This window comes from Cyrtonyx montezumae, unplaced genomic scaffold (assembly GCF_038088225.1).
Source record: "Cyrtonyx montezumae isolate F1298 unplaced genomic scaffold, pur_monq_1.0 scaffold_3, whole genome shotgun sequence".
NCBI classification, from domain to species: domain Eukaryota; kingdom Metazoa; phylum Chordata; class Aves; order Galliformes; family Odontophoridae; genus Cyrtonyx; species Cyrtonyx montezumae.
This window is the reverse complement of record NW_027072034.1, coordinates 150,758,433-150,830,521: the sequence shown is the minus strand read 5'-3', so window position 1 is coordinate 150,830,521 and position 72,089 is coordinate 150,758,433. Positions and strand designations below refer to the sequence as shown.

The following is a 72,089-nucleotide window of genomic DNA, read 5'->3' as shown; positions in this document are numbered from 1 at the left end:
CCTCCTCCCCTCCCCCCAGCATAAGCAGATGTAAATCTGAGTTTAAAGAAACAAGAGATCAGCTGTGCAAAGAGATGTTAACTTTAAAAGCTGTTTTATGTTTCTTATTGTTCATTGCCAGGCATGGCAAATATTTGTCTTGAGTATTTACTTTTACTTGGTTAAAGTAGAGAGCCAGATCCAACAACATACCCTACCTGCTTTACACCACCCCCAAGATGAAAAGCAGCCACAAACTCTGCTGAAATAAAAAACTTGTTCTGAAAAAAATGCTTACTCTGTATCAGCAGAATGATGTAAATCAGCAAGAACATACCAGTCTGCAAAGCCATAAAAATCTGTCTCTGCTAATAATGGCCAGTTGCTTTCCTCAAAATGTTAAGCTTTAAATGGGAAATGTGTCTTTTGGCTAATGACGAAATTTCCATTTTCCATATAACACTGAGGTATGTCTTTAAGATTGCATAGTTTAGTAGTTGTTCATGCTTTCCAAAGGTCACATATTGCATTTCCCAATCTGTTATGATTGAGCTTAAACACTTTGGGAATCAGTCCTGGAATGGTTCTGTCTGTTCACTGTCTCTCTACTTCCTGAAGCAGATCAAATCCCAAGGAGAATTTAAGTCCCTGACCACATACATGAATGTTCAAAAATGACTTCTGTGCTGATTTCCAAAAGCATTGGTAGGTACAAGAGCTGCCTACTGCCTTCCTTCACTGCTGGGAAATTAAGATGAAAAGTTCTCAAAATTGTGATTTAACATACTCAGCTTTAAAAATGCAACACCTCATGGAGTTAGGTTGCAATGAATGGAATTTTGAGGTTGTTTATCTGAAATAAAAGATACAGATATAAGTCATCCTAAAGGTGGAGTCACACAGATACGGGAAACTTCAGGTTTTGGCTTTTTGCTCTGTAGATGAGCTGTATTCAATCGAATTTTTGTATTTATAGTAGGACAGCTGAAGTCTTTCATATCCAAACATATTATTTTTGTCTGTGGATGTTGGATTCATTCTGAATTGTAGATCCACATGCCACCTACATGGGCAGTATAGGATACGTTGAAACCGTGATTTTAACAGCTGGTGATGTATTGCCCTCATGACTGTCTTCACTCTTCAGATTCCTACTCGTAGAAAGGTAATAACTTCAATAATGTCTTTTAATGAAGTATTTCAGATATACAGATGCATTCTATAACAAAAGACTTATATTTATTTATAAAGAATTTAAGGATGCCACACCTATAAATCTTGATTACATACTTCCACTACGGTAGAACACTTCATGAAAGTGTTAAAAAGCGGAATGTAAACGTATGGATGAATATTCTTAATGCAATGAGGACGATTCTTCCACTTATCACCTCCTCTTAAATGTATGTATTGTCAAACTACTTGAACACCACTTTTCAGACAGTAAGTACATATATACATATATATATATATATATATATATGTATATAAAGTTGAAAAAGTAAAGAAAAAACACGTGATTCTTAAGCACTGAAATTTAATCTCTTCTTTTAGGAGTCAGTGTGCAACCATGAATGCATTTAAAATGATCTAACCAAGGAAGTGGAAAAAGAAAAGCAATTGAAATTTGGAATATAGGTTAGAATTGAAAATCCTTCTCCCAGTATGAAAATGCCATTGGCTGCTGATGTAACCTCTTTAATAGTCCCCAAGTTAGAATTCCACTTCAGACCACTATCAGTTGAATCAAGACACTTCAAAACATAAATTCTCCATTGCTAAAACCATTATGTTTTTCTAGATAGATAGATACTGTGCTTAGGATCCTGAACAACTGCCACACTTCCTTTATCAGGAAAATAGTGGGGGGGTTTTTTGTGCTCTCTCTCTCTGCTATTCCTACACAGCAAATAAGAATTCCAAAAGCCCAAACCAATCACAAACGTGCATAACTTACATTATCATTAAACCTCATTAAATCAGCTGGAGAAATGAATGGAATAAGGATGTACAAAACCACCAATTTATTAGCTGTACTGGCATAAGGAACATGATGTTGAATGCATGTGTTTTATCACTTGCTTTATCACTTCAGGAAAAAAAGTGTATGGATATATATGCTTTTTTTCCAAGATAACAGCAGTTGCCTGAAGAGAAAACCCAAACAACCTTGCCTTCCCAACTGCTCAGCCTGACAGCTAACTGAGGTCACCTCATTCAAGAATAGGACTGTGAAGCAAGAAAATGACTACTTTTATTCTCAGGACCTTACCCATGGTTCGGAAAGGTGACATCATTTAGCAACTAAAACTGAAGTGCTTTCCTGTTACATAGCACGCTTCCCTTAGAGATGCATTTTTACAGTCCATGTTCACAGCCTTGCAGGAAGAGGTTGCTTATTTTTAGCAATATCCTTGAATTTTTTTACCAGTGAATAGATCTATAAGAAAACAGTACAGTTGCTAAATTTCATTGATCCAACTATTAAGTTTTTGGGTTTTTGTTTTTTTTTTTTTTTTTGCAACTGAAGAACAAAGTAGACTAAAATGATGGGTTTATGTAATGCAATCTAGCACCAAAGGCTTGAAAGAGAAATATAATCACATCATGGGTTTTTTTAATTACAATTTTATTTTTAAAAGTAATGTACGCAGTGTCTATTCTGCTGCATTACCTGCCATAACATTCCTGACAGGCTTTTTTTAACCCTAGTCAATTCCAAACCAATATTTCTTGAATCAAGACAATGGCAGAAGTTGCAGATTCTCATGTTTGCAGCTATTTGGCATCCTACAGTACTATAATCTACATCTCCATGGTATCTTCCCTTGGATTTGGGAAACTCTAAGTCTTCTATATTCTGTAGTTATGAGGGCTCAAACAATTCAACCCCTTATGGTAGAGCAAAATACAGAAACTAAGACCTACCACATAGCTTGCTTTGATTGCACTTGCTTGGGGCAGGAGGAAATACCAACACAGACTTAGACCACTCCCGGATGCACAGAACAGAACAGCCTTCCTCAGCTGCTTCTTATATTAAAGATGTGCTCAGGGTGTTCTGTTTTTCTCTAATGGATATAAAAAGCAATTCAGCCTAGAATGGATCTGGCAATTTCAGTTTCAGCTACAATGTGTTCTTACTGTTAGTTTTATGAGTCCTTGAAAAGAGGTTCAGTATTATTCAACAGGATTGTTGGCAGATTGTATTGTAAGCAACTGTGAGTACGTAACATTTACTGTCTTACCTCTGGACTGAAGGAGCACATAAAAGTTGAAGACAAGTTAGTTCTAAGAAGTTTATCTGAAGTCAGCTTTTTTTGTGGCAGAGAAAATATGGAAAAAAAAAAAGATCAATATAAGGTTCAGGTAAACTTGTTTTATAAATGGTCATAAACATACATTTTCCCCCCAGAAAGTTATATATCTATTTTCCAAATTAGTTCAAACCCATCTCTTTGGAAGACTTGGGTTTTTCTATTCTATGCCTTTATAAAGAGAGGTTAGGCTCAGCAGCATTCCACACCATAGAGATAGTTCAGCACTAAATATGTTGTCTATGTTACATGTCAAAGAACCAGACCTTAGAAACTACTGAGAAATACCAGCACAGTTTTGGGGCATGGCTGAAATATCATCTCATATTCACTTGTTCTACCACAGAGTTTGCACACAACTTGAAATAAGAAATTATTATAATGAATTAAGATATATGAGGAAATGGTTATTGAGAGTTTCTGCTGAAGCCAGTTTCAGTCTCCATTTTCAGCAGCAGAGTAATAACCTATTTAAAACATAATAATGTGATTTCCAAGAGTAGAAAGGAACTTCCAGACTTTCTTCTAGAAAATATCCTAGATACAAGACATTAAATTGCAGTACTGCAGGATGAAACATGATGAATGCTTGTTTTTTCTAAAGAGGAATCACATTCTTCTCAAGGCTAAGCTAATCCCTCAAGCTTATCAACTATAGGAAAATTTTGTCTGAGTGGTAAATTGTGATGTCACTGAAACGTGCTGGCAACTCTCTCAGCTGTGATCCTTCCTGTGGAATGACTTCTTACATATTGTGAGGAACCGTGGCAGTGGATTTTACTCACGTATTGTCTCTACAAAATGCTATTCCAAATTGTTCACCTCAAATGATTATCTATGGAAACAAAGCCAAGAGGATTTTATACTCTTGGTTAGAGCGAGTAAGATGTCTAGGAAATGAGGTAACCCTAATTCAGGGTGAGTTTGCCTGCTTTAAGCTACATTTGAAAGACTGTAATACTAACACTCCAATACCATCATTTCTCTAAATACTCTCATACAATCAGTGCTGCATGGTTTCATACTTCGTACTGCACTGCCTAGGGGTGCCACCATTAAACCATGAGCAAAGCCAAGAGGTACCTTTCTCCATCAGCAGGGCATCTGTGACTGAGAACTGCATTTTTGAAAGTGCCAGAACTGTAAACACATGATACAGATGATAGTTGAACACGAAATGCTTAAAAACACAACCTAGCAAGTGCACAAAAGCACACGTCAAAACCTTCTTTGATCAGACACGCAGCAAGGAGCTCAAGAGTTGCAGAGCCAGCCAGAGGCTGCTTGTATGCCCATGTGATCGTCATGTTGAGACTGTTATGGAAGGGAGACGTACTAGAAAGGATTATATATTGCTTTTAAAGGGTTTATTCTTTATCTTTTCTTGTTGCACAGAACTGACAGTCTTCTTCCATCTGCTTCCCCTCCAGAACATTAAAAATAGCACTCACAACAGAGACGTTACAAGTCTTATTTTTCAGCTACGACAAATCCCATAGCCACTGGCATCCCCAGCTGCTTCCTCTTCCCCAAGATCTACTCACTGCCTTTCCTGTTAACTTACCTCTGCTAACAAAAAATAATAATAAAAAACACTAAATCTAATGCATTACTTGGCAAGTACATTTATTGTGGCAGTACATAAATAACTACAGGGGAAAAAATAAGCAAGTGGAAAACATACACTGGCTCAGTTTCATTAATCTACTCAGCTTTGACCAAAATCTGTTTCATGAGCTAATAGCCCAACATGAGAGATTTCAGACAGCCTGTACTTAAAAATAATCTGAAAAAGCCCCACACCCTCAAGTGGAGTCCCAAAACAGAAAAACAAAACATGAAATGACATTTCTAAACTCTGGAGGAAACACTTAATCATTGGGGTCCAAAATAACCACTGTATCACCAAGACTGTTAAGTACCTGTGATTTTTTTCTTCCTGATATACTGAACATGTTTGTAGTGGCACAGAAGACAGCAATAAATAATAAGAAAACACAAATCAAGGAACAAACAAATCTGTAAATGTGACCAATGAAAAGCTTAGATCTAGAATATGGCCAGGAGAACATATCAGTGGAAGGAAGGATATTTGCAGCATTTTTCATCTAACACAGATCCTGTCTCTAGAAGAGAGGCAGAGTTACGGTAGAACACTTTGTAATAGAGACAGCATGATTTTTTTTTGTCAAAGCATTACAGAATACCACGGCCATAAAACTACCTGCTCTATGAGCTGAAAAACTTCCAGTATAAGAAAAATCAGATTTAAAAGACTAACAGATAGAGGAAGGTGAAGGATGGCAGATGGTTAGCTTCTCACCGCTTCTGTCACCTCCCTCTTTCAAAGAATTCAGCACAGAGGGGCAGAATGCTGCACCACTGCAGGCCTACTTAGGAGTAAAGAGCAAGGCTGATATAATGGCTAACTGTGTACCTTATTTAGGCATAATGAATTGGGAGAAACACCAAGTTGTTCTGTTTAAAGCACAGAAGCCTGCACAGATTATTGACTACAGTATTTTACCTCCAGAAAACAGATTTTTCTTAAGAAAAATCGGCACCAGAAATCCAGCGTATTCCTCCTGGGCCAATGCCCAGCTAAGAATATGACAGTGCCATGGGGAGCTCTGAGAGTTAAAGGCAAAAAGAGGCCTGACTTCTAGGAAGCCCCTTCTGAACTCAGTATTAAAAACTCATGGCTCTGGAACTGAATCCCAGCACAAAAGGTTGTCAGTCAGGCGAATTAAAGTGTTAATGGGGACCTCTAATTAAAATCAGATCAGGCAAGAGACTTGTGGGAAAGCAGTACAGCATTCCTGCAGAAATGCACAGTTCTGCTGAGTAAAATCTCACTGTCCTGTTTCATTGGTGGTCTTTCCTCCGTATTAATGAATTGTTCTGGAATGAATGCTGTATTCTGATTTTCATCTCTCTCTTGTCACACAGCACGGAGTTTTTTGTCTTTCAATCTGCATTATTTAAAAAAAAAAGCATATAAAAATTGCTCAGAAACCTACAGTCCATTCTAGCAATATTTAGACTTTTAGAATGGAAAATTTTGAAGCTTGTTGAGATGACTCTAAGTGGTAATTTTTGGTAGCACTCATTCTGTATTCTTCTCCCATTCATTCCACACAAAAAAAAAAAAAAAAAGAAAGAAAAAAGCAGCTTTCCACATTTAAATTCTTTTCACATATAAATAGCTTCGCAATTTGAGATACACAAGGACAATTGGAAACTGATGCAGGAAAGAATTGCAAGAACTGTTCAAGGACTAAAAACATACACTGTAAAGAAAGTCTCATATGCTGAATCCATGCAGCTCAACAAAGAAACAGCTAAAGGACAAGCTCCCTCAGCAAGTAAGCTCTGTATGTAACTTTCCTGTTTGCTGGTAGTTTCAAAAATAGTTTTTAAGTTCAAATTGAATTGTATGTTCTAGATTGCTGTAAATAAGATGACATCTGGAAAACAAAACATCTCAAAGGATGACTTTGTTACCATTTAAAGGTGAAGAGAGAGGGCATAGCTGTGAACTTATGCAACATAATACAGCTGGCTAGGAGGCTTGATCAGGACCAGGCAAGTAAGTTCAGTATCAGCTTTGATTCAGAGCTCAGATTTAAGCAAATGTTTTACTCAGATCTTCTATGGAGGTTGCTTCACTTTGAACAAAAATTTGTTGCAAAAAAAGGAATGATTGGGATTAGTAACTAACACACGCAGATTCTAATCCTTATGGAAATGAGAAATTATTTTACTTTATAACGAACGTAACAAGAAAAAGTGGAGGTCAGTATTTCATAGTATTTACTGGCCCAGTCAGTAGGATGTGTCTCTGATTCAAATGCACTTCAGAAATCAGACTACGTAAACCTCAGTATCCCAGCTGCCAGCTGAACAGCCACGCAGCTGGAGTACAGGAAGCACAGCTGGATGAGTGCCATCACCTCCTCACTTCTGAGTAGAGTGCAATGAGAAGTGCTACACATCCAGCACAGATCCACTTCAGAAATTAGTTTCTGAAATGCAGGCATAACGTGATCACGTGTAATGGGAAGCATGCAAACTTTTGTAACCTAACCTACATCACCTAAATTTTGTAAACTGTTTGCTTAGTGATCATGTCTTCCTTAGCTATTACAAGCTTCACTGTTTCAAATACAATGAAGCACCCAGCATTTGTTAAAGGCGAAGAGCACCCATTACCAAACAGCAGCAGACAGGTGACCACAGATTCCAAGGAAGGGCCATAAAGTTCCACAAGAACTGTAAGTCCACAGAAGACAAATTCTTCACTCCACCACCATTACAGCCCATGGGAGCACTGTATTTCAGCCTTCCCAGGAAGGCTCACACTGAGCTCTCTGAGTGCTCCATTAACCTTCCTTTCAGACATACTGGTGGAAAGAATGAAGTGAAATGCGGTATCTTTCCGTTATCGCCGCTCTTTAAATACCAAAATGTTACACAACTCATTTAACAGCCTTCGGATTTATCATTTAGATCATCTTTGTAATTCCACACCACTAAAAACTCTGGTTGTGAAAAAAAACTTGTTTAAGACTAGTGCACTGCACTCTGCAGTTACATTAACAATTTATCCTTTCTGGGATGGCTTTTAGCTAGAGGAAAACAGATCTCCAAGGGCTAAGAATCTAGATAGTACATAATGCTTTGAGATACAGTGTATAAAACACCAACTTTTTCCTGTTGCTACCACTTCTTGTAAAATTGTATTACGCCTGAAAAGCATTCAAACACATGGACAACAATCAGAAGAGCAGCTCCCCCTGCAATCTCCATTCACTTATGTGAGGAGCATCCCCTCTCCCCCTGCAGCAGAATAAAGGTGCCTCTTATGCACCATGCATATTGCTTTTTGCTGAGTTGCTCTTTAATCCTGACTGTGCAGTTCTGGCAAGCTGGAAAGAAGCCCTAAACAAGTAACAGTGCCAGCAGTGACACATCCCTCAGATGAAGCAGGCAGCTCAAAACTTTCCAGGCTCAAAAATACCCTGAACATTAGACTGCAATGTAGAAAGGGGCATTTCCTCGGTATTTATGTTTCCTTGGCTTTAAAGCACACGCCTCTGATAACCTCATCTGGGAAACAGGTACATGGCTGAGGAATGTAGAGTTGCTCAGCTTATCTCCTCACACTCAGAGCTGCACTCAACAAAAACAGATGCAACTTTGTCACATCACTCTCCCAAAGCTGCCTCCTTCAAATACTGGATACAGCTGTTAAGTTCATCACACACAGAGTACTTTCCTTAAAGCTCTCCCAGAACCTCAGTCTCCTATGCCTCAATGGCTACAAAAATCTCAACCCATCTTTTAGTGAATGATACAGTTTAGGATTTTCCTCCATTCTTTAAGTCAGAAAGCCAAAGCCTTACACAGAGCCTTCTCACCGAGAACTACGATATAAGTAGAAAAGGCAAACTAAAGACATTAAAGCCAAAGCAACACAATTTGGCTTGGAAAGATACTTGTTGAATCTAAAAGCCACAACTTTAGAATTCAACCAAACACACTCACATTTCCATGTGTAGTATCAAACAAATCACAGCTTCTTTACCATTAACATTCGTATTAGAGTGGAGGATTAGAACTATTTTTTTGCAGGACCACTTATTGGCATAGTCTGTGCCACACTGCATGCTCTTCTGATCAGGCTGTGTATGACTTCACAATCTACGCTCACGAGGCCTTCTCTTGCCCAGGGTTGTTTCCTAGACTTATATTCTCGCTTTTGAAGATATTCATATGCACAGTTTTAAGCACACTTAGAGAATGATTAGATATATTTCTACATTACTGATACAGACAACATTCCAGTCTCCACACGACCAGTACATGAGGAAAGTACACAGGCAAAACTTCTTCCCAATTTTCTCTGTTAATGGAGGGACAGAGAGAGGAGGAAGGAGAAAAAGAAGTTAACTGGGAAAAGCTTGTTTTGTGGGGCTGCAGTGACTTCTGCTGACAACATATTTGGTCTTAACCATCTTTTGTTCTGCCCATCAAATAAGGTTCTTTTCAAGCACCCTGTGGACGCAGAGCTGGAAATGTTTCTGCACTTCTGCAACTTAAATTTTGATTTCTGTTTTTCAGAGCCCATAAGGTCAACTAAGTTTGTTTGGTTTTTGTGGAAAATGTAGACTCACTCTGAAATAGGTAATGCCTGGTAATAAGTTACACAACATCCAGCCTCATCTTCCTCGTGAGCGTGCTCTCACAAGCTGTGAGCTATCCAAGGATGAGCTCTTTACAACCACTTGTTGCACCTGCCATTTTTTTTTCCCCCTCAAATCAAAAGAGCTATGGAATTGAAATTTCCAACCTTGCCTTTACTCTTTGACCCAAAGGCCGTTACTTATTAATATGAAATATGATAGCTTCAAGAGACTTGCACACAGTAGGATAGTAAGTGTCTTGGTAGGGTTTCCTTTTTCTTTGATTTGAAACTTTTTTCACTCTTCCTAATTCTAAATGCACACCAGCTGAATCACGCTGTTCAGCAGGCTGCAGATTGATCTCTTCTCCCCCCTAAGGTTTTATGTAGCATTTAAATAATGAAGATACTAATTGTGTACATGGAAGCAGAGCTGAAATTCAGCAAACATTACTCTGTTTCCATGTTGGCCCTGGATGCTGTTTGGGTTACTAATAAGTCACTATATTTGATGATAAACTTATTTCAATTTCAGTAGGTACCACCATAAAGCCACAAACCAAATGTTCCAAACCCCACTCCCTCACAAATGCCCTTGACAATAATGATCACAAGATCCTGGTGTTACAGCATCCTCCATCAGGCTGTAATTCCCTATATATATTGAGAATAATTTAAGAAATGTTCAGAGATAGTAGAAGGAGGTTCTCTGTGTACTGCTAGAAAAAGCAGTTTGTCTGGATACTTCAAATGGAAAAAATGCAAGGAATGAAGAACTAGAAGAGTGCCACAAGACTGTCCTCAGACCAGCAGGATTTCCTTGTTTTTGTTTACTTGCAACTGAGAAGGAGCCCCCTGATCAAGCAGAGATAGAGTGGAGCCCTATAGCAACCAGAGTGGAAACTAAGCATGTTGTTCCCACCGTTGCATTTAAGCCTTTCTTGTAGCTTCTCCTACACAACTAGGTTACGATGACAGATTTTCACCCCAGGACAAAAATGATCAATTCTGTTATACAAGATCCTCAAGAAGCTTTGTCCAAGGTAGATAAGTCCACTGCAGCATGTACTAAAACTAGAGAAGTATATAATCAAAATTCATGAAGCTTAGGCAAAGTCAAAAATAAGTGGAAATATTATTAGAATTCACATTAGAATTACCTCACTATCATCTAACTACAACCTAAAAAGAAAAAAGGATTTTTATCAACAGTCTTCTTAGGTAACAAAATTGGTAAAATTCATTTGGCTTAAAGATGAAGCTATATAAACAAGAAGAAAATTAAAGTATTTGCTATCAGTACAGATAATTCTTAGAAAAAAAGCTTTTCGCAAAGCAAAGTATTTTAGCATATAAAATGAGCTCTCAAACAATTATTTTTTTAATCAGCAACCTAGGTTTGGAAAGTTTTGAACAGATGCAATCAATGATGTATCCGGCCTTCAATATGAGAAGTTTTTATGTAGGCAATATATAAACCTAAACAAGGGACCACTACAGAGCATCTATAAAGAAACATATCGGCTGTCAACTCATCAAGTCACAAAAGTCAACCTCATATTCCTAAGCTTTAAAAAAAAAAAAAATTACACAATTTTGTTCTGGGTTAAGACATTAATATTTAAGAAAACAATAGTTATGAAATTTCAAAAATTCTGGAATTTTCTGGAATCTGAAGGTTTTAGGAGCAGTGGTTGAGTAAAATATTTGGGAATTAATATTTGTAAATTTATGCTTATTTTTGTTTCTGGCATAAAGCATTTGAGTTGACTCTTGACTTTTTATCTTCTCAGTTTTACTACCTAGTTGTGTCTACAGGATGGATACAGAAAGATTTCCATCAGCACATTTAAGGAAGAACATTTCTTTCAAGCAAGGCACAAAATTTAATTTATTTATGTAATTTGATTAATCCCAATTTTTGTTTACATCAAGTACAAAAACCAACTTTAACGTAGGTGTAAATACAATTTCCACAAAGTTGTTCAATGAAATTTAAAATCAGTTACATATCCAGAACTGTAAAGCACAATTAAAAGCAGCCCAGGATATACAGATTGTTTACTACAACTGCTGAAAGAGCTGATAATGTATGAACATATTTAACAACCTCCAGTAATAAATTAGAAACTCCTTTCTAAACTTCCACTTGAAATGCATTTACGTAATTCTGAACCTAACAAAGGAAGCATCAAAGTTTTACTCAAGCTGAGGCCTAATGAAACATATACACAATTAAAAATTAAATAACAGAACGGTGATTTTGGTTGAACACTTCTTAGAACGATAAGCTAAGGTAATATAGAAAAATAGCAACAGATTCAAAGAATTATTCCCAAAAACTTACAGTGTACTGTAGCTGCCTGGAATATTCTAACTATTATAGAAAATCATATTTCCAAGTTTGGTAGGTCTGTATTATCTAGAAGACAAACATTTAAGACAGCCATCCAGGAACTTATTTACAAATAGAAGCTTATTCATTTTAAAATAGGTATAAAAGTCAGTTTTGGCACTAACCATAAGGCAATGGATGATATATTCCTAAAACTGCAAATCACATAATGAAAGAACAACCAGAAAAAGATCATATTTATAAAAGAAAGTATGAGATCTTAAACATAACTAAATTAAAGAATCAGCATCAAAGTCACTAAGTCACCCAATCCAACATACTGAAGATTCTTTTTAATAAGCAACAAACAGTAAATTGCTTTAAACCATGGAAACACTGAGCCATGTCTTGTGGAAGAACCTAATACTAAATTAGCAAATTAGTTTTAGTTTTATTACCAGAAGATAGCAAAGAGTTAAAGGATACCATCATTTTAATTGTTAAGCAGAAACAAATGATATTATTTGGAAGTCCAGCCTTTGTTAAAGGTCTTTAAAAAAAACTGCCATTCACCCCAGTGAGTAAATATTAGTTTCAAACTTTTTTTTTTATTTCTACACCAGTGTGTTTTTAACAACTTCCTTTTTGCATTTCCATGAGCCTCAATGATATTTCAACCTTAAAATGCAGTTTTTCAGTACAGTCACATTTGCACTGCAAAGACTGCAAATCCAGATTTCTTCAGCTGTGGATTTCATGTAAGTTTTAAAAATAATTTTTGTTTTCAACCTAAATTTATAAAAACTTTTTTTTTTCAAAACTTAAGGCAAAAAAACAAGTTTTATTAGTTAGTTTTCTTTAAATCTGAGCAGGTGTGTGAGGCTGTTTAAATATCAAAAAAGCTAGTGCCATATACAGTATTACCAACAAAAAGAAAAGAATAAAGTAGCATGCACCCTCTAGATGAAAAGAAAATTTAATTTTACTAGATGTTTAAATAACCAAAAGGCAAAAAGTGTGTCTCCTCTAAGAGTATCATCATAAACCACAGAAATTTTAGAGGACAACAAGTTACCAAAGTATTCTGCTCAACGTTTATACAAATACATTACTACAAGTTTACATACAGTCAAAAGACATCTCAGTGTTACCTAATTACTTAAATTTACAAGACAAACATAAATAAAGCTGTTAAAACAGGCAAGTACAGTACTGATCTATCATTCAGCACAACATATTTTGTATATCTTTCATCTTGAAATCAATCAGATTAGAATTGTGTGAAGTCATTCTTCAAACCTAAAAATAAAATAAAGAGAATTAAGTATATCTATGTAAATTTCACACAACATGGGCTTATTCCAAATGCCTAAGTCCTTTTTTCAGGCACATAATTTACCATTTAACCACGTCTTGTCTGTTCTTAGAAGAGGCCACAGTCTTTAAGGTTATTTTTAATAATGACATCAGTTACAGCATCAAAAACAAACTGCACATTTTTCGTATCTGTGGCACATGTGAAGTGAGTGTAGATTTCCTTTGTGTCTTTTCTCTTGTTAAGATCTTCAAACTGACATTGAATGTAAGCAGCTGCTTCTTCATAAGTGTTCGATCCTAGAAGGAGAAAATTGCTCAATAAGCACGTTTCAAAAAGGAAGAACTAAACATATATGTTTAACGTATATACTGCATATTAGAAGGAAGTAGATATTCTGCAACAGTAACTAAAACCTGAAAAGAAGTATGTTGATTTAAATAATTCCACAGCCACTACTTTACAACACAACATGTGTATCTTGTGGAAGGAAACCTTCTGGACAAATTTTTAATAATAAAAAATGCTGTATGTATAGCAGTGGTAGACAGAGCAAGTCATTAATGACTTATCACTATTACACAGGCTATATTTCATTCCTTTCTTCAAGTTATTCACATTCACGTCTCATGTTTTTGACATTTTCCTTTTAATCAAAGAAAAAGTATGAAATCATAATGAAAATTATACACGAAAAGCCTGCTGAATAAAACTGCCTTCTGTTATACATTTCCTGAACAAGCCAACTCTTCTAACTATTTATATATGCTCCCTTCAAGTAAACTCTCATGTATTCTCAAGGGATCCCCACTAGGGGGAAAAGAAATAAATCTAGCAAGAAAAGAATAAAATACAGAATAAAGAACAGGGTAACCAGAGTAGGACGACAAGCAGAACGACAGTAACATCTAAACACTATCAGAGGACCATCATCGTTTCATCTTGTTAACAATAATCTGACTTCAGTACTCTTTCATTTGTGATTCATAAGAACATCCTGCCAAATTAAACTTATTTAAATATTTTGTACAGTTAGTTATCAAATTCCTCCTAATTCATCAAAAATAAGATAATTTAACCAAAAATTACTTGACACTTGACCGTTCCCAATACCTGCATATTCAGGGTAGCAAATAGTGAGAGGACTCCTCTTGATTTTTTCTTCAAAAAGATCTTTCTTGTTCAGGAAGAGAATTATAGAAGTGTCTGTGAACCATTTGTTGTTGCAGATACTGTCAAATAATTTCATGCTTTCATGCATCCGATTCTGTAATTTAGGGGGGGGGGGGAAACAACATATTTTATTGATTTTATCAGTCTCTAGAAGTAAAATCAGGATATATGTATTTGATTAGCTACAACTAGAAGAGTTATGAAACTTAGAAAAGTTATGAAAGTTCCAGTATGCAGAATCTTATATTACCACAGGGAAATACACAGTGGCCAAATAAAACTTTAATGGACCTGATGATCTTGAAAGTCTTCTCCAACTAATATGATTTTATGAAATGATTACATGAATAGAGTTCAAGCAACTACTTTATATTATGTTTCTCCATTTCTAGGATTAAGCCTTTTTTAGTTATTTAGGAATTTTTGGTATTTTCACATTTAGCAATTATACTACTTTAGAAAACTCTTCAAGTGAACTGAATTTGCCTGATATTTATCAGATACTCCGAAAACTGACAATTAACTTTTGCACACAGTCAAGATTCCTGTATAAGGAAAAAATAGTAATTCTATAGAACTAGAGAATTAAATGAGAAGGCTGTTCTGTTAGTTCCATTAAGAAAAAAGTTAACCTAATTTTAACACTGTAGAAAAATTGTCATATGTAACATATAAGTACTCTGACACTACTTCCTGACATTTATGTACATGGCAGGTATGACCTATTTTGACTTAACTTGAAAGTATTTTTTCCCTGTTTGTTTTTCTTACCTCCCTGACTAATTTCCATGAAGTTACAGAACACGAAGAGTAACACAGAAGGCTGTTAATGATATACACACAAAAAAACAGCATTACTTTAGACTGCTCAGATTATAAAAAATACACACACTGTGCATATTGATGTGGGAGGAGTCACATCTTGGAAGAAGAGAAAGGATGGAAAGGGATTTGAAGAGAGAAAGAAAAGAAAGATTTCTGCAACTAAGGAAAGAGGTCATAGTAAAACATTTATAAAGCAACAAAAACTGGAGGCTGAGAAAGGGTAACAAAACAGCAGAGACAGATAAGCAAATCAACTTCTTTGATATTTTAAGTATCCACAGAAACTAGAACATGTATTATTGACATCCTAATTAAATTATGCATAATTGGAAATATATGAAAGAATACAGCTGAAAAGAGTACTTATCCCAATATAATCTTGAGAATAAAGAATTTTTGAAACTTGAAAGCATGAAATCTATCACCAGTTCTCTGAAACCTTTTACAAAAAAAACATGTATCTCATTAAAAAAAATACTTAGCTTCCTTTTCTGAAAGAGGTCTTTAGCTTTCCTTTCAAAATACTTAGTTTCTAACAACTAAACCTTTCTTCAGCGTTAAGATACTTGCCATTTCCTCATCTTCAGCCAACACCAAGTCATAATCACTTAATGCCACACAGAAAATAATTGCTGTAACACCCTCAAAACAATGAATCCACTTCTTCCGCTCTGATCTTTGGCCCCCAACATCAAACATTCTGCAAAACAGAAATACAAAGCAGGAAATGAACTTTGGATTTTCCAGTTTTCTGAACAGTAAATGATAAAATCTGAAACCATCAGCTGTGCAAGCCTAATCACAGAATTTTGAGACAGCATAAAACATCCAACTGTTATTATAGTTTCATTTCTTAGTATAAGAAATAACTTTCAGTTATTTAGAACTTAGAAGTCTTCCTATAGACTTCACAAAACATGACGAAGTGATATGAAAGCAACATGAATCTGCTTATTTAAAAAAAACTATTACAAATAATTCCATTATCAAAGTTAATTGCAATCTATAAAAATAAAATTACAGTTAGCTTTACTAAATGCAAACTTACGTAAAGTTCTTCAATATTTTTCCTAAATGAATAGTCACATGCAATAAAAAAACAACAATACAATACTTCTTAAATCCTAGAGCAGAGTTCATTCTCATAGTTTCATAAGGTTGGAAAGGACCTACAAGATCATCTAGTCCAAAGATTATCTAGTTCATTCTGTTTTAATACTTGAAAAATATGCTATACTATGAAAACTGGCCATACATAATTTTGTTATCGCTGTATTCTGTATGGAAATACAAAAATATAAAATATAATTCTCAGCTTTCCAAATAGAGACTGGTATCTCTGAACTGTTATGTGCTTCAGCTTTATCTCTGTTAAATAAAATTGCAGCTTGATCAGCTTTTGACCACGTTTAAATAGAATTTACTGTCAGTAAAAATTAAAAATATTATTTTCAACATTTCCTTCTTAAAAGAAGCAAGCATCATACAATAAAAAAGACTATTAATTGTCTCTCTAAGAAAGGAACTTTTTAGTAGTGCAGTTAAGTGGGCAACTGAACTATAAAAGCCTTTCTATTCAATTCCCAGCTGATAAAAACAAAGCAGTAGGAGAAGACCACATACAAGAACTTAAAGGATAAGCAAGATAGCATGATTTTCATGAATTTGCTTTTCTCTGCTATCAAAAATTTTAAGGGCTATTTGCTAACACCTGAGCTACACTGAATCTGAAAGACTGTTTAATTTGACATCTTAATATTTGAACTTCAATTATTTTGCAAGGCAGAAAAATAGCATCCTGGATTTAATGAACTAAGTCATGAAAAAAAACAAAAAAAACATAGAACAACCAAGCAACAAAAATAACAGCAACAAAATACACCCAAATAAGGGGACAACAGTGCTATCCTAAAATGGATGCCAATTTCTGAATTTTCTCAACAAAACAGAACACAGTCTTTTTCCATCTGTCTCCTTCCTACCACACAAAGAAGAGTCTTGTCTCAAATTCTTGTGATTACTTTCTGCTTGAAAACAATGTGAAAAGGTCACCATATGCCTTCCTTAGCTATGGTCCTCAATATTCTACCAGGCAAATATTGCATTTTTCCCCCTCATTACAAGGAAATGCAATTATTCCTTTTAAGAGTGGCCTGACTTTTATCTTCAGCAATTTTTTCCAAGTAATTTAAACTTTTTCAGGCGTTATCATGAAAAAGTTTAAAATTCAGTACACATAAAAATATTTACATGGGAAGGAGAAGACAGAAGAGAAAGAACAGAGTACACAGCACTTCCATCCACTTTGGTCAGCATTTACCATGAATGCCTTGTCTGTGTAACACAGATCTATTAGGTCACAGTCCCAGCACACTAAGACACTGACAGAAGCTGCCTGATCTACAAAGAATGAGAAGGATATGCAATCTAGTCCTCTGTCTTAATACTCAATATCATAGTGGAGCCTAGGTACTAAACAAAAAAATTGTATTTTGCTTATACACAGTAAGTTACAGTCTACAGTGAACTACAAAGAAATGCAAGGCAGTACTGAAAGAACTGAAGTTCGTAATCTACCTGCCCTATCTAAAGGATGATGTCATTACATAAATGCCTTAATGATCTCCCATTTATTTCAACAACGCAGACATTTCTAGTGAAATTGCATGGTGATTGTCATATTAAGACAAATTACTTCACTGAATTAAGTCAAAAGCCCTGCAGATGGTTCTTCAAGTCATCACCCTGCTAATCTTTGTTACTGTTATATAGGTTGGTTTATCAGCAATTGTGCAAATATAAGGACTTGTGCAAGATATTTCATTAGCACTTTGTTTTTCAAAGCTAGTCTTCCCAGGTTTGACATGTTCTGCTTCATTCTATTACATAAGCTGAATATATAGCTGCAGTACTGATTAAAAAAAACAAACAAGATAGAGGCCGAAGGGACAGCAGGCATTTTTTGTGATTTCTTTCACTGTTTTTTGTTGTTATTCTTGTTATGTTTTTTCTTCTAGATTATACAAGTTGATTGCTTACCTACTGCTCAAGCTCAAACTTGAGGAAGGCTTATTTGACAAATATTTTTGTAGCCTCTCTCACCCTATCTCAAAAGATAAGAGACATATCTCAAAAGTCTCATATTCATTAAAACTGACTTTTATCTTTGATTATCTGTTTTTCCCATGTGGTAAGAGGGGGGGTGGTGTACATGGGTAGACTTAAAATCTACTGATTTGGTGTACCATATAACTAGATAAACTGCATTTGATGATATTCAATTAGTTATTTCTAGAAATGAGAATGTGTTTTCAGTCACTAGATTTCTATTAAAAAAAAAGTAGAGAACGAATCCAAAGAAGTCCCTTGACTTTCTGATCAAAACCTTATTCACAAACACTATAACCTCTAATAAGGTCTTCTGCTTTAGATTTACTACCATGCAAATGACAATGTTCACTATCCATGATCTGCAATAGAATAACGGATCTTTAGAAATCTCTGCAAGATTATTCCCATAAGAACATAAAAATGGATTCCTTAGGATATATAACAGCTATTATTTGTAGGGATTAGAAAAAACTTGTACACCTAAACCCCTAAAATAAGCAAACCCTGCCACCAAAATGTATCTTCTACAGAACTAATGATCCTGAAGCATCAATATTACAGCACATACTTTCAAAACAATATTTTCTGTGAAGATACTAAACAAATACACTGATGTACAGATGTGCTGACAATAATCTCCGCACAATATAAAATATATAAGCAATGAGAGTTTTACTGAGCTTCCTTCTCACTTTTCCTAGTATGGAGTAGTTGCAATGGTGTTACATTTATACTATCCTACACTTTCATGCTGAATGTCACTGGACATAAAATTGTTATAACAATAACATCATTTGGTAAAAACTGCATCAGAAGAAACTTTAGTCACAGTTTTTCATCACTAAATAAAGTATTACCTTAAAAAAAAAAAAAAAGACCTACAATATAGTTTTGAATTCAGTTCTCCAGGAAAAAGGATTTGTTTTTCATAACCAGAGCAACAAATATTTTTAAATCTCCAGCTCACCAAATGATTCTGAAGGGAAAAGTCTGACAGAACAGCTACATGTTAACACAGAATAAAACAGAATATTTCAAGATTCTATTTACATAGAAAATAAGCTTTATGCAAAGCTTCAAATGAAAACGTAAGCATTTATTACTTAATATCGCCATACTTATTCTGAGCTATTATAGAAATTCAAACAACTCCCACATGCCTTCAGAAAACTGAGCCAAACAGGAAGGAAATTTCCAGCAAAAAGAAAAATAATAAAATAATTAGTTATGGTTAGACAAAATTGTTAAACTACATCACTAGAAGTCCATCTATGAGAACTTTACAGAAGCTGTTAATAGACAGATGAATATGTAGAATTGTTTACATACTTAAAATGAAGATCTTTGAAAGTAAAGTGAGTTTCCACTATTCCTGTAGTTTTCACTCTAGTCCTGAGAACATCCTGTTGAGTTGGAATGTAGTTTGTTTGTGCTATCCTGTCCAAGTCATTCAAGTAACTGAAGGTAAAAATAAATACTGCATTCAGTTATTCATAAAATAGTAATTAGATAATTGCAAAAAAATACACAAGCCTTAGGTCCATTCATTACACTGTACATGACTTTTATATGAAAAAATTTGAGATAGATTCGACAGATTATTAACTTTCCACTTATTTTTTGATGTAAAATTTTAAAGACACTTTTGTTCTAGAAGAAAACGCATACAATAGATTCCACTGCAAAGAATTACTGTTCTGAAATCCCAGAATGCAAACATGGTTCTATATTTAAACACGGTTCCACATTAACCAATGTTCTTTGTTTTAACGCTTTCACCCTTGTAACTTCCTACTGAGCTGTAATTTACTTTGCACTACAACTAAAACCCAAATTACTCCAGAACTGAAAACAGTGGTGAAGAGAACAACTCAGTACTAGAGGAAGAATTAATGTATGTTTTACAACAATAATAAATTCATGGTCAGCAATTTTCTGCTGAGAATTTCTAATTGCACGTATTTTTACAACAGGTTCTCACTTCCAAAATTATTGTGATGCCCACCATTTCTGAAAATGAGATGTCTTATTTGTGCTTTTTGCATAGTGAACAGAGAAGATATTAAGTTCTACTTTAAGTGTAACAAAAATTAAGCAATTTTCAGAATACAACTATGTCTAAAACACCAGTTTCATTATGAAATTGGGGGTGAAGTTATGTAAAACAACAAAACAGCAGAGGTTACTAGAGGAAGGTAAGTGACCCTCTAAACAATTAAAGTACCCTAGCACAGAAAACCCTGCTTGATCGTTATCTTTACTCACGTGTCTAATAAATACTGTAGGTTAGCAAAGAAAATGTGTCTACTTTAAATTTGCTGGAGAATTTTCTAGGAGAAATTTGATTATGAACAAGAAATTAGAGTCCTTGTAGGACAGATTCACATCAATTAGTCATATTGTCCAGGACAATTTTTGATACTGAATAGGTAACTGGCTCACTAATTTGTAATAAAAATGCTACAAAAATACTAAAGCATCTTAAAACACTTTTTTTTCTTCAAAATAATCTAACAACTTATCAGAATATGACTTAAATTCATAGTCATACACCACATGTCTTTATCCTCAAAGATTGTATCTAGCATTCTGACCCAAGCAGACAATCTCTTTTGCTAGATATTTCTAGGCTTTTCATCTACATGGGATCAGAATTACTTACATTTCTCTTGAATTCTTTTACCTACTACTTAAAGCACAAGAGAGCCTTGTACGTCACACAGTACTTACTAGGCAGCAGAATCATTAAGCTGGTACTCTCTAGATCTGTTGAAACAAGCTTGTACTCCACTGTCTTTCCATAGTCTTTTGATAACACCAGCAAGCTCTGCAGTCATAAATCCTTCCTCTGCTGCTCCAGCTAAAACAAACAGTTGACGAGCATCATCCTTTAGGACGTAAAAAAGGACAAATAAAAATTGAGAAACACAAGAAAAGGTATATTAACTTCCTCTATCACCTAAGAATAAGAATTACATTCAGCAAAGGAATGAGTTACTTAACCTGGTATATATGATCATAGCCAAAGAAAAAAATGAGAAGGAAAGCAATTAGTACCCTATATAGGATATTACTTCCCACTCTTTTCAACAGAAAATGACAAGTTCAGTTAATTTCACATCAGCTGATAAAAATTCTGATCAGTTTATCACTTGAACTGAGCTTCTATAAATGGAAATATTTTGTACATTTTGTGCTGAAGCCTCATTTTATTGTCAGACCCTCAAACTGAACAGAACAATTACATTGTATATTAGAACCTTCAGATATGCAGAAATATATTGACTGACTGCAGAATACACATTAAGCACTTAAAATTCAAAAAACAATTTATTTGAAGATGACAAAAGATCATTCATTAGTGAAGAAAATTACTCTTAAAACTTTTCCAGATAAAATAATTAAAATATTCATTACCTTAATTACTCTACAGAAACTAAGTTTTCTTGATAACTACATGCCTAAGAACAGACACATTTTTTGATTTAAGAAAAACATCAAACAGTAAACATATCCATGTGAAAATTGATGTTTATCAAGCATATGAACAGTAAGCCACTTACAATATATATACTGAATAAACTGTGGGCAGCTAGTAGAAGTTCAGCAGATAGCACTAATGGTTACATAAACAGAGCAGTAAAGGTCAAAAAGCAAGATAATTAAATCTCACTGACTGTATTTCAAGCAGCATGCTTACACGGATGAAACCTGAATGGCAACTGAGTATTCTTTCTGTATGAAAAAGCCAATCTACAATAGATAGGAGCAGATGTATACTAGAAGCTGTAAGAACACTTTAAATGTCATTTCATATCTCCTATATTCTGACTTTCAAATACACAAAACACTCATTGTAAAAAAAAAACAACTAATATCTATGTGTTCTAAGATTGTGTTTGTTTTTTAACAGGAGGGTGTAAGAGGGAGTAAGAAGAAGGGGCAGGAAGCGAATTAAGTTCTGTTAAGTGGCATCCATTAAGCCCCACATCCCTTTTCTACAGAAGGTAAGTACACAGATTCCAGAAATAATAATTGAGTCCTATTTTCATTACTAACAAATGCCAGATGCTTTCATTTAATCATACTGCAATAGTGCTGCGTCTTCTTAAGGACTCCCTATTTTTTATGCAAGACTCCTTAAACGAGATAATTTACAGATATTCATTTAGCTTTTTCTGAAGCTAATTGCAGTGAATTTCATGTTTTGAAGGCAGTTCATTCTCATTTGAAGCACATTCACTAAATGTCTCTCAAAATACAGATTCTGTTTCAGTATGGGAATGTTCTATAGGATAAAGAAAGGTAAGCTAATCTTAGGATGGACCATTACTGAAGCTCCTGGTACAACTTGTGCTCTCATGATTCAGCAGTTTCACAGAAGAAAATACTCACCTTGTTAGAATAATGGCAAAGTAACAAGAGAAGAGCATGCAATTTTCCAAACAGACTTACTTTATTCAGATAAAATCTCCAAAAATTTAGTCTGAGTAACAGTTTTCCTCAGGATATCGCAATTTTGCATTTTTCTTCCATAGAAGTGATAATAAAAAATTAAATTTGCGAGTGTATATTTAATATAATGAGGAACATCCACTCTAAAAAGGCAGGCCCATGTCCCACAAACTCTGGATTCCTTTTTCAATTTCTCATTCTGAAATTACTTGAAGTCTAATACTTGCTTTCAATAGCAATGTTGCTCTGTAAAAAGAACTCAGATCACCAAGACCTGTTTACGTGCTAGGGAATAGACAGTTATTACACTGTTATCCCTGACAGAAGTTTGCTTTCATTTATATCGTTCTCTGAAGTTAAAAAATTCCAATCAGCTCAAATTCATTGCACACATAAAACAAGTTTCAAAATCTTCTTCTCAGTCATTTTATCTGATAAAAATCTATGTTTACTCTCTGCTTCATTTTCTTTTACTTTGTAATTAGTAACAGATTACAACATTAACTGTCAGACATCTGACAGGACTCCTCTGTACAAATGAACTAACATGCATTAACATACTGCTTCAGCCCTGAAAATCAAGGTAAGACAACAGAAAACATGAAAAAGTGAGAGGACTGCTCCAAAAGTAATGCCTCCTATTTTACTATATCGGCCCATCAAGACAGAAGCAGATAATAACAGTATGGCAGTAAAGATTGAACCTTCCCACCCATATTCCATTACATTTTGTTGCCATGAGACAAATGGCAGTGGAAAGGAAGTCTGACAAAATGGTATCTGACATGCATGTGTATGAAGCAAAGGTGTGTGACTGAATCCCTCCATGTGGAAAAACTGCACCACTGACATTCCCTGATCCTTGCTGAACACCTATGGGGACCAAACAGAGGATATGAGGGCAATGAGGATGGCGGGTGGTGCATTTCAGCAGAGGTGACAGTAACTGTGAAAGGTAAGCCATGTCATGAACAATGATGCAGATTTTTAAAAGGGTGGCATGCAGCCTCTTGTTCACTGCTGACAAAAACACACAGCTCATCGTGGTGACTGTTGAAAAATAGTGTTCTGTGAACGAGAATTTGCTCTATCAAACAGCTATATTGTGCTTTTCATATCTGTTATAGTTTCCATGGAAATAAATGGGAGGCATTACTTTCACAGCAACCTACTTAGTGGATTTATAATTAAGCAATTCCACATAGAATTAACATATGTATGTAAACATATCTACATTTTACAGACAGCATCTATCCCCCTGATCAGACAGGGATACAATCAGGCTCACCATAAATAAGAGCACAGAGTTAAGAATTGTGATGTGATAAGCAAAACAATCAGTTCTCCAATAAATAGATGAAATGAGATGAAAAAGGTGCAAGAAAGCCTGGAAATGGGCAACATTCATGTGCTATCATGAAAAAATCTGAGTACCAGCACCAGCACTATGCCTGTGCCTTGGAGTACAGTAAAGTCGTTCACACTAGAAGTCAGTATTAAACTGTATCTGGCCTACAGGTGAGAATGTTTCAGGTACTACTGTGACCATGACTCAATTGAGAATGCAGAGAGCAGCTAAATGCCTAACCTGCTGAATCTGTGTTTTTGAAGGAAAGTGAAATAGCTCATCTTGAAGGTCTCATAACAGCCCATAGGTAAAAATGAACAAGTATGACTACAAAGTTCACTATTTTTCAACCCTAAGACTCAGATTTACATAGAATTTGGAGAACTGCACTTAAACAAAATAGTTGCCATGAATCAACCCAGAGTTAATTGCTGAGCAGAGTACTTTACCATGTAGAAAACTATATAACATTTCTTCTTTATCAAACCTTCTTGCCTACAAAGACTGTTGGATATGAAGAGATTTTTTTCCACAAAATAACAATGGAGAGAAACTGAAAAAGAATGCATGTTTCAGCTGTATATATGCATGTGTACTTCAATACTTACAGCCCTGGTTGGATCACCAAAGTCTATCTTCAACCTCCCCATTGCTCTAATGATAGCAATAATTGACTGAATGGTGTTACTGTAGACAACAGCTTTGTACTGTTTACATTCTTCTTCTGAATAACCAGCTTCATGGATAATCCTACGGAAGGAAAAAAAATAAATTCTCTATTCAAATAAAAAAAAATGTCAGTGATTGTATTTTATTATACTCACTTCATTTGTTTGACAATTGTGCTCTTCCCCGATTCACCAGCTCCTAAAAAATAAATGGAAATTCATTACATTTTTTGCTCATCTTTGAGAACACGTTTAATTTGTTTCTACACTTCAAACACTTAACCAACACAAAAAACTTCAATGGTTTTACAAATTACAAATTATTTTTAACATAAAAACCTAGGTAAGTTTCAAAATTGAGGTATTTTGACAAGAAATCAGTCAGCTACAGAAAGTCTTTGTTCTTTTTGTGCATGCAAGCAATAAACTTTAAATGCCTGGTGTTTCTTAATGCAAACGTATCACAAGGTGTCCAGTTCCAGTATAACCAAAGAAAGCTCTCTAACATTGTAGAGGTCACTGTGACCACAAGAAGTCACTGCTAAAGGCTCAATTCATCTTTCAAAAGGGAAAAAAAAAAAAAAAAAGCAGTCAGCTTCACCCTGTTCCTCAGACTAATGATACAGTAAATACTCCTGGAAGACATTTCCAGGTACTTGAAGGGCAAGAATGTGACTGGCAAACACTAGGAAGGATTTTCCAACAGTATGCGACTTTGTAATGCTTTAATGTGGAAACAGTTGGCTTTGTAGATGTAGGACACCAATTACATCATTTACTGTGCCTCTAGCAGGGCTTTCAATGTCATCTACAGTAGTATTCTTGTATTACATTGAATAAACAATGATTTCAAGATGTCTAAAACACTGTCTAGATGGCCAAATGTAAATGTTAGTGGCCAATCCAAACACAAGCAAGTTAAAAGAGGTAATCTTCAGGAGCTGATATTTGGTTAACACTATTTAACATCTTCATCATTGACCTGAAAATCAGGATGGAATACACCTGCATTAAGTCATTAAAATAAGGCATCATCAGTTTTATTAGTCAGGAAGCGGTCTAAGTGTTGGGAGAGCAAAGGTGTTTGCTTATTCAAAGGATCCTCAAGAAGATAAGACAACTGAGCTGCCAGCATCCACAGGGCAGCATCTCAGCACCTCGTTCTTCCCCTCAGCGCCACAAAAATGAGATTAACAAGAGAACAAAGAGTAGCACATCACTTACATGAATAAGGGACTGCTTTATATGGCATATAAGGATAAGATACAAGAAGAGGGCCATTTAATCTTGAAAAGACTGCTGGAGAGATCTAAGTGCTTTTTCTCCATAAGGCCACTTACGACAGCTGAATACAGGACCAAACTTCTCAACAACAAAAAGCACATGAAGCAAATAGGAGGCTTCAGCATATGTTATTCTAGAGATGTGGACAGGGTGCTGTGAAAATGGGACTATCCCAGGAGAAGTTGTTAAGCACTGGAACATACTGTCCGTGCATGAAGTAAAAACTCAGTCTTATAGATCTTCAAGATGTAACTGGATAAGGTCCTAAGCAACCTTACATAATTTTGATGCTAGCTTGACTTTGAGCCAAGGACTGAAACTGATGACTTCGAGAGTTGTGTTCCAACTTAAATACCCTTTGAAGACTAATAAAATATTTTGTACTTTGACTACTGCGTAACAATTCCATTTGGAACATTCTTCCAGGTAGGTTAAACAAAACATGTAACATCATAACAATCTCAAGCCAGCTTTGAACTATTTGTCAGACAAGAGCTGTCCCACATCCTCGCCAGCACTGCAATTGAAGTGGCTAGATTTCCTTTCTTCCAGTACACAGCACAATGACTGTATCGACAAGAGAAGCTAGTACAGTGCAGAACTACGCTGCTATGGAATAAAGCAACTGTCAACTTCTGCCTGTTTTTTAATTTCTTTACCAAATGTCCAAGTAAAAGACTTGGTTTTGACATCATACTACTCATCAGTTGTGATTCTGAGCTGCCACAGAAATTTGATAAAATGACATTAATAGAAAACAGTATTTTACAGAAACACAGAGGTTAGTGATCACTGTTTTTACCTACAAGCTGCTAGTAAGTACTGCACACTTTGACAACATGACAGATTTAGGAACAATAATCTTATTGGGATAGATAAGATAGATGCATCACATCCAAGATTCATGGAAGACCATGAGAACATCAACATTTGCCATAACAAGCTGGAAAACGGGAAGCCTTACAGTCAACATTTCACCTGCAGAGACAACATTATGAAAATTATTTGTTACTGTGACATCTGAAGCATTTATACAATAAATTAATCAGTAAATTTTTAATTGTGCACGAGTATAAATGTGTCAGCGGCTTAAATTAATTTCATGAATAAAACAATCTATACTTAGCTTTGCTGTAATATTTTTTTATTCAGATCATTAAAAAGCAAATTACCCTATTACACTCATCTATTCAAGAAGAATTTCAGAGATAATTAGTATTATCAGTACAGGATATGAATCACAGGGTTTGGAAGGGACATCATGAAGTCCAGATCCCAGCTGAAGCAGGTACCCTACAATGGGTTGCTCAGGTAGGCAACCAGATGGGTCCTGAATGCTGCCACAGAAGGAGGAGCCTCTACAATCTCTCTGGGCAGCCTGTTCCGGCACTCCATCACCCTTACCATAAAGAATTTCTTCCACATGTTTGTATGGAACTTCCCTTGTTCAAATTCTAAGACATTGCTCCTTGTCCTATCACTACACATCACCAAGAAGAACCAGGACACATCGATTTGCCTCCCACCTCCCTTTAGATATTTATAAACATTTATCAGATCTCCTCTGTCTTCTCCCCAGGCTGAACAGATTCACATTATTCAGTCTATCCTCATGCATCATGTCCTTTATCATCCTTGTGACACCCTACCACACTCCTTCTAGGAGATCTCTGTCTTCTTTGAACTGGGAAGTCCAGAACTGGACACTAATCTAAATGCAGCCTCACCCGGGCAGTGTACAGGGGGAGCATCACCTCCCTCATCCTCCTGGCCACACACTTTTTAATCCTCCCCAGGATACCATTATTGGCCACAAGGGCACTCTACTGGCTCATGTAGAACATGCTGCCCACCAGAACACCCAGGTTCTTCTCAGAGCTCCTTTACAGCAAGTCAGTCCATAACCTGTACAAATGCATGTGGTCATTTATCCCCAGATGCAAGACTCTACTCCTGCTGTTGTCAAATCTCATCAGATTCCTTGCTGTCCAACTCTCCATTATGCCCAGGTCTTGCTGAATGGCAGCACAGCCTTCTGGTGTGTCAGTCACTCTTCCCAGCTTTGCACCATCAGCAAACTTGCTGAGGTTGGGCTCTCCCCTCTTTGTTCAGGTCAATGATGATGATGTTGATGATGATGTTGAACAAGACCAGATCCACCACTGATCCATGGGGAACACTGCTAGTTACAGGCCTCCAATCAGACTCTGTGTCACTAATGAAAACCCTCTGAGCTCTGCCATTCAGCCAGTTCTCAATCCACTTTACCATCAACTCACCCATCCCACACTTTCCAAGTTTCATAACAAGGATGTTGCGGGGACACTGTGTCAAAAACCTCCCTGAAGTCAAGGCACAGAACACCCACTGCCTCTGCCCAAGCAGTCACAGAAGGCTACCAGGTTGATCATGCATGATCTCCCCTTTGTTCATGTTGATTACTCCTGACAAACTTATCTTCCAATTGGTTGGAGAAGATATACAGAACAAGTCATTCCATCACCTTTCCAGGGACAGAGGTTACCAGATATTACCTTCTGAGGTGTTTTCTGTTTAAAAAATTTAATAGATTAACTGAGCAAGTCGGTGTCAGGTTGTAAGATCATAATTATGTATTATGCAATATATATTGGACTCTTTTTTTCCTGTGTTGGATACCCATCTTCTATGTTTTTAGTATTAAACTGTCTCAAACACCTAGAATTCCCATGAAAGTTCTTTTAGTAACACAACCATAAACATTCATAATACGTACAAAAGACCCAAGCAATTCACTACAGTGTACCTGGCATTAACAGTGAGTTCCTGGAAGATGCATTCTCCTGTTTTACCTACTTTATCAGTTGCAAACTAGGAGTAGGTTTGGATTATTTTTTTTAATCCTGTTGTTTATTTTGTTTTTCTCTACTTTTTATTGGGGACATTGTTTTTTGTTTTGTTTTTGTTTTGTTGGGTTTGTGTGTGTGTGTGTGTGTGTGTGCATGCTTGCATATCTGCTTTTACTTAATGCTAAAATGTCTGAAGCTTGATGATAATCCTTCAAAATATGTCACAAAATGACACCTCAATCACTGCCCCATATTGAAAAGAGATTGGCAATTTTTGCATTCCAGCACACAGAGCTCAGCCAAGTTTTCTTACAGGTGCAAAGCTGCACTGATTAAAAAAAAAAGTCCTTTCCTTTGCATCAGTGTGAAAAGCAAAATGAGAACTATTTTATAAAATATTCCTCAGGAGCAAGCAACATTAACGATTTCATGTGACAGATGCATACAGAATGTTGAAGATAGCCACGCTGCCACAACCAGACCCTGTCCAAATTTAGAGTCTTGAATATATATTACTCTACCATCTAGTAAACAATGTTACTTACTGTTTCTGTTACATCAGTATCATACTTTATTTCAGCTTCACCACTGTCAACAAATTTAATGTTGAGGACCTTACTGATTCAGATACTAATGCAAAAATAAATATGAATAATATAAAAGTATGTTAACAGAAAGAGATGGCAGAGATGCTCTAACCTGAAAAGCAGCAGAGTATCAGTTCCTGATTTGAAATAATGGTGGGGATTTTTTGATTGCTTAGTTTTAAATGAAAGTAAGTTAACTATTAAGTCATCTCCATTTGAGTATTCTCCAATGTAGAATGAGGCTTGAATAATTTATGAATGTTTTCATCTCTCTTGACACTTGGTGTCCTCTGTGATACCACAGGAGCTCCCCACTAAGAAAAATCTGAGGATAACAGATCTGATGAAAATCTCATTTAAAGCATAGCATTCTCTTAAAAACATTCACTGATATAATTCAGTGTCCAATACTCTTATTACACCTGCTTGCCAGAAAGGTACATCCTTATTCTTCATTTTGCAAACCAAGGAAGTGTGAAAGCAAAGGATGTCCAATTTATTCAGCACAACTTAGCAAGGAGACGGAAGAACCATGTTTTCCCTGCTGACCATACTAAAATTAGAGAAGTCCTCCCTTTATCTTCAAATCTCAACACTTTGACAACTATTGGTGGTATCCAAAGAAGCTCTTCACCTTCATCTGGCATGAGTTATGATAGCACTCTGGGAATTCAGTGAACTTAGCTCCAGCACATAACTAACCCTGTTACGCTCCTCACGGCACAAACTTAGCTAAGTAAGAAATGCTAAACCATACTTCTCTTTTAATTTGAAGCAGGTTTGGAAACAGAAAATACTCGATGTTTCTTCATGCTTTCTACTTAGCCCTAGTGAGGCCTCATCTGGAATACTGTGTTCAGTTCTGGGCTCTCCAGTATAAGAAAGACAGGGATCTCTTGGAAAGAGTCAAGTGCAGGGCCACAAAGATGGTGAAGGGCCTGGAGGATCTCCTCTATGAAGAAGGGCTAAGTGAACTGGGTCTCTTTAGCCTTGAGAAAAGAAGACTGAGAGGGGACCTGATCCAGGTTTATAAATATCTGAGGTGTGCGGACAAAGCAGTGAGGCCAGACTCTTTTCAGCAATGTGTGGAGGCAGGACAAGGGGAAAAGGACAGAAACTGCAGCACAGGAGGTTCTACACGGATGTGTGCAAGAACTTCTCTACGGTGAGGGTGACGGAGCACTGGCACAGGCTGCACAGGGGGGTTGTGCAGTCTCCTTCTCTGGAGATATTCAAGACCCGCCTGGACGCCTACCTGTAGGGAACCTGCTTTGGCAGGGGATTGGACTCGATCTCTTGAGGTCCCTTCCAACCCCTATGATTCTATGATTCTATGTCCAAATGTCTTCAAAAAACCTTAAGTGCTTAATACATCAACTGCATGTATCATACTTCAAAGAAACTGAGTAGGGGTATCGAAGTTCAAAATGTTCAGTTCAGCAAACTGCTTTCATTTACTTTTCCAAAGAAGCATGTCCATGTTCAAAAACAATTTAAAAAGTATTTTCATGATTTGAAAAAGGTCAGCAAAACCCTTACTTGAAATTACTCTCATGATTTACTCTCCCACACACTGCCTACATAGCAAGCGCTCCAGAACAACAGATTTCACAAGCAAGTGTTCAATGAAACCAAGCACAGGAACCGTTGTTTTTAAGTGCTGATACCTTAATAGTAACATTTCTAATTTGTGAAGGACTCAATAATTGCATACTGAATAAACTACTCGCATACCAAATTAAAAGCAGTCCAAACAACTTCACATTTCACGTATGCATAGAATCCCTCTTTGGAAGAAACCAACTGTCATGTACAACAATTTCTAATTGGGCAAATATATTCCTGGCAACACTAACACAGAAGTAATTGTAGACTAAATCTGGGGCAAAGAACTAGTTGAAGAGTTACATAAAAGCTGAACTGTAGAACAGGGCTGGCCTGGAACCACCAGATCAATCTCAAAAGGAAAAGAACCTACAGATAAATGAAATAGTCTTGTATGTTGCCAAAGAAGAGTTCAAATATAGACAAGAGTAATTAAACTTTCAGTGGATGCTTATCAGCCTCTCAGACTGTAAAGTAGATATGTACCAGATCAACTTTAAAAAAACAAGCAACATTTAAATTTTAATAATAAATCACTGGATAATCTCTTGAAAGCCCTCTTCCCACAACTCTCCAACACAGTTTCCTGTCAGATGTTAGAATTTTATGGTTGGAGGGCAAGGCAAATGGTGCCTGGCCTTCAGCTACCACTAACAATAGACAGCACAAGCAAAGTGCTGTTTCTGCTATGGGACCAGAAAACTCTTACACAGGACTCATAAAACAGCTTGCAAATATAATCTCTTACATTTATCACTTCATGACATTATCAAAAATGAAACTTATTTTAGCTATTAATCAATTTATTAATCATGGTTACTATACTCACAAACACATCCACAGTAGTACAAAAAAATCCACAGTGAAAACTTTACCACACATCCAAGTTGACCACCAAATGTAATATTCTTCAACACCAGCCTCTACACAGGCATGTTTGCCCCTACAATTTTTTCTGTCTGTCTCATCTTGTGCTCTTTTCTCTATTTTTGAAACCATGTGACAGTTACAATTCTTATCTACCACCATCTTGCTTCCCACTAATTCTATGCAGCTACTACTGTTGACATTTTCCGTTCCCTTTTCCCCATCCTAACTGTTGTAGTATAGTCAAGCAAAAGTTTACTCTTACAAGAATACTCATTACACATGAAGCAATATTAGTATTGGGATTTCTGCAACAATCTGAATTTGAATATGTCAGAAAATTTTGAATGATTTGAGAAAGAAGCTGAGGTTTAGTATTGTCTGGAAGAAAACATTTCAGTAACTTCAAAATGCAGTAACAGAGTGTAAATCCCAGATTACATCATTTGTTGAAACCACAAGAGTGACAGGTTCTAAAATTATGACACTGACTCAGATGAAAGAACTGAGATAATTCTCAAAGTTTCAGCAGCCACATGCTGGTTTATTTCTAGAGCAAAAGCACTAAGCAGACCTATAATTCACCATCTCTTTTAAGAACTAATTATAAGCGACTATTTTTTCCCCTAGCCTTCACAGCATAACTCTTACTAGATCTTCAAAATCAATGTTACACAACTAAACACTATTTTTAAAAATTATTATTATAAAATGTTCATAAATAAGCAATTGCAGAGTAGTTCAAGTTAGTGTCCTGAGCGCCTACCCAGGTCTATACCTTTCTTTTAGTTCTGAATGTAGGCTATTACTAATGTAAAGATACGAAGTGGTTATTAAAACCATATGCATTAGTTTAGTACTGAAGTAACAAAAAGTGTGCATGTCTTTATTCAATAAAATTTATGAAACTCTCTAAAGAAAACCATTTGTAGTAAACGTGCACAAGACTTCCATTTTGCAAATTTTAATGTAACGTCCCATTCATGTCTTTATGTTCAGAAGTACAAATTGAGTTTCCCATTATTTCTAATTCTCTAAAAGTGTTTAATATCTTTTAATGACAACGATATTATGAAAACAACCTTTCTCCTTAGAATGTGATGCATGTGGTAAGAAGGGTAATCTAGTAGGCAATTTTTGTTAGGCATATAGCTTTTGATGAGGAAGTATACCTAGCTTTTCAGAACTATTCTATTATCTACATTCCTTAACTGTTTTAAATCACTGGCTGTACAGCTACTGTCATAGAATCATAGGGGTTGGAAGGGACCTGCAGAGATCGAGTCCAACCCCCAGAACTCTAGTAGGAACTCTTCTAAAATTGTCTGCATCACTTTTACTGTAATCATACTGTGGACCACCAAAGAGACCAACAGTATAATCCCAGGCATAATATTTCAAAAAACACTGAGAAATATTCTAAAGGAAATAAAGTACCTTGGAATTGAAGCTACTTTTAAAAGACATTTCTGTTAAGAGCATACAAGAGATCTCTTGTAAGGCAATGATTTTGTTTTCTTTCAAGATGAAGGACAGTGTCATCATACTATATATTCTGAAGCACTTTCTTCAGTTAATACGTATGCAAGGCTTCACACAAATAGTATGAGATGCCCAGCCCACAGGAACCATGATAAACTCAGACTCAAAAAGTTTTTGAAATAAACCTTAATGACATCAGAAATTAGGGGAACGGATGCATGCTTAGATGTGAAAATCACAGCTGTTAAAAAACAGGATGCATGATTACAAAATGTCATAGCACAAATAGGTAAGAAGTTAATGGCTCCAATATTTTCTAACACATGAATGCCAACAGCATCTCACGAAGTTGATTACTTAAATGCAACAAAGGCAAGCCTCTGAATTGTTTTGGGAAACTCAGAAATTCCAAGTTCAGAAATCTTGTCCTGGTGGCCAAGAAGGTCAATGGGATCCTGGGGTGCATTAAAAAGGGAGGTGAACCTCCATCTGAACTCCGCCCTGGAGACCTCACCAGGAGTATTGCATCCAGTTCTGGGCTCCCCGGTACAAAAAAGTCAGGGATCCCCTTGAGAGAGTCGAGCAGAGGGCTACAAAGATGATAAAGGGTGTGAAACATCTTTCCTAGGAAGAAAGGTTGAGATTTGGGTCTGTTCAGCCTTGAAAAAAGAAGACTCAGAAGGGAACTGATCCACATATATAAGTCTCTCAGGAGTGGGAGGCAAAAGGACAAGGCTGGACTCTTCTCTGCAGTGTGTGGTGATAGGACAAGAGGAAATGGCCACAAACTGATGCATAGGAAGTTCTGCACAAATGTGCATGGGAACTTCTTCCCAGTGCAGTGACGGAGCACTGGCACAGCTGCACAGAGAGGTGGTGGAGTCTCCTTCTCTGGAGATATTCCAGACTCGCTTGGACGCCTACCTGTGCAACCTGGGCTAGGGAGCTGCTCTGGCAGGGGGGTTGGACTCAGTGATCTCTAGAGGTCCCTTCCAACCCCTACAGTTCTGTAATTCTGTGAAGTAAAAATAGCTACCCTCTTCTAAGACAACTATTCTTGTAGAATAATCAGAAACAGTAATCGATGTATAGTTCGAAGTCATGCCACGAAAGGATATGATTAAAGACCTTCTAGAGCATGAGTTTGAGAGGACGTTATATAAAAAACATACACAAACACTAAACACTCCTTTGGTCTTAGAATGTTCACCAAGACAGCTACATTCAGTATCTGCCAACAGTGTATGGCATACATTATACATACGATTAAGCACCTAGAACTTCAAATTGTTCTTTTTCTCTTGACAGTGTGGCAGCCTTCATGGCCTTTTACTGTTCTCTGTATTATAAATATGGTATTATATTTATTATAAAGACGGTAGGTTCAGCAACTGAGATAGTAGAGTGAGAAGCAGACAATCAGAAATCATAATCAAACTTTACAACTGCAGTAGAGGCATACATAATGTACATAATTCTGGTAAAGACATACAACAAAAACTCAAAATTCACAGCATATCTTCATGTCATGCTCCTTGCAGTTCAGAACAGAGTACTATTATAACATCTACAGTAGTTACATGTAACTATACAAAGAGTTGGGAAAAATCAGAAAGCAAGGTGGATGCATTCCTACCCAAGCAGAAGAAAGTCTTGTGTAAATCTTAACTGGCTTTTTATTTTTTTAAAGCTCTTAAAAATTTGATTTTTTTAATAGACTTTGAAATAAATAACCAGTCTCAAACACTGAAAACCTGGAGTTTTTTCAGAATGTCAATTCCATTTGAACACGTAGTCACACCCAACATGTCCAGAAGTGAGAAGGAATAATACTTAAAAAAACAGCAGATTGATAGCCTCAAACAAGTACGTTGTCATGGTTTGATCTGACACCAAAAGTCAATATGTTCCAGAACAACAGGCAGAAAATAATCTAAATAGCCTCTCATCTAGGAATTAGATGACAACCTTTGCTGGCAAACACTGAGGCACTAAAGCATATTAGAAGGAATCCCTGTCAAGGTCGTTAAGAGCTTTAGAAGGCATATAATGGTTCACCGGATTTGTTAAGGATTAGTAACTGAAGCAGCACATAGCTGATAAATCCATTTTCAAAATGCTTTAAGAAATGTTTAAAGCATCAAGAATACAGGCAACACTTAAATGAGACTAGACAGCTTACTTTCAGACCATTCCTGTACCATCATAGTAGTTTCAGAAATCAAGAATTCAAAATGACATTTAATTGAACAGAACCTATAAGTAATGAATTGTCTTGTTCACTCTCAGTTCTGTTACTGAAAGCCATTTGCCTTCAATCACAGCAAATTTTACAACTACACTGTAATCCTCCACTAACATTGTACTCATATCATAATACTGGTAACTGAGACTAACGTCTCAATTCTCCTGAGCACTCTACTGTTTTAACACTGAGCTGGTAGTTATATTTTTCCCCCTATCATATAGCATTCTTCACAAAGCACGAGGCAGAAAAGGACTTTTCCTACTTGAGTCTATAACCCATATGTTAAGAGAGCATTCAGAAGAACAAGGAAACGGGTCTGACTCTCCTTGTACTTGGAATAAAGCCAAAGCTCATACTTCCATTTTCCAATCAAGTGTTCTTATCAGTACACTTCTTGAGAGTATTTCCTATTATAGCAATATTTTCAAATAATACCAGGTTTTGAATATGTTTAATAATAAATCTACCAATTGGACTTTGTGGGCAAACACCATTTCAGATTATTGCTATTCCAACACCATAGTAACTTGTAACATAGAAATGCCAAAACAGAAAGAATCCCATTCAGCACGCATTTACTTCCCATCTACCGCTGCACAGTTCTAATACCCCATCTGAATCAGGCAGCTATCTCTGCTGCTCACAATGCAGTTATTTTAGGTGCCTACCAGACCATTAAAAAATATCAGTTAAATTGACCACTCCAGCAGCAAAATTAAGTCAAAACTGGAGAGCTACTCTGATTGTTAAATCAGGCCAAAACTGACTTAAACATTCTGATACCAGGGAGAGGGCAAAATCATTGAGCCAGATGTACCAACAGCTCTCTCAGCAACACCAATTTCCACACCAGCATTACTATTTATGTCACCACATTATTACACAACACAGACAACTTATTTCTAGTACTCCACCATGGATTTACAAAGCAGGCAAGAATCTATTCAGTTTTCTTGGACATCATAACACATAGCAACTCATGTTATGTGTCAAACACATTACATCAGCTTCAATCATGTAAGATAGACAGATAGACATATGAGAGAAATTATTTTAAAAACTTTGTAAAAGAACAAGCGATACAGGTTGCCTTTTGACTCCAAGCTGTGCCTCCAACCACTATTTGCCTTTCAAAACGCAGGCCATATAAAGTCCATACAACCACAGAACTGTTTGGATTGGAAGTGACCTTAAAGATCACCTAGTTTGCCACTCACTAGATCAAGCAGCCCAGAGTCCCATCCAACCCGCCCTTGAATGTCTCCAGGGATGGGGCATATACAACTTCTCTGCACAGGCTGTTCCAGAGCCCCACCATCCACCCCCCCACTCCCCCCACGTAAAAAATTTCCACCTCACACCTAATCCAGATTTTCCCCTTTAGTTTAAAAACAATTCCTCCTCATTCTATCACTGTCTGCAAATGTAAAAAGTCAGGTCCCACTTTTGTTTATAAACTCCCTTTCAGTACTGGAAAGCCACAGTAAAAATCTTGCACCAGAAGCCTTCTCTTTTCCAGACTGAACAAGCTCAGCTCTCTCAACATTTCTCCAAGGAAGAGGTCCATAAACCCTCTGTTGCAAGGTGGGCTGAGATTTTCATGTTGATGCTTCCTTCCTCATGTTGCAGCAGGAATTTACATTACAGTATACTGATTTCTTCTTTAAAAGCAATCAGTTCAGAGCAATGATTGTAGAAACTTCCTATCCAATCTGGTTGCCTAGATACAGTTACATTTCACTAAAGATGCAATCAGGTACCTTTCTAAGTATATTACACATTTCAAATGCAATAATGCATTTCAAAAAGCATGTATGAAAAAGTAACGATGTGCAGTTTATTTCATAAAGTGAAGTACTATATACTCAAACGTTGATTCCTTTAAATAAAAGAAATGTATGAAAAGAATTGTCTAATTTCAGTATCAGTTTATGTAGGTATATGTAATACTGCAGTTTACATGCATCTCTCAACATAAATACATAGCTTATAGGAATAGACAGATGTATATATCAACATCTCTACTTATTTATCCAGTTAACACTTAAACAGAAAAGAAATTGTGTTATCTTAAGGTTTAACTAACCCTTCATTACTAACACCAGGAAAGGAAAGCAACTCATGTACTTTAATAAATGTTTACATTAAACCTATGTTAACATAAGTCACTTTAAAGAAACAGTTTTGATCCACTGCGAGGCAAGGTATTTCCAACAACTGAGATTCTGAAAGATGACAATAAGATAAATTGTTTAAAGATTACATAGGAATGTCCTTTCAAAAGAAAGGCCCAGCCATAACTGAACTGTCATTTTATTTTATTTACCTTCCCCCCCACTCCAAAAAATAAAAATCTAGATGAACTGACAGATTAAAAATTAACCTCAATTTCTGACACTTTCAGATCACAGACTAGTGAGGCTGGCAGGGACTTCTAGAGGCCATGCACTCCAACTCCTGCTCAGGCAGGGATACCCAGGACTACATGCAGGCAGCTCATGAAACTCTCCAGGGAAGAGATGCCTCGCTGGGCAACTTGCTGCAGTGCTCAAGAGGTTGAGAAATCTGGGAGCATTCAGTGTGGATTAAGCTCAGGGAATCACATCAACATCTCTCAAGACCTGAAGGCAAGGGACAAAAGGGATGGAGCCAGGCATTTTTTCAGCAGTGTCCCATGGCTGGACAAGAAGCAATGGGCACAAACTGGAATACAAGAGATTCTACTTAAATATCACAAAACATTTCTTTACTGCGTGGGTAGCCGAGTACCGGCACAGGATGCCAAGACAGAATATGGAGTTTCCTCCCTGGAGACTTTCAAAAGCCAAATAGACGTAGTTCTAGACACACTGATCAGGCTGCCCCTGGTTTGGACCAAATGGACCCAGAGTATCTGCCAACCTCAACCATTCTGTGATATTATGAGCCTTTTATAGCAAAAGCATCTATTCCTAGACACAAAGTTGTCTCAGTAAAAAGTATACGCTATTTTGTCTTATTCTTCTAAAGTATTTCAGTATCTTACTATCCTTCAACTCAGAAACATCACTAAGTTAAGACACTTCAAAAACTGCAGTTGTCCAAACAGCAAACTCAAAAAGTCTTGGTCTCACAAGTTTAAAAGTCCCAGATTTTCCAACTGCTCATAAAATATCTTACCAGTTTAAAGTATTTCTTTCCGGATACAGACTCTCTCAGGTGAAGCCAGACAATTTCCATTTACAGAATAACAAAACAGTAATTTAAACAAAGCCTGAGACAACATTAGGACACTGAACAAACAAGGGCAATAAATAGAACAGCTGAGCTCAGTAAAGCTGGTCAATGACTAAGAGTCAAGCTCAGAATAGCAAGATTTCCATCAATACAGGCTTTCCCATATACATTTTTGAAAAAGCCTTCTAATAGCTAATTATCAAGTCCGTTCAGATCTTTATTGCAACGTTTCCATGGCAAAAAAATCTTCACACTTAACAGAACATCTCTGATCTCTCTTCTCTACTTTCAGTTTTCTACCTTGACATTTGCCAGACAGCATATTACAGGAAACACTGTAGATATCTCTCAAACTCAGCTGAAAAACTCACTTCAGAATTTCACGACTTCTGAAGCACACTGATGGCGTGGTTTCAAAACATTTAGCCAGATTTTAGGATGGGCCAACTACTCAATTCCTCCTTCTGAGAATACCAAGGCAATTAGAGGGTAAAACACAGCAGCAACAGAACAAGCTGCTTCAGAAATAATTAGATATAAATCAGCATGGCCTAACTTTATAACACAAAGCTTCAAGTTGTGCCAACACAACTAGGCAAAGAGATGCACTGCAAACTGTAGTCTACAGTTAATTAAGAATAACTCTTCACAGAAGTGGGGTTAGCTTTGGTACATGATCATTTCAGTAATAATTCACAAGACTTAAGTAAGCTATCATATTACCATAATGATGGTACAGTAAACTGTGCTGCCAGAAAAAAAATAAATAGAAACCAAATAAGTTGGTGTATTACAAAATATATGTATTGTCTTGAGGCAGTGTCGACACTGGAAATGAACTGCTTACCAAAAAGTATTTTATTGGAGTATTTTTGGTCTGTGCCAAAGTGGGGGGGAAAACATTTCATGGCATTAAAAGATAACTTGAAGAAAAACTATCTTTTAAAGATAAGCATTTGAAACCTTTATTGCTTAACTCTTAAAATCTAAAAACTTCTTTAATGTCTAATACAAAAGCAAAGAAAGATATATATCCATAACTACACAAGACAAAGAGGCAAGCACAAAAGCCCAAACTGCAATTACACACAACTGAGTGGCTCAGTTTTCTCTACATGCACGATTCTCCTTAAAAAAAAAAAAAAAAAAAAAAAAAAAAGAGAGATAAATGGTTTGGGAAATCTAGCAATTTTGACTTTGTCCTTAGAAATTATTGTTATATTTAGTACTAAGGTTTGAGGATTGCATAAACTTAATTACAAGTCACATACAGAAGCTCATACAAATAACATCCTGATGGCAGCATCCAGCTGTATCATGTAAAAATACAAGACAGTTTCTGTTACAGAACTGCTAAGTAGTACCTAAATTTAAACAGATCATGCAGCAGAATGTCTGGGGGAAAAGTTGACAAGAAAAAAAAAATGAGTAGTGGGCACACCCTGTCAGATTAAATTCACCTGGAAAAGTTACAGAGATGACTGTCCTAGAGAAACATACGAACAACAAAGCATCAGGCATCGTCAACACACTTTCAAGACAGGAAAGTCCATCCAGTTTAACTAATCTGATGTCCATCTACAGTAAAGTTATCCACTTAGAGGATGAAGGGAAAGCAGTGAATGCAACTTTTCTGGATTTCAACAAGGCCTTCAATGCCACTCTTTTCAGTGCCCTTCTGGGCACACTGTGCTACTGTGAACAGGTGCACACTGTGCCAGGTGATGAACTGACTGAATGGCAGAGCTCAAAGGGTTGTAATGAATGGGGCTACACGTGGCTGGCAGTCAGTTACTAGTGGTGCTCCCCAAGGCTCGATCCTAGAATCATCCCTATTCATTTTTCATCAATGAACTGGATGCAGGAGTTGAATGTGTTCTTCACAAATTCACTGATATATGATACTGGGAAGAGCCTACACAGACTGGAGTATTGGGCAATCAGCAATGGCATAAAGTTCACTAAAGACAAATGGTGAGTGTTGCACCTGGGACAGAGCAACATCAGATAGAGGCACAGACTGGGAGATGAATGACTGAGTAACTCAGGAAAAAGGCATCTTGGGAATGCTGGTGACAGCAGCTCAGCATGAGCCACCAGCATGCCCCGTAGTCAAAATGGTAACCCACATTTTGGAATGCCAGTCAACGAGGTAACTCTCCCACTACATTCAACACTGCTGTGGATTCACCTCAAATAATGCATGCCTATACAGGCTCCATAATATGAAAACGATGTTAAGGTCCTCAAAGGTCTCTAGAGCAGAGGGGCAACAAAGCCAGTTAAATTGGAGTTCCTGTAGGTCCCTTCCAAATGAAATATTTTACTCTAAACGAAAGGTAGCATTAAACACTTATCTTTGTTATGGGATAGCCAAGAGTTAAATAAGATATGAACTTAAATTTCTACAGATGTCATCGAAGGTCAGTCAGGAAATGTTTCCAGGAATGTTTTGGACCACAAGAACAGATTGGCACAAATTTACAAAGACAATGTCAAAATCTCTGAAAGGTGCAATGTATGTTTGTGAGAAAAATGCTTCTCTTGAGAACTCCAGTAATTAAGACTTCTATCTTATATGAGTATGAAGAAAGAAAACACTGAGTGAAAGGCAAAGAATTAATGGTACATAATGTACATATATATTTTTTCAGTCCATTGCACAGTCAGGTCTGGAAGAAAGCACATATTGCCAAGGACTGCAAAGACTATGCTGAGGGAAAGATGAGTATGCAATGGGAGAGAACTGACTGAGCAGAAATATGAAGGTCTGGAACAAAGAAAAGCAGCTAGAATAAAATACTTGAGACGTGAAAATTTAGAAATGAATATAATTTTAGTTAGTGCCTTAATCAGCAGGAAAAACTGTAACAAAAAATAAAATAAAATAAAATAAAATAAATTAAGAGGAGTACTCAGCCTCAAACTGAAAAATAGGTTCTTCAGGAACTCGCCAAAAGTATTTGTGCACAAACCCTAACAACCTGCTCAGGAATGGATAAGTAGATCTGTTGGTCACGGCTACAAAGTATCTGCTGAACTTAAATCCAGAAGCCTGACTTTCCAGAAAGAAAACAATTTTGTTCAGTGGTCAAATGTATCAACAGTGGCCTCATAGATCCCAGAATCCACTCCTAAAGAGGAGGCATATTGCCTCCTTCAGTGGTACTGAGAACACGTCAGCACTTCATCTACTGTATTAGGTGAAAAATGTGATGATACACAAGACAAATGTGTTAATCCTGTAAACTCATGCTGCCAGTTTAAATGTATTCATAAAACTCAATGAGTTAACCTCATACCAGAAGGCTTTTTACTAAATGAGGTACTGTCTGTTCTCCTGCTGTTGGCATGAATTCAGTCTTATGTGCTTTGGCTAATTCAACTGAAATGTACTTGCAAATCCACACCTGATCTGGATCACATGTATATTAATGCAGCACAAAGACAAGTCACAAAGATCCACCACCTCCTGAAATGAGTAGAATTACACTCATTCTGCAAGCACTGCAGTATTTTCTTCACATCTCCCCCCTGCTCTGAACACCAAAAGTTGGGAAAAAAAAAAAAATGAAGTAAAACCCAGAAAGCCACCACCATGGAAGAGAAGAATTTGGTTCTACTGCTTCCCTTTCTTGGAAGGCAGTCAAACTACAAAGACACACATTGTTTTTCAGAAATATAGTTCACACTAGAGATATATGAGCATATCTTTGAGAAGAAAAAAAAAAAAACAATGATAAAACAAAACATTACCTCAAACCATTATGAAACAAGTTTAGGAACCATGCAAACATTGAGAGCTTAAGTAAAAGTACTTGGAATGTTTAATTTTTAGTGTTGTACAACAGGCTCAAAAAAAAAAAAAAAAAAACCCTTCATCACAAACAGGAGACATAAGGATAAAAGCCATTTAAATGAAAGAAGCTTATTTAATGGTTTAGGATTGAAAAATAAAATATCACCAAGCTCCATATATGAACATCTTCCAGCTGGCCTATAAGCTGAAATTGAGCATGTTGTTTATTTCTAATAATAAAGATGGCTTTCAAATTTTCCAGAAAAGGTTCCCCTGCTGTTAGCATATAACACTAAACTGCACGGAATTACAAGATTAAAATATTTTACACAGATATTGGTCCAAATCCAATACTTTTATTCCAAGAACAGATGCATGATCTACAGTGAAATCTGCACAAAATGAAGTAGTGATTTATAGATAGCAGTATATTGGCTTGAACTGTCTAACTTTTAAAAAACAGTATATTAACAGCTTGAATTTGACTGCTTCTTCCTAGAAGCAGAAGAGCAAAATGTAACTCTAACACAGATCAGTGATATTGTTCATAAAGTCGAGGTTTACACACAGCAGTATCACATCTCTCTCAAATCAATGACATTTCCTGGTCTAGAGAAACCTTTAGGAAAGCTTTTTAATTTAATTTCACTGTAGAGCCAGAAATAGCCTAATTTTATAAGCATATCCTCCAGTTGAATACACTAACTCTAGTTTCACTAGGATTCTCTAATCACCATACAGAAATAGTTTTTACAGATGCTGGAGTACAACTTGGGTAGTAAGCATACTGCTACACACTTTTTCTAGATAAGGTATTTCAAGATGCCTCTCACATAACATATCTTCCTGTCAGCAGACCACAACTTGTTCTTTTGCTTTTATTTCAGTATTTTTTTAGTAGAACAAGTCCATAAATAGATGCAGGAATACAACTGAGTTGATGATAAACTACAACATATGGGCAGAAAAAGCAATTGGGAAAATGAGTGGTGAGAAGAAAATGACTCTAGTGGAAGGAACTTAAAATAGTTTTGCCATCAGATAAAGCATTCACGTAACATTTAGGACACCTAACACAGGAAATTGAACAGAAAAGCTTCCATTAGGTTCTGAAATACATAAATGTATTCATAGACATATACACAAAACCTTACTCTGAGTTCAGTGAGCATCCATGTAATTTTTATTTAAATGATTCAAACACTGGCCCTAAAATAAGTTAATCTGTTCGTTTTCACTTTTTCATAGTTGAAGGGGAAATGCTACCCTGAGTCTTAACATGAGGAAATGCACGTATTTGAGCATTTGCTTCATATCCTAAGATTTCGGGAGACTGCAGCAGAAAACAACTTCCTCAAATGGTTTTCTGCATCAGAAAATCTACTAACATATACATCTATACACAAGAATATTAAGCTGCTGAAAGCAGCTCATTCTCAAGTTTAATGTAACTTTTTACAGACAACTTTATCCATACCCACAGAGTACCAGAACAACTAGCTAACTACACTCATTTAAAGTTCAGTACAGAACAGAAAAACTCTGAGAAATGATTTCAAATTCCTAGTCAGAGCATATACAAAGCACTACTCCCCGTCTTTCAAAGAAGAGGACATTTTCTGCAGTGCATTACTATTGATCAGAGGATAACCTTTCCATGCAACAGTCTATAGGGTTACAAGGTTGTTTAGGACTAAGCACAGTGCCAACCAACAGTCTAACACTTTCTGGAACAGACACTCAAGAGAAAAGTTTTCTTTACCCCATATGCAGAATATTAAATCTATACATACATTTTCAGAAATTAGTTTTATTCATACTAGACTTTTTGTTTCTTTATATACACACAAAAGAAGTGCTTCAGTTTCCTGTACCTGTCTGGAGCTACTTTACAAGTTTGCAGTAGGAAGAAGCTACTACTACAGTGAAGTTTGTACTAAATAGAATGCTGCAGAAAACACCCTAGGAAAACCAATTTATGGAGGAGAAAAATTGGGTAATATTTTAAAAACAGAAACCCTGCTTGGAATTGTATCTTAAGAGAGGGCAGCACAAGGAAAATTCAAACTCCATTGTTGTTGTTGGTGTTTTTTTTTTGTTTGTTTGTTTGTTTTGTTTGTTTTTAAATATGGGTCAGAAGGATCCAGTGCAGCTGAGCTATAAAACCTAATAGAAAACTCCCCATAACATCAATACGACACGTATCTTGCAGGATTCAGCTGCCCACAAGACATACATGCTCGCTTGTTTTCTATCTGCACAAAGGCGCTTTTAATTGAATATTGCTTCCTCTTTTATAGTCACTTTTAGCAGTGAAATTACTTCATGTGCCTTAATACACTATCAAATCACTTGAAATACACACACTTGTTAATAAAACTCGGTAAGACCCGATAGCACAGAACCACAGAAAGGCTTGGGTTGGAGGGGACCTCAAAGGCCCTTCAGTGCCAATCGCCTGCCGTGTGCAGGGCTGATGCTCACCAGATCGGGACCCAGGGCCCCGTCCAATCCGACCCTGAGCACCTCCAGGGGTTGGGCTGTGGATGATCCGAGCTCTGCGCAGCTCCTCATCCCCTTTATTCCAGCGATTGGCTGTATTACACATTTTATAACCCCATCAGGGTTTGACCTTACGCTGCAAAAGTTCAGCAACTTCCGAAAGAAGACAACGCAAGAAATCAGACAGCATTTCTGATGCTTCCTCCGCTTCTTACAACGACAGCTTCGAAAGGGACGTTCCACACGAAACAAACACCCCCCACACTGAACCTCCGTTCCTCGGAACCGAGGCACCCAGAACCCACATCACAAGTTCAGCATCTCACCCCCATCACGTGGGTCCCCTCTAAACAAAGCACCCACCGCTCGGAACCGCTTCCCGGCCCGGCCTGCAGCGCCCACCTGCGCTCCCCCCCGACACGCCACGAGCGGCCGCTCCCGCCCCTCCGCCTCCGGCCCCGTGGGAGCGATGCGGGGGAAGCACCGCGAGCCCCCGCCCTCGGCTCGGTGCTCACGGAGCTCGGCCCGGCCGGGGCCGCCCTTACCGAGGAGCAGCAGCTTGACCTCCCTTGCCGCCTTCTCGCCGTCCTCCCGCAGGTTCCTGTCGATCATCTTGCTCCTCTCCACCGCCGCCTTGTCCTCGGCACTCAGCGTGCAGCCCATTTCTGCGTAGCTCGCCGCGGGGAGAAGCGGAGGGGACCGGGTTTACGATGGGCGGGGGACGCTTCCCTAGATCCGTCCCCGGGGACGCGATGCCGCGCTCCCCTTCCTCGACGCTGCCACCGCCGCCCCCGCCCCTCCGGAGCTCTCGGCGGCGCGCACAGCTCGCAGCGCGGCAGGAGGGAGAGGAAGGGGGCTCGCGCGTGCACGCGGGGAAGGGCGGGGCGGGCGCGAGTGCGCATGCGTCGTAGCATCGGAGAGGACGCGGTGCCGAGCGTTCCGCCCTGCGTGTGCGTGACGTCAGCGCCCAGCTCCGCGCACCTGGCGGCGGGCGGGGGCAGCGCCTGTGGGCGTCCGCTGTGTGTCGCCTCGGGGCGACCCCTGCAGCTCGTGCTTGCTGCTCCTCCTTGCTGCCCCGCGGCAAAACGTTGCTGTGTAAACGCAGGAACGGTCCCGCGTGGGACGGAGCTTTGTGAACTGTAGGAAAAGTTCCAGTCAAAGCGTCGCATGCCTGAGTCTGCGAGGCAGGCGTGTTACATTCAGGCTTGCCTTCCCCACTGAGCCTTTGGGGTTATTTTGTCTTCCCACCCGCCTGGTCGCCTACCTGTGTGACCTGGTGTAGGGAGCTGCTTTGGCAGAGGGTGGGTGATCTCTGGAGGTCCCTTCCAACCCCTACAATTCTGTGATTCTGATCTGATGGGTGGCAGCTCTTTCCAAACAGGGTCGTAATGAGATGATCATTAAGGTCCTTTAACTGAAGCCATTCTGTGATTTTATAATTTCTTCTCTATGTAGATGTTTGAATGCTGGCGCTGAATAAACAATAATGACAAAATGAAATAAAATTAAACCACGAATTAAATATTTCTTACTCTTTCTTAACAAAAGCATTTACGTAACCCTATCTTAAAGAACAACATTAACTTACAAGAATTCTGAAACATTTTATCAGGCTGTTTTTCACTGTGCTAACCCCAAAGAGAATGTCTGGGCAGCTCAGAGCTGTGAGTTCTCTGCTCCCCAGTCGTTTTCCCTCCTGAAAAGTTCCTGCCTGCTACTGAACATCGTGCACGCCTAAACGATGGCAGTGTGAAGGAACATGTCTCACTCTGATGTTTAGGGTTGGTTAGTTGTCATCAGCTGAGACAACATGTGAGGCCAAAGGGGATGTTGAGTGACATGAGATTGGAAGAAATAGTAAGGTGATTAAAGGATATTTATGACAAGAAGAAGAGAGGAAGAAACTGATAAATTTAGGGCTGCCTCTCCCGAAGGAGTTCATAAAACTGCATTTACCATGGCCTATAGCCTCTGTCATATCAAAGTACTTTCTAAAGAAAAAAAAAAAAAAGCAAGAGACCATAGTAAGGTGAGTTCATGGGAACAACAAAAAAACACATGACTCTGTGGTTAATCTAAGATAAAATTTTATATAATTTACTTTATTTTTCTGCTAAGAAAACAAAATATTACTGAAGTCCACTGCAAGGTATCCTGTTCCATACTCCTATTTCACTTTTAAAGTTTGTATAGTATAGTTTTGTTTTTTAAGACAGTTTTTATTTTATTTTTTTTACAGTTCTGCTATTCCCATCACTTTTTTTTTTTCCACAGTACTGGGGGCATCCTCTGTGATGCTGTGATCCCATGTGGCTGCAAATCGTTATAAATCGTAGGAAATTATATTGTACTATTTGAAATTTAGAAAGATGAGTAAGCTGTAAAGTAGACATGAAAGGTAAGCAGCAAATACTGATCTATGGTAGATAGTAGAGACTTTAGATATTAATTAGCTATGATAATGTCCCTGCTCAGCAGTGTTACTAGTGACAGGACAGACTTCAGATGCAACATCTCTGTGACTGAACTTACTAAGATTTTGGACACTGTAATTCAAATTTGTTTTTTGGGGGGTTTTTTTTGTTTGTTTGTTTGTTTGTTTGTTTGTTTGTTTTTTTGAACAATGAAGAAAATTATTTAAATTTTGTAAATCCATGGCTGAACAATGCTGAGGTTTGTCAGCATGCTATCACAGATGCTGCATGTTCATATGATGGCAATGGATGCAAATAATTATTATCAGTGCCCTGGGAGATTGCAAGAAAATTCCAAGATGTACATTGTGTGAGGCCAGTGATGCTAGAAGGGAGAGGAGCTGTATGCCACGTAGATTAGCAGATGCTACCCGTGACCTAGTACTCACTACTGCCCTGGAAAACACAGTAAGTCTTCTGTTAATTTTAATGAACTCAAGACTAATTACACTAATGTGAGAGAAGAATCATTTTGTGTAAGCATTCAGTGTAATCAAAGGTCTTTGAAGTGGATTACATGTGTTTTACAAGAAGACTCATCAATGGGGGCAGAGCAGTATTCAACATTTAATTCAGGTTTTGTTAACCTATCCAAAAGCTCAGGCTTCCAGTAAGTTGTGTGAGTTGCCTTTAAGTTGATGATTTCAACATTCAAGATACTGTAAATAAGTCCTTCAATAGAATTAGTTAGAGCAAGGAGAAAACGTTTAGTAAGGTGGATTTCTTTTTGTTTCATTTGCATATTCTTGAAAGATTATCTTGTTTTATTTAATTCTCAGTATTTCTGACTAAAGCGACAGCATAAGCCACTGTCCATTCAAACTCTGAGCTGCAAATTAACTAATCATGATAAGGAATTCATTGTATAAATAAAGAATCATTAAATAATTGAGTGTCATTAATAAATATATTGGCTTGTAGAAGAGCAACACAGAAACACAAATATAAACATTTATTTCCATAGTACTGAGGCCTACACAAAAACTAGAATTTTGTGCCTTTAGTACACACATAGCAGAAACATTATACTTAAATTGTAACAGGAAGAAAATTAGCTTATACTACAAAATATGTGTCTCTTTGATATATATGTTTATTCTTTGTTCCATGTAGGTACAGAAAACTTCAAATTCTTTCACAGTAATTGTGAAACAGCACTTTGAACCATTGTATTGTTTATGAACAATGTTATGCATAAGTAAGAATTAGATACGTGCCTTGTATAGGAATGTGTATATTCATGTGTAGTTGCCACATCAGCAACAATTACAGATTAAATAATGCTCTATTTGTGCAACGTTTTAGTAAGTATTTTTTTGGAGTGACTACTTTGACTTTGAAATGTTGATGTGTTTTTAATGACTTAACATATTGAATCAAGATTTGTGAGAATATAGTGATTGAAACTACTATGTAGTTATATTCAATTTCTTCATCATAGAAGCACCGAGTTCAAGAAAATATAACAGCTTTTGACTGCTATGTGTAATGTTATCATATGTACTATAAAAGGCAGCTCTTGTGAGTAGGTAGCTTGAATAATCTCTTTCCTTTCCCCACGTCTGAAAATTTCATATGAACATCACTTATTGTGGTGAATAGCTTCTATAAAATATTATTACAAGATTCTAAATTCCCAGTTAAAAATATACAATAAATTCAGCAGCCATTTTGGTGATAAAGCATATAAACACTGAAATATAAAACAGAACTGATGAACTACAGAGATTCAGTGCCTTTTACATTAACTGGTAACTTCAAATAAATAGCTGGTAAAACATACTGATTGAAGAGAGTGGCATATGACCAGCTAAACAAATAAATATGATTTGATTTCTTTGACATTAAATGTACATGATATTTAATGTAAATTAAAGTTTTTTAGTAAGTACTCTTTTTTTATTTTTGCAAACTTTGAAACCTCGTAGGCACTGGTTATGGCAGTAGTCTTTCCATGTAAGAACGTTGCTTGAGTGTGGGTACTCATTGGTAAATAAAATAACTTTCAAATATGTATCAAAGTGAGCTTGTCCTTCTTCTCTGCAGGCATGATGACAAAGCCTAATACTAGAACTTGGCATTCTATTACTGTGACTCTGTAGGATTCTCTTGATTACTAATGATGGAAAAGGAGCAAAGTCTTAAAACTGCCTATCTCCTTTATTTTTTTAGTGCACAGCAATATCAGGCACATCAGAAAGAAGGCCTTTGCCATGGTTTTGTGCTTGTGTGTACTCAATCTTAACAACGTTCCTGTTCATGCTTGTGCAAGGTCCCAGATTCTACCCACAGTTCCATCTGTGCTTTTACTCTTGTGCTTAGCTTTGAACTCTGCTCCTTCTGAAAAAGTGTTTATATGCTGTAAAGCTTTTTATTTCTTTTTTTTCAGCTGCGCCAGTTGATCTAAACAGAAAATGTTACCAACAAACTTTAGTATCAGGCAGTCTATTAGTAACGACAAAGTTTGTGGTTCAGACGTTGGCCCTACTGAAATCAATGGAAACATTAACTTATCGTACTGTTCATCAGTACAGCCAGAATTTCTCATTTGGAAGTCAAATGCTTGAAGTTATACATGTATCTAAGTGCATGCTTGATCTACAGCCAGGGTGCTTGACATCTTGCAAATAATAAGACTTGCTAGTCTTATTATAATAAGACTGTATCTAAACAGATTATACTGACATGCAGTATATTGTTTTTACTGCGAAAACACTGATTTTGTTGCATAAATGAAGAAAGTCTTTATAACTTTTTGTTTAAAATCTTACTGTGAATGTCTTTGAAGAAAATATATTCTCTGAATTTAGGACTTGAAATCAGAACACAAGTTAATTTTCATCTCTTTACAATTTTGGTCTGAGTAACTTTCTCATTTCAGTTTCTCTTTCAATGGCCTAAAGAAGTAAAAAGCAGATTAGTTCTTATCATCACAGAGATGCAGATAAATATGCAGGATATTCTCTAATGCATTGGTAAAATAGGTTGCATTTTGTTGATTCATAGGAAATTAATTATTATTCAGAGCAAAAGAGGTATTTGCTGTATTAGGGGAACTAACTGTTTCTAATTTTTCTTCCTTCACCTCCTGAACAGGAACAAGCAAACTCATCCTGTAGTGGGTTATATTTCAGTGTTCCTTTGTTTGCCTTGGCAGTTACTCCATTTGTATATTAATATCATATTAGTCCAAGTTGCCTGAATTATGCTATTAATTATTTTCTTTCTTTACATGTTTCATGTCCTTAAAGCTTTTAGAAATAATGGACTACTACTTCTTTAAAAATAACTAGTTCATTTTTTTAATCTGCGCAGAATGCAGAAAATGAATGGTTAGGAAGTTATTAATTTTTAACTATCATTGTGAATTGAATACCATTATGGTGTTTAGCTGAATAATACATTGTATCTAACGGCGCCTCGTATTATAAATTATATTTTTACTATAATCTTTCATTTGAAAGCTAAGAAGTTTTGCCTTAGAGAATTCTGTTGATCCATTTTTTTCCATCATTTAAATTCCACAAAATAAATAAACATATTACAAACATCTGACAGATTTTTTCTTTTTTTCTCAAGAATAGAATTTGTAGAATCAGTTTTGTTAACAGAATAAAAACAAGTAACACAAATATAAAAATGTAATGATGAAACAGGCATAAATTCTATTTGTAAAATGAGAAAATATTTTTGGTAATATTTTGTTTTAAAAATACTGTGGCTAGCAATGGATATAGTATATATTATCTCAGCTCTGCAAGCATTACTAATAATTCAAAATGTTAGATCAACTGTAGTGAAAGAATAACACTGAGTATGAATAAAATACTGTTGTTAACTTCGGTTTCCAAAAAGTGGTAAACAAGATAGAAGTAAAAATCATACTTAACAAAATAATGTCTTCCCTTTCCTAGTGTGCAAAAATAATTCTTCCCTCTCTGTGTCACGTGACTGAATAATGTGGCATTATATTCCTTGCAATTTATTTCGTCATGCTGAGTTTTGGCCAGTGTTTAGGCTTTATTCCCAAGAAAGTAGATGCCATTTTCAGCCTCTCTCATGGGAGGCATTTAGAGCTATTTTCCTAATTCAAGAACTATAAAGCTGAGTTGTGAGCCATTGCTGAAAGAATGTGAGGAACCCAGTTTAAAAAAACTGTATATTGATAAAAGTGTATAAGGGGAAAAAAAAACACAGGAAATGTTTTTAGATGAGAAAGAGATATCAGGAATTTAAACAGGAAAGGCTGAGTACTGTTAGTTACTGCAGAACGCTAATGCTGTATGCAGAACGACCGTCTCCCTGATGATCTGTGCTCTTGACAGAAGTCAGTCTGAGGTCAGACAAACCAGGTCGGCAGTGCAGACTAGTCCACAAGGCACCTAGTCGGTTAAAGAAACAGAAAATGGAACTGGAGACAAGGGAGTCAGACTGCAAGCCAGTAATATGTTCAGGAGAAGATCTAGGTCATTGTAATAAAGAAAGAGGAGTGTGAGAGCCAGAGACAAGCTACAAAGCCAAGGCGAGTAATGAGCTGCAGCTGGAACAGAGGGTGGGTCCTCAGGAGGTGATAGGTGGAGAATTGAGGCACAAGCAGGCACATCCCATCATGCTAAATGGGTCCTCATCTGGAAAACAGATAGCACTGAAAAAGACGTGTCAATGAGAGCTAAGGTTTACCTGCCATCCTGCTAGTGTGATGTTTGCTGTGATCGAGCAGCTACACTTCCCATGGGTGCGGTAGGGCGGTACTACAGGCATTTGCTTTGATTTACAGTGCTTGTTATCACGGGAAAACTGAGGTTTGCAGGGCTCACAGCCCAAGTGGTTTCAGTTGAGAAACCATTACACATGCTAACAGCTCATTTGCTAGTAGATATGAATAACTGTCTCGGTGAATAGCTGTAAAGGGTTCTCCGCCTCTCAGTTCAAGATTCCACCACTGGAATGTGGCAGTTCCTTGTTTCCCATGGCTGGTCTGGTTTGTAGCCTTGTGTCTGTGCTTCCAGAAGGCACCTACGAGCATTGGGCAGTTTTCCACCAGAACTGTTTTGGAACAAAACCGTATACGTGGTATTTAAAATAGTTTGGAACCCACAAACTATTTTTTACACATGCAGATACCAAAATAAAAGCAACCAAACAACCTTACAATATTCTCATAGTTGTAGATTCTGAACTAACCCATTTGGTAGGTTTCCATCAGTATAAGGAAGCCTTCTCTTTCAGTTTTACATGCCTACCTTTTATACTGAAACAAAAAGAGTGAGTCCCTTCGCAACACTTGTTTTTGATAGAATAGGTGTGCATTTCATCTATATTTTGTTTTTATATCTCAGGTGAGATTCCAAAGCATGTTGAATTAATGTATAAGCAGTTTGTTTCTGCAGGTTTTTGTTCCTACAGAACTGGATCTAATATTACTGTACTGTTTATTTAAGAAGTGGCAATGTGTTGATACATATGGAAACACTGTAAGAAATAAACCTGATGTTAACACTGAACGAATGCTGCCAAGATAGCCCTTACTACAGTAGGCCAGTTAGCCTGAAAACATCCTGGATAAAATAACAAAACAGGTGTACGATTCACTTTCTTAGGAACTAACAGCTAGGAAAAAAAAATAATTCCAATCAACATTTTACTGGATTTTCTTGGAAAAAAAATAGTGAAAATCTAAGGTTTTTGACCAAGTATTTCATGACATTCAAATTGAAATTGCAGCAGTATGCTTATCTGTGATTCAGACCTTAGAGATATTTAAGATAAGTGAGATGACAGATTTTGTTAAATGTACATGATTTTTTTTTCTTTATATGGATGTATAATTTTGCCATTCAAGACATTTATGTAAATATGGTGCCCAGATTCTGAATACCATCTGTTCCAGATTCTGTCCTGCACCTGGGTTGGAGCAATCTCAAGCACAGATATATGTTGGGTGGAGAATGGCTTGAGAGCAGACCTGAGGAGAAGGATTTGAGAGTGTTCATTGACAAGAGATTCAACATGAGCTGGCAACATGTGCTTCCAGCCCAGAAGGCCAACTGTATCCTGGATTCCATCAACAAAAGTGCGACTAGCATGTCAACAGAGGTGACTCTGCCCCTTGTATTCTGCTCTCAAGAGAGCCCACCTGGAATGTCCAGTTCTGTGGCCCCCAGCACAAGGGCATCGAGTGGTTGGAGCAGGTCCAGAGGAGGGCCACTAGTACATGTTCCTTGCAAAAAGTTACACAGAAAAGCATCCAAGTAGGTTTTGAATATCTTCACAGCTTTTCTGGGCAGTATGTCCCAGTGCTCAGTAATCCTCAAAGTAAAGAATTATTTCCTCATGTTTTGACAGAACTTCCCATGTTCCAGTTTGTGCCCATTACCCCTCCTTTTATTGCTGGGCACCACTGAAAGGAACCTGGCCTCATCTACTTGACTTGCACCCATTAGATATTTATAAGCACTGATAAGATTTCCCCTCAGTCTCCTCTTCTCTGGTCTGAGCAGTCCCAGGTCTCTCAGCCTTTCCTCGTAAGGGAAATGTTCCAGGCATCATCAGCATGACACACAGGCTGGCAAATCATTAACTAGTAATGGGTCTAGTGCATTTGTGCAGAATGACCTAGAGCAGTTATAATCCTGGACCATTTCAGACAAGATATGTTTTATTTCAGTCATGCACAAAACTTTGTGCATAAGAATAGAGTATTATTCATTGTGTTTTAGTATGTAACGTCTCCAGAATTGACTGTATTCAGAAATGAATAAAAATATGTAATGTAATGCTGAGGAAAAAAAATATGTATTTATATGTAATTACATATATATGATATTTATGTAGGTAAACAAAGAGTAAGTTTATGAACAGATATTTATTTATTTTTGATGTTTTGATTAGACTGAGAATGGAATACTACTTCAAGAGCTAGTGTGGACCTACCAAAAAAGGAAACTGAAAATCTACAGTGTAAAATGAATCAAACGTAAAAATAGTCATAAAAATGATTGGGGAGAATTATCTAATAAAAATGGTAAGGAATGTGAGAGGCAACAGAAGGTGCTTACTGCAGTGTGCATAACTTCACCTTGGACAGCCTCTTCACAAGGCATTGTGCAGCTCAATTTTATGGAGGACAGCAGGAATTCAGAGCAGTCCTCTCACACTGAGAAGCCCATTGGAACTTACTTATCTCAGGTGACAAGTTTAATATGGAAAATCAAACTAGGTGCTCCATTTTTTATAATCCCTTCATGTCAGCGTATTCATAAAGTAATTTAGAAATGAACTGTAACAAATCTCTTGTAATTAGAGATTGTAAATGTCCTCCATGTGATCTTGTGAAAGAGCTGTGGAAGAAGAGATTTGAATTGTTGTACTCCAAAGAGGGCTTATAGGCAGTGCCATGGTTATATTGCAGAGCTGGGTCTCCAGCTCCTATGGCTCCTCAGCACACCTTGGAAGGTCTGTATCTGTGTATCTGCCCCTCCTGACTGCACTCTACAAAACAGTTACAAACATTCATAGCTTGCCGTGCTCTATTTAAGGCCATGGTAAGACACCCAAAAATCTAGATTTTAGGGATGAGAAACAATAAGGATATCGTACAAGTTTTCTCTGGAATGGGAATTGCACTATGGTCACAGCAGCATAGACTACATGAATATAAATATTATTTTTCATACTGATCTTTTTCATTTTAACTTCCTCCTTATATGTGTGTGTACATCTATATATGTATATGTGTGTGTGTTGTTTATTCACGAGAATGTAACAGCTTCTAGTGGGCTGAAGCAGGCTGTGGGATATTCTATTCATACATTTCTGCTTTTTAATAGGGTCTATTCAGAGCAATATAAAAGCCTGATGGAATGCCGGGAGAAACTGTGTATCGTAGAGTCATTTAAATGTGGACTGGGGCATTCCCTGGACAATGACATAAAAATGACAAGTGACCCTCTATACAATAGTTGCTTTCAACATGATCCAAGGCCAAGGGAGGCTTTTGACAGTTATATAATGCAGATGGATCATGATCAGCCAACACTAAAATGTTCAGCATTGCACAAAATGAGTACTACATTTATCTGAAAATTGAAATAAATAAATAAATAAAAAGACAAAAAAGTTTTCATCTTCAGAATGCCAATTAATTCTCCATGTAATTAAATTCAATTTTTTTTTTTATTATTTCAGACTAAAAGCTAAATGCTTATAGGAAGATTGGGAAAGGCTTAATTGTGAATCTGGGAGTTGTCAAACTTCGACACCTGTTTTTTTAAATGCATTTGCTATGTACTGTACATGTTCTATTAAATGGCAGATATATCTTGTATATATACCTGGCATATATATATATGGTATTTTACTCTATATGTGTATTTTTTATTTATAAATATTTTACTATGCCTTTAAAATAACTGTAGAATATTTGGGATGCAGAATTCACTAATCCAAATAATTTAGCTTTTTTGCTAGCATGCTGCCACCTCTGTTTTTCTTGCTGCTTTTTTTCACCACTGAAATTGTTGCTCATTGCTTTATGTTAATGCTTATTTGCAATTCCTTAGGCCAAAACAATAATTTCACTGAAATATATCTGAAAAAGTAAAGTACACATGCATCAGTAAACACAATGTTGCAGCAGTTTGCATTTTCTCTAATCCAAATTCTAATAAGGTCTTAAACTACATGGAATTGTGGCATTTCACTGAACTGAATTTATACTGTAAAAGCCAAAGGCTTTACAAACAGATACATATTTTTCATGTGCTGCAGGGGAGCTATATCACAGGCTTGCTTACTATTATCTACTATCATTTTTTTCACTGTAACCTAAATAGAAATCTGTTCCTATTAAAGGATATCTTATGGTCATCTATTGCATTCTTTCTTTCATTTCCAAGATGAAAACAAGAATGTTAATTACTGGCATACAGGAGTAGTAATCACTTGAAATTAATTATCTTGTTGTGGTATCCCTTTTTTGAGAATAATTGCCCCCTTCTGTTTCCCAATATTACATAATATTGTTGTGGACAATCATGTTCAGATACATCAATAAGTAAACTTTTATACAAACCATCATTGCAAATATTAGTATCTTAATTTTGTGTGATTGAAGATGGCATTTTATTATTATTCCTCAACATTTTAATCCATATAAATACTTCATAGTAATGTTATTAAGAAGTGAATTATAAGTTGTGTTAAGATAGCATTACCATAACTGCCCTCAGGTTCCTGTATTTAATATGTATAAAGTGAATTATAGTGGTGAATTTTATCATAAAGGGTTTTTTATTTTTTCTATGCTTGAATCATAAAAAAGACAGCCATGCAGTCTGTTGTGCTTTGAGGATAGCTAGTTTTGGTTACTACATCTTTTTTGCCAAAAATTGTCAATCCATGTATTCAAAATATTCAAAAGACTCAGTCTGAAATACTAAAAATTAAATTTGACTAAAAACAATACTGAACGTCGAACAATTATTGATTTATGAGAAATGATTTACAACTTATCTGTCATTGTGTGTTACCAACATGGTTTTCCTGAATTTGAAACTAATTAATCTCTTTGAGGCTGTTATTTGTCAGAATTTTTTTTTTTTCCAAAGCCTAGTTAAAGTAGGCTTTAAAGTAGGGAATTACCCCAAAAATGCTTACATCTCTTAACACAAATACACAAGAGATTTAAACTTTCATCCTTCCATGGAGCCTTTCTTGCAGTTAAATAACAGGAAAGATAAACCATAGTTAAATCTTTTTATTAAAAGTGGTTTCTTTCCAAACACTCTCCTCCTCTAAGTTTATTCCTTCCCTTATGGGTTTTTGTATGGACAAACTGCTAGGGAGAGAACATAAATAAATGAGTACCTTCTTTTTGCAGAACTCTGATATCTGATCCTTAACTGAGAAAGCTTATCTACTTGTATCAGTGAGGAATTTTGGTCCTTGATAGTAGGAAATGTGTTCTTTCTGAATATATTATTGAATCAATTCACTGCCAAAAAGATATAAAGAAAGCATAAAGCAACCAAGGCTCTTTGATGGCAAATAAACTGGCAAAAGCCTGAGAGATTAATTGTTCCTTCTTTAAGTTTGTTTAATACACTCATTGGTTAATAAAGACCTTTTGAACTGTACGATACCAGTCCCTTAAATTTTGGTAGAACTTCTAGGAAGATAAACTGAAAAGTATATATAGAGAAAGCAAGATGCCCTCCAAACATTAGTACTTTTCAACAGACAGGATGGAAAGATCTTATTTAAACCCTCACAGTTTATAATGAGTACTTAAAGAATTTCAGTGGACTTCATAGAGAATTATAGAATGGTTTGGGTTGTAAGGGACCTCTAAGACCATTTAGTTCCAACCCCTCTGCTAGAGGCAGGGACACCTCCCTCTAGAGCAGGTTGCTCGAAGCCCCATCCAGCCTGGCCTTGAACACCTCCAGGGAAGTGGCATCCACAACATCTGGGCAACCTGTTCTAGTGTCTAACCACCCTCAGAGTAAAGAATTTCTTCCTAATATATAGTCTAAATCTATGCTATTCCAATTCAAAGCCATTTCCCCTTGTACTGTAGTTGCATGCCCTTATAAAAAGTCCGTGCCCAGGTTTCCTGTAGGCCCCCTTCATGTACTGGAATGCCACTGTAAGGTCTCCTTGGAGCCACCTTTTCTCCAGGCTGAAGAGACCTAGCTCTCTCAGTCCGTCCTCTTAGAAAGGTGCTCCAGCCCTTTGATCATCTTTGTGGCCCTTCTCTAGATTCACACCAACAGCTCGATGTCCTTCTTGTGTTGGAGGCCTGGAACTGGACACAATACTTCAGACGAAGTCTCATGAGAACAGAGTAGAAGGACAGAGTCACTTCCATCAACCTGCTGGTCACACTTCTGTTTATGCAACCCAGGATATAGTTGGCCTTCTGGGCCATGATGAGTCTTCCATCAACCAACACCAAATCCTTCTCCTTAGGATCTCAAGGCATTCTCAGTCCAGCCTGTATTTATGCTTAAGATTGCCCCAACAAGGTGCAGGACCTAGTACTTGGCCTTGTTGAACTTTATGATATTGTCATGGGCCCACCTCTGAAGCCTGTCCATGTCCCTCTAAATGGCATCCCTTCCCTCTAGAATGTCAGCTGCAACTTGCTGAGAGTACACCTGGTTTCACTGTGCATGTCACCTACAAAGATGTTAATAACACTGGTCCCAGCACTGAGTCTTGAGGAATGTCACTTGTCACTGATCTCCACTAGGACACTGAGCTGTTGACCAGAACTCTCTGAATATGACCATCCAGACAATCCTTTATCCAGTAAGTGGTCCATCTATCAAGTCCATTCTTTTTCAGTTCATGCAGGACAGTGTCAAATGCTTTGTACAAGTCCAGGTGGATGATGTCAGTTGCTCTTCCTTTATCCACTGATGCTGTGACTCTATTATAAAAGGCCACTGAGTTTGTCAGGCATGATTTGATCTTTGAGGAGACATGTAGGTCAACCCCTAATTACCTCATCTTCATTTTCCATGTACCTCAGTAGGGTCTTCAAGAGGATCTTGCCAGATACAGAGGTGAGACTCACTAGCATGTAGTTCCCTGGATCTTCTTTTTATCCTTTAATGAAAATGGGGGCTATGTTTCCCCTTTTCCAGTCAGTGGGAACTTCACAAGACTGCCATGACCTTTCAGATATGATGGATACCAGCTTGGCAACTTTATCCACCAACTGCCTCAAAATTGATGGTTCTCTTCAGGTCCCATGGACTTTTGCACCTTCAGGTTCTTTAGTTGGTGTCGAACCTCATCTTTATCTAAAGCAGGCAGATATTCCTTCACCCAGTTCTTACCTTTACTTTCTGCAATTTGAACTTCATATAACTGCAGAATATTTGATAATTGACTTTACATCAAAGCAAGAAAAAAGTGCAGACTTATAAATATTTATTTATTTATTTATTTATTTACTTTTCATTTAGTTTGAATGCACAAAACTCCATAGATGCTGAGAAATAACTATGGTGTTTAGTAATAATACCCTTTGCTGTGCATTTCAAAGGTAGATCACATGATGCTGACTGAATTTCATTTTGGGTCATGGTCTCTAATTTTCACCTGTGGTTATATTTTCTTGGAAAATGTTATACTTCACTGTCTTTTTTTTATTTTAATTTTTTGTTTGTTTGGTGGGAGGGGAGCATAGCTTTCTTTGTCCATATTTAAGTAATTATATTTTCTATCAGACTTTTCCCATGCTTAGTCACTCCTCATCACTGTTATATATAAAACCTGTTTGCCCCTGCTGCCATGTTTTTACATTTAATGTTTAGATAAGGCTTATTCCAATCTACAAGCTATTGAAGGCACAGCCTAAAGCTCATTGTGTTTTAAAGAGTTATCCACACTTAACTCACTCTATGAAAAATAATACAAATACTTCACAGTGGCATAATGTCATTACTATATTTCAGCTGCTACCTAGCAGCAGTGGGACATGCCTACAATACTCAGTTTACTCTGTTTTAATAAGCTCTAAATGTAGAGGGCCATTTTTGTCACTGTACTGAGCACAGAAGCAGAATCTATTGGTTGATGTTCTTACCACACAAACACAAATAACACATTTTTGGTTGATTTTTTTTCCTAAATACGGTGTTAGTTGTGAATCAAAGAAAAAAGCTATGTACTAACTGTTGTTGGTTCTTAAAAAATTTCTAAGTGGACCTCCTTGACATTAACAGTTTGTTTGGGTTTGTAAGAAAGCTAAAATTATAGAAACGACATGGCAGAAGTTTTGAGGGGTGGAGTTTCAGCAAATGATTTTTGCTCACACTGTGGGAAGGGTAATTCGTAAAGGCTTCTTAAGACTTGCAGTGTAAATGTAAGATTGCACAAGGAAAGCAGTCCAAAGAGAGGAATACTGTATTATTACATTTTTATTGTTCATGTTTATTAAATGTCAGTAAAATCAATGTTAAATTGAATCAAATAAACTGAGAATTTGCAAATGGTTGATGAAATATGAATATGGAAAAAAGAATTCATGCAGTGATGTTATTCTAAAGTGTCAGAAATGCCATTTCTCCTGCTGTTTACACTCCTGAAGACATTCAAATGGCACCTTGCATCTAAAATCACAATTATCAAGATCTTCTTTTGCTTCTGTGCTGGGGAGAAAAGAGGGATTGCTATGGAGACAGTATAAAGCAAATAGCTGGAGTGTAGTGGAATAAATTCAATAAATAAACAGACAGCTGAAAAGTAGGAATCAGAAGTGACAACCAAATTTGACAAAAAGCTTCTGATTTTATATTGAAACTTTGTAAAGGACATAGAAATCAAATGTCACTAAAAACTGATAAAGCTTCAAAATTAATCAGAATGAAAACATCAGGAAATGATTTACTGCTTAAAATGAGACACTAACAGACAGTCATGAGACCTTTTACTTACCTACGGCTGCTTCTATGTATTTAAATTGGTCATTTATGTTATTGTGCTCTCTGAACATCAGTTTACCATGAAATCTCTCCAGGTTTACTGCCTGGGCATTGTAGGAACACTTACCCTCTCTGTTTACTCAATTTGTTTCCTCCTATGCTATTGAAAAAGGCAAAAAGCTAGGCTGGTGTGACATGCCAGCACCTACGGATAGAATCCAACAGTAGCAGTATTACAAATCATCTGATGATTTTAAAAAGCAATTATATGTTTGAGCAAGATCGTTAAATAATACATAGTATGGCAAGTAACATAGAGTTCTATTAACAGAAGCACCTGTTGCAGTTATTGTGATTAGCAGAACATGCCACAAAAGAGCAGTTGCTGACAGGTGTCAATATTGATTCGGGAGAGTCTCATTAGTTCTGTTCCTCTAAAAGTTATAAAATCCTGGTTATTGTTGTTCTTCTGTCAATTAGAATTGAGTATAACAAAAGTATAATCTGCTTTTTTTAATGTTCCTATTATCTTTATACATCTCATTCCCACAGCAGATCATTTGATATTGAAAAGCAGAAAAAATTTGATGATGGAAAAGGAAAATTCTTTACCTTCCACTTGTATTTCTGTGTATGTGACCCAGCTTCACGTCTTTCATTACAGAGGCACGTGAGTTTTCCTGTAGTGAATTTTCCCTTTTTGACCAGATGGTTTTAAATTATGATGTATAAACTGATGTATGTATGATATATATATGAACATGAGCAGTTTTATACTGACTTCCTTAGGATTTGTAACCTGGCTCTGATTCAGTCACTGGCCACATCTCATGTCCCCGGAACAGTAAGGGCCTTCTTGGCAGGGTGGAGGGGGTGGGGAGAAAGATTAAAATGTTGAAGGTTTTTTGAGTGTTGAGTGAGCCCCAAATTCCTCATAACTCTTCTGTCCTTGTCACTCACTCAAACTGTAGCTAATCAACATGACAGCTTTGTCAATTTTTTGCTCTTATCTGAAAGAAATTGGATTGTCCTTTCCATTAGTTTATAGCCTGGTTCTCTAAGTTTATTTGAATTCCTCATCACTCTTCTGTAAAATAATACCAATAACTCAATTATTTGCAAATACAACTGGCAGAGCTATGGCCAGAGGCCAATTTTTCTCCCTGTTGTTTCCTAGTGTCCTGATGTACTTTTACTTTTCCCACTGCAGATGCAATAACCTACTGCAAACAAACTGTAGTGACTGCTGTGGGCAGTAATACACTGAAATGCCTAGATCCAACAAATACTGTTTACCCAGTACTTGGTGGAAATCAGTGAGCGGATGTGATAGGGTATGAAGTAAGGAATAGGAAGGATTATAACTGCTCATGTCTGCATTTAGTATTGGAGATATCAATATTGACATGTAGATGACATGAGCATGCACTTTTGAATTCTGTACTTACAGAAAAAATAAATTCCTCCAGGACAGTAAGAGCTAAATGTTCATGGTTCAGTGAAACCTGGCGTATCTCAGCCCAAACTTTGTCACTTTCCTTCTCTTCTGCCCCTATCACTTGGTGGCCCACTAGAAGTTGCAGCAGCACATGGCTGGTGGTGAGTTATGTGACCTGTTCCTGGGACTGCTGGAGTCTGCAGGGCACCGCATGTCACCAGTCTCCCCACCATGGGTGAGTTTACAGTTCAGACTGGCATCTGCAGCCGCGGAGATCAGTTACTTTCAAACTGTACTCTCATTGCTAATGAAGTATTTCTTCTGATTTTAGCTATCTAGACATTAGGTATCCAATCTAAGGAAGTTACCTGATCAGTGTTAACAAGCAATGGAAAAGATAAACACTTCCAAAAGGCAATTTATCTCCTGCTGTGTTCAACCATTTTAGGATTAGATGAGTCACCCTCTACATTTATCAGTCCGTTTACACTGATTACAAAGGAAACCAGGCATGACTAGCCCAGCTTGCTTCACTTGCAAATTGTAAGAGCTAGGTGAGATGAGTCCCACTTTACCCGAATGAAAGGGAAAATGGTTGGAAAATGTGAAGCTGAAATATAGGTCTGTGTGGAATCTAAGAAGTAAAACAACAGAAACAGTAAAACCTCACTATAGTAAGGAATTGGTAGCTTGATGCAGCTCTGTTACAAAATACCTCAGAACACCCCAGAAGCAGAGAGGTTACCTTCTAAATTGAAATACTTGTGCTTCCACCGGGAAAATAAATAAACAAATAAATAATAAAAAGAGAAAACCTAATGTCAAGGTGTTTTGTGATTTTCCTTATATGCACTAGTAATGTTCTGGAATATTTTAATGCCATCGATTTATGGTGGATGCCAATGTCTAGGCACAGTAACTGTGCGCAAACTATCAACTGTACAAATAAACATAATTCCACTGTTAGAAATACAGCAATACTGATTTATTACAACTGATTTTGATGCTGCGTACTTTGATAGAAAACTCTGAGGTGAATAATCCTATAATATAAAAAGTGCAAAGAGAAAACAGAAAACAGAAATAATTTATTCAGTTTAACTGTGCTAGTTGAAACACAATCGCATCTTTACTGCCTTTGTTCATTCTTATTTATTGAACACAGAAAACTGTTGAATGGAAACAACTGGCGTATTGTGTAGCTTCCAACAGTGGCTGACAGTCGTTCAAATAGATGGCAGCATGCTTAAAGAAATGTTTCAGCTTTACGGTTTAGAAAATGTTGTTTCTTCTATGAACTAGGTGTGTACAAGGAAGAATAGAACTGAGAACATTGTCTTCATTATGGCTACAGAGTAAGAGCAAGCTGATATTCTTTTACACCTGGCATTGTTCAAGCTTTTAGCCCCAAGGGGAGAAAAAGGAGTTATCTTGGAAGTGGATGGAGTGCGGATTGCACCTCACGATTCATCTGAAAGTATGAAAGCTACTAATATGGCTAGAATAGCTAACTCTATCATGTCTTTTCATATATCCTCTAAGATCAGTGTTAGCTGGATGTCCTCAGAGCAAGAGGTGTGATGGAATGCTGAGCCGTCCCAGCTGAGGCTGCATGTAGGTCTGCAGCTTCAGGGTGGCTAGAGACTGTGCTGCTGTTTTGTATGCGTGCATGTGAACACGTGTCTGTAATTTCAGGGAGTATCAACTCCACAGGCAAACTGGAAATAAAATAAATTCAAGATGCCCATTCTGTCAGGCCATGAATGTTGTAAAGTTTGTAACAGATTTATTTGTTTGTATGAAAAGCATGACTTGTGCCTCATCTGGGATGCTACCAGCAGTAGGATGAAAAATTCAAGGCTGCTTGACTTCTCTTCTATGGTATTATATTTATAGGTCATTGACTTTCTCTATAAATGCAAAGTAGTTTTGTCAAACAATGTTTGGCAAGCTCTATGAGAGAAACGTATATTATTCAAAGCAATTCTAATTAGTACAGAAATGTGCAAAAAGATGAAATTCTTCTGATCATTCTTATTCCAAGTATCTGAGCTAACATAATATATTTAAAACAAACCCCTTCAGCCAAGGGGACAAAGAATCCGGAGATCCTATCCTGATAAAATACAACAGCTTTGGAGCCCAAATGCTTTCACAAGGTGTGGCTTGTGGGTCGTGTTTGGTTTACAGTAAACTAACATGGTCAGCTTAAAGCTCTGCATGTGACCATGATGTTTGGCACAAGCCAGCAGCTGGCACTGCTTATGATTTCTAGCAGTTCTGTAAAAAAATATTGTGTCTGTGTTATGTCTAAGCATCAACTTGACTACATTTTAATGAATAACTTTTAACTCCTGTCAGAATGCTTACTCCTGAGTAACTATGAAAAAGACTCACTGTTATATGTTCTATCATTTCGGTTATTGAAAGCATTCCATTTCTAAGGGGCACTATTTTGAGAAGCCTGCACTAGCTGGTGTGTTAGAGAGGCAACCACTACTTTGCACTCCAGTGTTAAGGTGTGATGTGTTATGGCACACAGAATGCAGTACAGTTAAGGGAAACCTTCAGCTACTGGATCTCAGCTCAGCTGCTCACCGTACTTGTGACTTCAGGATTATTTCTTGATCTTTCTGACCAATACTGTGCTAACTGTTTTGTACTCAAAGCTGCCTATGGTTGGTGTCAGGCCGACAGCTCTAGTTTTGGCAGTCAGTACAAGCTGGAACCTCATTGCCTCCAAGGCTCAACAACCACCCACAGTTTAATCATTGCTAGGTTCTGAGACTCACTGACAGAGCAGTGAAACACAGACAGCTTCTCCACGAATTGCCTAATGATAACATCATGCTTTATATCAGAAAATGAAGTGCCAAGAGTAAATCACAACCACCGTTATCTGCCATTAACATAATTTCTGTTCAATGCATCCTTGTTCTGCTGGTCAGCTGATGTCTTGCTAGACATCAAGTTAGAACAAAATCTGTGTTTTCAGTCTGCAGCAATAAGAATATTGCCCTACTGGGATCAGAAGAAAGACAAAAATATACTCACAATGCTGTGAATATTATTTCTAGGCAGGTGTTCTTTATTTCATTATATTTTTATCTTCCTGCTATTCAGCATGCCCACTCAAGGTAGAACACTCTCCATTAGCATGTCCTAATGGGGGGAACTCTGCTATTTATAAAAGTGACTTTTTAGTATGAATATGTACCATAATATTGACTGATTTGACTCTGTATCTGTCAGTGCAGTCTTTACTGCATGCTCACTCCCATCATTTTCTATAATGTAAAGACTCCACAAGACTCCCAGGACTCAGCCTGCCTGGGGCTAGCTAAGTTTTATCAGTGTTTGAGTTGTTTTCCCACTTGTCTCTTGGAAACATACTGACAGAAATGTATGGACAGTTGTAGAAAATATGCTGAAAACAATTTATATACTGTGCCATAATCATGTAAACTTTTTTCTCAGAAACAATTACAGCTGTATGTCAGATTTGAACCATGGACTCTATAACATTGCATGTATTTCTGTTATATAAATGTATATTTAAGCTTTGGAATTAAGTCTAGAAATACAGGGGAAAAAAATAGAAAAAAAAATGTGCCCTTTGGATTCATTAACATTTTCTTCCAAATAATCTGTTAAAGAGAATTTGCATCAAAATTGAGACAGTGTACAGGAACTCATACCTGCTGGTCACTAACAGGATATACCGCCTCAGGCAGTCCCCACTGCACTGCTGAATGATCTTGTAATGTAAATATAAAGTGAATTTTTCTCAAAGACTGAAGTTATAAAATTGAATATGAATTAAAATGTTTATTGCAGGAGACTCATTGTACAAACCAACAGCACAGATGTCAACCAACAATTTAGCTTTGATATTTTTGATAGAATTTGCAGAATTAACAGCTAATTTAAATTGAGTACAGAACAATTGTTTACAGTAGTGGAGTTTATCTTTTTCCAACCAGTTCACTGATTTCTTATTTTCAGCATTTACATTTCATTACATTACATTTCAGCATTTACAGTTCATTCATCAGTGATCTTATTTTATGAGTTCAGGAAACAAATGTGGGATATAAACCTTGATGTGTATACTTCAAACTCATAAGGGATTGATGGAAAGGTTGTATTGCAGAGCCGTGGGATTATACCCCTTGGGATACCCATTGGGACCATGGTACATTTAAAACATTTTATTATCTTATTTGAGCATACTGATGAATTGACAGAATGGAAATCATCTAGAGAAGAGGTTGGAAGGTTTTCATTTTCTGAGAACAAAGCTCTTTGGGACAGGGTCTGGTTGCCATGTGCCTGGCATCTCACTGGTAGGCAAGGTGCACCCTGCAAAGTGGACCAAACTCAATTCTGCTGTTTGTTTTAAATGACAACCTGGGGACTAGAAAAAGGTTCAAAGGCAAAGCAAGTATGTTTTGCCTCTGGCAATTTATGACAGGTATAGTACAGTTCTCTCGCAGGTTGTTCTGCAATGTATAAGTCTACTAAATTCTGTTATTTCTTTAGAAAGCCAAGTGCTCTGCAGCTAAAGGCAGGCATATAATGGAGAAAATAGAATCTGCAAAACAGATACCAGGAAAGTTCAAGACCAGTAGAAACTGTGAAGTGAACAGAAACATGTGGAGTGGACAGGGCAGACTGGAAAGGAATGGATGGGAACAGAGCAGCTTTCTCAGGACAATGTCAGCAGAGAAGTCACTGTGTTGTCACAGCAGCTGAAAGCCAAGAGAACAGAGTAAGTCCCAGGTCCTTAACATTATTCAAGGATGTCTCATAATGCACTTTTGTTTGATATCCAGATTAAATATTAACTGCAGTTGCTTTATCACTTTCCTGCAGCATGGTGTTTGCATGTTACAGGTCTGTCTCTGGGATTCTTCGGAGTGCAGGGAGGAGAGGCAGGATGTTCAGCCACCAAAGCACAGGGCTGCATCTAAGTTTATAGAGGAATTCTGCATTGTGTATCCTGTAGTAGACACCAAGTTGGGAGGTTGTGTCAAACTGCCTGAGGGTAGGGAGGCCCTTCAGAGGGATTTGGATAGGCTGAATAGCTGGGCTGAGCTCAATGGGATGAGGTTCAATAAGACCAAGTGCCGGGTCCTGCACTTTGGCCACAATAACCCCATGCAATGCTATAGGCTTGGGGCAGAATGGCTTGAAGAATGTAGAGAGGAAAAAGACCTGGGGGTGTTGGTTGATGCTCGGCTTAACATGAGCCAGCAGAGTGCCCAGGTGGCCAAGAAGGCCAACGGCATCCTGGCCTGTATTAGAAATAGTGTAGCCAGCAGGAGCAGGGAGGTGATCATCCCCCTGTACTCAGCTCTGGTGCGGCCGCACCTCGAGTACTGTGTTCAGTTTTGGGCCCCTCACTACAAGAAGGACATTGAGGCCCTGGAGCGTGTTCAGAGAAGGGCAACAAAACTGGTGAGGGGTCTGGAGCAAAAGTCTTATGAGGAGCGGCTGAGGGAGCTGGGATTGTTTAGTCTGGAGAAGAGGAGGCTCAGAGGAGACCTTATTGCACTCTACCACTTCCTGAAGGGGGGTTGTGGTGAGGAGAGGGTGGGCCTCTTCTCCCTGATAAATAATGACAGGACGAGAGGGAATGGCCACAAGTTGCGCCGAGGAAGATTTAGATTAGACCTGAGGAAACATTTTTTTTCTGAAAGAGTGGTCAGGCACTGGAATGGCCTGCCTAGGGAGGTGGTTGAGGCACCATCCCTAGCGCTGTTCAAGAAGCGTTTAGATGATGTGCTAAAGGACTTAATTTAGTAGTTGGGTAGAGATAGTGATAGGAGGATGGTTGTACTAGATGATCTTATAGGTCTTTTCCAACCTTATGAACTTATGAACTTATGAAATAAGCACTTGTGAGAGCTAAGGTAGGCATGCTGGTGCCTCCAGTAGCCTAAGTTCCCTCCCTGGTGCTCACCACTGAACAGCATTAGCTTTGGGTGACTCCAAATTCATCATGTCATTATGCCAAATTCATCATTCATTATGTCAGAAGGAAATAAATGGAAAGCTATGCAAATGTGCAGGTATTGTCTAATGACTTGACCTGGGTTCATAAAGGGAGGCCGTGCTCGACCAACCTGGTGTAGCCTTCTATGATGTCATTACTGGCTCGGTCGATGAGGGGAGAGCAGTGGATGTAATTATCGTGATTTCAGCAAGGCTGAAAGGCTGTCTTCCACAGCATCCTTATAACAAAGCTGAGGAATTGTGGAACAGATGAGTGGATAGTGAAGTGAGTTGAGAACTGGCTGACTGGCAGAGCTCAGACGGTTGTGATTGGTGGTGCAGAGTCCAGTTGGAGGCCTGTACTTAGAGGTGTTCCTCAGGGGTAGGTTCTGGGTCCAGTCCTGTTCAACGTCTTCATCAGTGACCTTGATGAGGGGATAGAGTCCACCCTCAGCAAGTTTGCTGATGATACGAAGCTGGGAAGGATGGCTGACACATCGGAAGGCTGCGCTGCCATTCAGTGAGACCTGGACAGGCTGGAGTGTTGTGCAGAAGGGAACCAGATGAGGTTTTACAAGAGCAAGCATTGAGTCTTGCACCTAGGGAGGAATAACCACATGCACCAGTGGAGGTTGGGGGATGAGCTGCCGGAGAGGAGCCCTGAGGAGAGGGACCTGAGTGTCCTGGTGGATGACAGGCTGGCTATGAGCCAGCAGTGTGCCCTGGTGGCCAATAAAGCCAGTGGTATCATGGGGTGCATTAAAAAGAGTGTGACCAACAGGTCAAGGGAGGTGATCCTCCCCCTCAAATCTGCCCTGGTGAGGCCTCACCTGAAGTATTATGTCCAGTTCTGGGCTCCCTGGTACAGAAAAGACAGGGATCTCCTTGGAAGAGTTCAGCAAAGGGCTACAGTGATAAAGGACATGGAACACCTCTCATGAGGAGAGACTGAGACCTGGCCCTGTTAGCCTTGAAAAAAGAAAACTTGGAGGAGATCTGAGATCCACATCTATAAATATCAAAGGAGCAGGAGGCAAAGGGACAAGGTTGGACTCTTCTCTTCAGTGTGAGGTGACAGGACGAGGGGAAATGGCCACAAACTGAAGCATAGGAAGTTCTACACAAATGTGTGTGGGAACTTCTTCCCAGTGCAGTGACGGAGCAGTGGCACAGCTGCACAGAGAGGTGGTGGAGTCTCCTTCTCTGGAGATGTTCAAGACCCGCCTGGACGCCTACCTGTGCAACCTGGGCTAGGGAGCTGCTTTGGCAGGGGGTTGGACTCCATGATCTCTGGAGGTCCCTTCCACCCCCTACAATTCTGTGATTCTGTGAATTTTGCTAAAGACTAGCTACAGAATAAGATAAATCCTTTCAGTAACAGTGTGAAGTAAGTCAGCAGACCCATGGCCTGGTGGTTTTCCCACAAACGGAATCACAGTGCAACATTATAAAGCGTTATTTACTTCTAACTACCCTGGTTTCTAAAACCGACGTCAGTGAATCTCGCTCCCGGGGTTACAGCATTGGAAAGTCCATTTTGCCACCTAGCGGTGGATTCTGTCTTCAGGTTTCTTTTTACTTCTCAAACCTGCGTCTCGCTGTGCTGCATACTGTGTATTGTTCAGGCAAACAGTTCTTCCTAGACGGCATATAGTAATTTTCTAGAAAACAGTCTTTTAGCCCCGTTTAAGGTTTGAAATATACAGCATCTTCTAAAGTTTTATCCATCATTCAGAGTGGGTAGGGGTGATGGCATACCACCAAGCAGAGCCCCTTTGGCCCACAGCTGTGATTCAGGAACAAGACTGGAAGAGCGTAGGTGCATTGGTGCACTACATCTAAACTGGGGGCAGGTAGGGAACTGGTGGATAGCCATTTCAGATCCCCTCTGAAACTGCTATCCTTTAAAATCCGTGCACCAAGTGTGGGATTTTGTTCACACAGACACTCCCATCTGGGATATATTTAGTTATAACAAAGCTGCCTATTGTTTAGCATCTCAGAAGTAGCTGTGTTTTGTTCATAAGCCAAAGAATGAAACCAAATAAATAAATAGTGTATTGTTTTGTTCTTTGCAGTTTTGTTTTGATGTTTTCTGGTTATAGGGTAGTTGGGAATGAATGCTATTTTTAACTGTTGCCAAAGATACTATTTTGTTTAGAAGTCCAACCCAAAACTCCAGGGGCCTTTCCTCTTGCTGTAATGCTCTGTGTAGTGCCAGCGAAGTATTGCTGGTGATTTGTTTTTTTCTTCCCAGGATAGTTATGAGAATACTAAAACTAGGAAAAAATCAGAAGGAAAAAAACATTCAAGAAAAAGGAGTTAGAGTAATTATGTAAAGTTTTCCTAAGAAAACTACTTTTTTCATCTTTTGGTTTGTTTGTTTGTTTTGGTTTTTGTTTATCCCAAGCATTATCCAAAGACAATATTAGGAACAGTCTCAGTCTATGTAATATCACATCAAGTCCATTAGGAAGACATGGGTAGTGATAGCAAAAATGAGCTCAGTGATGTGGAGGCCATCTAGTGTGCAATGACAGAAATACACACAAGTATTCATTCAGTGCTCATTTTTTGTTGGCCAGGTTATACATTCACAGTTGCGCGTATTGCTGTAAGGACAAACAAACTTTGTGATTTTCAAATGAAAGCAAATGAGTGGTCATCAGCTCCCATAAAAATCAATTTAAAACGACAGCAATTTCTCCAGAAAGCTAGAATAGAATTCAGAGGACAAAAAGATATTGGATATGAATTGACATAGAGATTACGCTGAATTTTATTAACTTCCCAGGCATAGTTCAAAGTAGTATATAAAAAAGATCCTGAGAAAACTATTAAAACTCTTACTGAGAAATGTGAATCCCAAAGAGGATTTTTTCTTTAACCTTTCTCATCAATCTTATATCCCTAAAATTAAAAAATCTGTGTTTATAAATAAATGTCAAAATTAGAGCCATCATTCTTAAAAGCAGACCTCATATAAAAATACTAATTTATCTCACTGATGTTTTGACTTCAGTAAGACTAATAATGATTTGTGAAATTTCCAAATAGATGTATTTCTTCAACTGAATTCTTTCATGACATCTGAAGACTATTAAACAGTGGTTTCTTTGTATATATGGCAAATCACAGACCAATTGGCTAGTGAGTTTTGATGTGTGTGTTTGAGGCACGTAATCATGGCATAGAAAACTGAAATAGTGACCATCATTTTTAGTAGCTTCATCTCTTACCACTTTGGTAAGCATATGATATTTGGTTTAATTGAGTGAACAGATATATTTCTGAAATGACTTTAATGATCTATATCTGTGCAACTTGTTTTTCAACAAATTATAGGATCGTTGGATAATTCAAGATGGAAGAAACCTCAGGAAGTCTCTAGTTTTACCTCCTGTTCCAAGCACAGTCAGCCATGGGTTCAGAATAGATTGCTCAGGTCTTTATCTGGTTGAGTCTTGGAATCCTCCAAAACGGAGATTGAAGCAACTCTGCACAACCTGTTTTATTGCTTGACAGTCCTTGAACACTTTGACTGAGCACATGGGCTTGGGAGGCACCGCTGTCAGAGAAGTCTGAAGCAGAGAAAACATGAATACCTCAGGCTTAC

General features: G+C 37.5%; 1 protein-coding gene across 2 annotated transcripts; it reads right to left on the bottom strand.

Moving 5' to 3' along the window:
* Positions 1–12,433: 12,433 nt before the first annotated feature.
* GNAI1 (G protein subunit alpha i1) lies at positions 12,434–45,951 on the bottom strand. 2 transcript variants are annotated; one of them, XM_065743664.1, is made up of 9 exons: positions 45,674–45,951; positions 24,867–24,909; positions 24,651–24,792; positions 20,970–21,127; positions 19,569–19,697; positions 15,699–15,828; positions 14,244–14,397; positions 13,215–13,429; positions 12,434–13,114 (listed from the first exon to the last, which is right to left on the bottom strand). In XM_065743664.1, exons 1-8 carry the CDS (start codon positions 45,789–45,791, stop codon positions 13,239–13,241), a joined length of 1,065 nt encoding a protein of 354 aa, XP_065599736.1. In that variant the 5' UTR covers positions 45,792–45,951; the 3' UTR covers positions 12,434–13,114; positions 13,215–13,238. The 2 variants fall into 2 exon arrangements, with proteins under 2 accessions (XP_065599736.1, XP_065599735.1); XM_065743663.1 differs by having other exon boundaries at positions 12,434–13,429.
* Positions 45,952–72,089: the final 26,138 nt, after the last annotated feature.

Bases quoted from the DNA above. Each gene is read 5' to 3' on its own strand.
- GNAI1 (XM_065743663.1), bottom strand. From the start codon at position 45,791: ATGGGCTGCACGCTGAGTGCCGAGGACAAGGCGGCGGTGGAGAGGAGC. The intron at 24,793-24,866 runs GTGAGTATAATA...TTCCTTCCGTAG, and splicing joins ACAATTGTCAAACAAATGAA to GATTATCCATGAAGCTGGTT. The intron at 13,430-14,243 runs GTATTGGGAACG...TTCTCCTTCTAG, and splicing joins TTGCTACCCTGAATATGCAG to GATCGAACACTTATGAAGAA.